Below are 72,089 nucleotides of genomic sequence, written 5' to 3'. Positions count from 1 at the left end.
ATGCAGTCTAATATTAGATGCAGCCAGGTGGAACACTTCATAGGAAGTGAGTTGATTGGCAGAAATATATTGGGTCAAACCAGCATTAAGGATCACAGATACTGTATGGGAAGCATGAACATTTAGAAAATTCCCTGACACTATATCTGCAGTGCTTTGAACTAGTTTGGCTGTGGCAGTAACAGTCCTGAGGCAAGGAGGGTACCTTTAGCTTCAGGGTCAAGCCGCAGACTGTAATAACCTATTGGTCTCTGCTGTTCTCCATGCTTCTGATTTTAAACATCTAAAGAGTTTCCAGGGGAAAATCTAGGTGATAGTTAGGAAAGCCTAGTGCAGGCATGTTTGCTAGAAGTTCTTTTAGTTTAATTACAGCTTTCTGATCCTCCAGTGCAATTTGGAAAGAATTTGGTTTGGAGACTTTCAAATATTTATATAGGGATTGGGTTTACAAGGAAAAATTAGGAATCTGAGTTCTACAGTAGCTGCAAAGCCCCAGACACTCAAGTAATTGTTTCTTAGTTTTGAGGACAGGTAAAGTAAAAATAGTTTCTTTCCATTTATGATCAATATAAATGCCTTCTGCAGAAGTCAATGACCTAAACAGTTAACAGAATTCTGGGCCAGTTGTAGTTTTTCTTTAGAAGCTTTATGCCTTCCAGTGGCCAGATGTTTTAATAAGATTATATTGTCATTGGTGCAGGTTTTCTGGGAGTTTGAGAATATTAGTAAGTAATTGACATATGGCAATAATTTTGATTCATTTTTGAATTGTAAAGCTTAAGGGTGTAAATCAGCAAGGAGAATTTCAGTGAACTAGTAGTGTTTTTTAGTAGATTCATTAAATCTCTGTGGCATTACTGTACAAGTAAATTGTTGAGTCTCCCAAGTAAAAGCAAGCAAATCCTGGCTCTCAGGATGAACAGGGATACTGAAAAAAGTGATACAAAGATCAGTGACAGTAAAATGTGTAGCGTCTGGAGGAACATTAGAAAGGAGTAAATGAGGGTTTGAAACTACTGCAAATGTAGGAATAACAACGTGGTTAATAGCCTGTAAATCTTGAAAAAATCTCCAACCCCCGGTGTTTGGTTTCTTAACAGGAGTACGGGGATGGTACAAGGGGTGGTGCAAGGAAAAATGGATCCTTTAGAAAGGAAGTCCTGAAAAATAGGGGACTAATTCTTTTTTATCTTCTCACTTAAGAGGGTATTGAGGGAGTCTTTGTAAAGGCTTAGAGGTGTCTAACTGAACCTGAATAGGTTCTGTTGATAAAATTCACCCCGTGGTAGATGTGGTGGCCCATAAGGTTTCAGGAATTAATTAAAAATGTTCAGAGAGAAATGGGTTAGAAGCAGTTAAATTGTCTTTGTGAATGACTAATGCTTGCAAACAGAGAGCAGTTTTTCCCCTTGAGTTAGATTGGTTTTCGAATCCCTCATTAGAGGTTTACAGGAATCTGGCAAGATTACTAATATTTCTTCTTTTTCTGAAAATTGTAAATGATAGGCCCATTTAGACAAAAGTCTCAGGCCAACAAATTAACAGAAGTGTCAAGGCTGAGCAGAAAGGAATGTAAATTTTCAATAGGGCCGAGGGATATCACAACAGGTTTTTAATGAATTAAAGTCTGTTATTGATTTGTAACCCCACAACTTTTCAAGTTTTTGTACTCCAGGGCAGGGGTTTTTGTAAACACATAGGATTAATTGCAGAGAGGGTGGCCTCAGTTTCGATTAAAAATTTGTAAGTCTCTCCATTAATGTACATGATAATTTCTCCTTGCAGATTAAGTGCCACAATAGGAAAAGCCCCTGCTGTGTCCCTGGAGCCCCTTCATTCCATATCTGGTTGAAGAGTCTCTGGCTTCGGCTGTTTTTTTGGTTGTACTTTAACTTACATCGACCCTTTTTCCAAAGTCTGGGTTTCTTGCAATAGCTACAAGTCCCGGTAGTAGTGCCTCCAAAGGGCTTGGATTTATCTTGTTGTTTAGGAGATTGCAGTTACTGTAACTATAAGGCCACTAACTTGTTTGCTTTGGAGATCTGCTTAGTCTCCAAGATCCGAGAAAGTCTGTGAGCTAAATTTGTCAGCTCAGCAATGGGGGCTACTTTCCAATCTAGTTGATTCTTTTTTTCCTAAGGTTGAAAGTTCAAGTTTGAGGCCACAAATAAATGTTACATTGAAAGTTCCTGTAACCCCAGGGAATGATGGATCAATCCTGGAATGTTAGCAAACATTTGAAATAGTCTGGCCTGATAATAATACACATTATCATCTTTATATTGTACACACTGATGACTTTTTGTCCAATCTGTTATTGGGGGAAAAGCCTTTGGAATGGCCTCTAGCAATCTTTTACTGATAGTCTGAGAATTTTCTAAGAATTGGGTGGCTGTTCTATTTAGGTCTAGAGCTAAACTTTCTTTGGGATTTCTCCAATCAGTGTGTGCTAACCACAATTGGGACTCCCCTTGTCCAGCTATCATGTGGACTAGATGATACAAATCAGCGAGTGCAGGCTGGTGAGCCTCAACAAGGATTCATTCTATATTTCTCAGTAAATGTGTAAGGACCCTCCTACAGTTTTTGGAACTTTTTAGCAACGTTTATGTAATTATGAGTATGTCCAAAGAATAAAAGTAATTTGGAGAGGATCCTCAATGTCTGCATTGCGATGAATTTTAAAAGGCATTTTGGGAATAGGCTTTGTCTTAGTTATCTAGTGCTGCTATAATAGAAATGCTCCAAGTAGGTGGCTTCAACAAAGAGAAATTTTTTCTCTCATACCTTAGAAGGCTAGAAATCTGAAATCAGGGTACCAGCTCCAGGGAAAGACTTTCTTTCTCTGTAAACTGGTCACATATTTTCCAGACTGTCCTTAGTGAGATTGTGCCAAGCATCTAGGTACAAGCAGATAGCAGAATCATAGTGCTTATCCACATATTATGCAAGAGTCCTAGGAGGAAATTCCACATTGCCCCTAGATATGGCAGTTCCATTTTTCAAATAAAGTTCAAGTTTGCTCAAAGTTTTCGACTCTCAGGCTCAACAAAATTCTTCCTAGGTACACGGCAGAGTTTGGGGAGTGTATGGCTTAAACCAATATGTTCCTTCATTGCATGAGCTTTTGCTGGCAGCCAGCAGGCAGCCTAATGGTCTGACCTATTTCATGACCCAGCTTATGCTGAAGTGGGAGACTTTAACTGCACTTGTGGCAGGCGATTACCCTATTGGCTTTTACCAGTCGTCACATGCCCTTGTTTTTCTTTGCGACTTATGGAGCCTGAGATTTCACAAACTCAAAACCTTCTGGTACAGTAGATTGCCCAGAGCCTCACACTATTGCTAGTAGTGGGGGCAAAATTTGGCAAAAATTCTTGTAAGACCAGAATAAAAACAGAAAATACAAAACAAGACAAAAACCAAACCAGAATCCTGCAGTAAGTCTCAAAGAGCTCAACGCAAGAAAGCAGAGCTCAAAATTCGAGAGGTTATTTACCTGGCAGTGAGTCCCAAGAAGTTCATGATGTAGTGAAACCAAACAGCCCTGCTTGGTACTGAAGCCTTTGGGGTTTTCTGCAGGCACCTTCATATCTCACTTCTGATCACCAAGAGCTGCCAAAGAGCAAACTGAAATTTCTATTAAAAAAAAAAAAAAAATGGGCAGTACTTCACCATGAATCAGAATGGACTTGACAGGAAGTAGGACTGATAAAGCATCATTATAGTTCCCTGATAAAGTAGGGGTGTATGAGACAGAAAACAAATGGAATTTTGGCTACGATGTGATTAACACTGTGTTCACTGGGTTTACAGGCCACCCATTGGTCATTTCTGCAGTCCTGAAATGTAAACTTAGTATAGAAACATTTGATAGTTGACACAGTAATTATATAGAGTTCTTGACCTATAAGTGCTGCCCAGTGACGAAGGGCAAATGATGATGCTACCGAGCACCCCCCAAGGAAGATAATAAATAAATAATCTTTGCTTATATGGGGTAATGGCACAGAATAGTAACATCCTTAAAGATCCAAAGGATACGCGGATGGTGGTCCCCATCATATTTCCACTTAATTCACTGATACAGTCCCTAGAAAAACAGATTCTAACTGATGACAGTAGGCTGCTGTAAACTCAGCCATGAAGCAGCCCCAACCATGACCACTGTGGCAGATGCTTTTACTACATAAGACAACAGGGGAAAAAAAAAAAAAAAAAAAAGGTTGAGCTATTAAATAAATTATTGCTCAGTGTCAAAAGTTTGAGGAATTGGCATTTAAATCAAAATCCTACTGATACCAAAGTTCATGTTCTTATTTAGTTTGAAATACAGCCCATATACCACTAATTTCTTTATTTTTGTGCCCTCAGCTCTCACTGACCCATCAGTATGTATGTCATGGAGCTACCTTACTACTGAGAGCAAAATTTAATGATATTTGGTGAAATGGACTATCTAATTACTAAATATATCAGAAAGCATCTTAAATACAACATAAAGTAGACCTTTGTCATTCTTGGCTTTCCAACCTCTTCCTACTAGGGAAAAAAATACAAAAAGATGAAAAAGAAAGGTGAGGGGCAATGAAGATGGAGCTTGACTTCTCTCGATAAAAGCCATCATGGGTCAGAGTTTACATCGCTTTACTACCCTGACAACACTGGTCAGAGATTCTTTGCTGCAGCTTTGACAGAAAAGAGGGTCTAATGGTGTGGCAAAAAAATGTGTGATAGCAGCCCAGACCAGTGGACAAAACTAAAACAATCTTTCCTGGGATTGGATTTGGGCATTGTTTTTCTTTCCATGGTGACTATATTCATCAGATTTAAATTTTTTTTTTTTTAACTGTATAGTGTATTTCTAAAATTTTCTTTTTTTGGCTTAAGTGAACCTTACTGTACCTTGTTGTTTGTAAATAAGAAAAAATATTACTTGGTATGGTGCAGTGAATTACTTTACATGTCCCTTCTAGCCATGCTGTTTGTGGGACTATGCAAATAAGGTGCTTGTGGCCCATCAAGAGGATTGGGCAGCTTGCTGATAATGTCAATAAAGTACATGGAACCCCGATAGGGTGGGACCATGCAAATAAGATATAGGAACACTAAAGTGGTATTGGTCAGTTTTTCCATCTTGCTAAGCTTAAAGGGAACCAACCCCAGAAGTGAAAGAGGGATCTAACTACCATCAGAAGAAGAGCCAGAAGTGGAGCTAATCCTTTGGATGTGGGGTTCTTGAGCTGAGAATGCCCTAGACCTAGGAGAGAGTTGTAACACCAGAGGCAACACGAGATGGTGAGAAACAGTGGCAGAAGAACCAGAAGACTGGCAAGAGATGGTGCAGTGGGCTTCCTGGTCCATGGAATGAGGTGGCCACAGTGGGTCTGCCAACCCACAGAAAGAGAGAGCTGAGCACAGCCAAGGCTTATGGGTGGAGTGTGGCACCTCCAGGCACTTACCGGAAGAGCTAAAGTGTTTTGTAACACTTGCCTGAGCAGGGCAGAGGCCAAGCAGAGGGGGTTAGAGCTGAGAGATAGGCCTGCGTGCAGGCACAGCTAAGAAGCTGTCCTGACCAAAGAACTGTATCTTGAGTGTTTCTGATCCTGAATTGTAACCTGTTACTTCCCTAATAAACCTCATAGTCTGAGATCTGCGTGGCCACTGCAATGAATGATCATACCCAGGATAGAAGTACAGAGTGTCACAGGAGGGACAGCTGGTGTCAGAATTGGTAAAAAGTTTGGAGAGGAGGTATGTCTGACCTTCACTTTATTGGAATCAGCCTTGTGCTGATGTTAATTTGATTATATCTCTCCTCCTCCTTATGAAGTTAGATGAGGAGGTCTGATGATGATGATGATGTGCCATTTTTAGACCTGGTCCTCATTTGGAATAAAGTCTGCACTGAAGTCAATTCTTTTGGAAGTACAAGTAATTGCTGCTACAGAACCAAAGGGCATGAAAACTGAATGACTCTATATTGGGCTGGAATGATTTTGATAATGCTGACATAAATATCAAAGTCTGATTTGATATATTTAATAGGCTGTTTGTAACGGCCACCCTTAGCAAATAAAATAAAATTTAAATTCTGTTATAATTTAAGAAGAGAAATAGCCAAAACTTTGGGAAAGAGAATGCTGTAAATAATTTATCATGTTGCTGCCACCCAGGAACGTTACTCAAAAGGGTATAGAAAACACTACCTTCGGCAAGCCCCTGAGAAAGATATTCTTTGTAGGTGACAAACAAAATAGTCTCCTTGATTTCAAGGAGGATAAGTACATTCAAAGAAAACAGAAACCAATGAGTGTCATTCAATGACAGGTAAGAGAGGCTCATAAGTGACACTGGAATGAAGTGATATATAAGATATTTGATAATGGCTAATATAAAGTGGAGAAAAGAGGTCAGCCTAAGAGAGTCATTTTTATTTAAAAAAAATATTACATCAATTTTACAAATGCATGATTCGAGTATCCGCAGTAAGAGTTGGCCTTGAGCTGCAGGTGGTATTAAGAGTATAGGCAAATATGGCCAGATAACATTGGGTCACTTTGAGGACCATCTAAAGGATTCATGTCTTTCTTACTCCCTAGAAATCTCTCTAAATAACTGTCAAACATTCCAGTCCACAAAGGCAGTCATCATACCAAGTGTAGGGATCAGACAAGGTTCTGGTAAAAGGATACTTTCTTAAAAGATAACATTTGGATAGTAGATTGTAAACATATTCCATTACTAAGTGTTTAGTTGGTTTCTATTTTATTACTGTCAATCTTCTAAATTGCTTTGCACTTGTCACATGCTTTGGATGACCCCACACGACAAATCCATCAGTTCCTACACAAGGGAAATTATGAATGTGGTCACGGTGTGCTTTTCCTTCATTACAAATGCTTTCATTGATGTGATCTTTACTGCTTTCTATTTTCTGTTTCTGCTCAGAGTAAACTTGCATTAACACTCACAACGTTTAACTCTATTGGATGTCCCTCGACTGAACTACCTCTTCTATTTCAAAACTGAAAGAAGGTGTATTTCTTTGTAACAAATACTTATATTCTTGTTTCTTTGCCTAAGTTTGAAAAAAAACATTTTTCTTACCCATGCCAGTTCAGAAAAATCACAACCTGTTTCTTAGTACCATGCAATCCAGTTGTTTTATTATTCATTCTGCTTTAGAAAAACTATGGCCTGTTAGGTGGTGTTATACCTTCACCTCTATGCCCTCTCCCCCACCCCCTCACCCCCAGTATTCCGATGCTATTTCCTCATCTGTAAAATAATTATTTGTCCTCTTCCTATAGAACAGTTGGGTTTAAATGCAATAATATCTCTGAAAGTGCTATGTAATCATTAAAATACAAAAATAGCCACTGCACCACCAGGGCTCCTTAGTTTCTTTTAATACTCACTGCCCATTTTTATAGAAAATACGGGTACTGTTGTTCTCCATAGTTCATTTCTAATGTCATGTCTTTTCCTGATTTGCTTTGCCAAATGTTATCTTCTTCTTCCCAAGTCTCTAGATGTTAGAATTTTCTTAAAGCACTACTCACACTCTTCCTTATGTTCAGACTATGGTTACACCTGTCTTCTTCTCCTCACCTTCTAGTGAGCTCTTTGAAGGCAGGTTCTACACTTGCTTGTGCCTATCTACATCCTCTACAGAGCTTACTATGCCCTTAGCAGAAGCAATTAATATTTAGAACTGAATAAAATTAAGACAAAATTTAGAAAAATATACTGTAAGGCTCTAAAAAGTTTATAGCTCAGCCAGGAAAACTCCTAAGCCTAACTTATCAATGTGAGATTGATTGCACTAGGCCTAGAGCAAAATTCCTGACTGAGAGTGTAGAGATATGAAGTATTCTGTAGATGCCATCAAGGCAGGAGGTTTTATTTCTAATCCATGGATATTCAGGATTTCAGATGGGCTTAATGTTTTTCTACTAACCATGTGTTCACCACAGTGGCGTCCTCCTCCCAGGCATTCAGGATGTAATAAATCTATAATCCTACAAGTTTTGTTTTGTTTTCCAACAGATTTTTTTTTACTTTTTCTTTCCATTTAGGAAAATACAAAGGTAGGGCCAAGATGTTGGAGTAGTCAGATGTTTCCTGTGGTCCCTCTTACAACAAAGACCTGAAAAAAACAAGTGAATCAATTATATATGAAATCCAGGAGCCCTGAACATCAAAGGCAAGGTTGAGGAATTGGACTAAGCAGGAGGGGAAGGGAGAGAAGTTTCAGAAATAGCCAGGAGCTGTCAGGCCTGACCTGGTAGGAACTGGCAACCGGCAGGTTGGACTGGCTGCCCTGCGTGGTGAAGCAAGCAGTGGTGCTCAGGACACGTTTCCCACATTGGGAGAGACCGAGTGGCAGGCGGTCTACTCAAGCCTCCAGAACCACTGAAAAGCAGCACTCAATCTGCAAAAGATAAGTACATGTGTCTAACCTATCCCGTGGATGAAAATCACCCCCTTTGGGGAGAACCTCTTTCCCATTTACCTGCCCCTCCCCACTCTGAACTGCATCCTGGGCCGGCTTCAGTGACTGCCACGTGCCCTGGGCTGGAAGTAGGACCTGGCATGCTCTGAGACATTCCTCCAATCCTGATGCAAAGTTGAGTAGCCGTTAGTTACAGAAAACATATGGCCAACAAATCCTAAAATATGTATTATCTTGCCCTTTACAGAAAAAGTCTGCCTACCCATGCTTTATATCATTAATTATTTTTTAGCTCCCCCTGTGGATGATAAGCCAATTTATAGAACAGTTTACAGGGCAACACTTGTTTAAATCACAATCTTCAATCACAGAAATAGGGATGGTTCCTAGGATTAGCTTGTTATATTTAAAAAAAAAAAAAAAAAAAAATTGTTGCCTCTGAGTGGATTCCAACTCATAGCGGCCTTATAGGACAGAGTAGAACTGCCCCATAGGGTTTCCAAGGAATGCTTCATGCATTGGAACTGCTGAACTTTTGGTTAGCAGCCAAACTCTTAACTACTATGCCACCAGGGTTTCTAGCTTGTTCCATAAAAAAACAAAAAAAAAACAAAAACAAAAAATTTTTTTTTTTTGTATAGCCAGTTTAAATTCACAGGTGGGAGAATATGTCAACAGATGCAAAATTCTGACTCCTGTTAGATTTTAGAAAGCTATTTCAACAGTAATTTTTATTTAGTTAAAAATATTTTTATTACAATTCAAGCTTAAATAAGCTCTGTGTCTGTCTGTTATGGAACTTTCATTCTCTGGCCTTTCTTCTGAAGCCTTTGGTGAATTAAAAAACAGATGGGATTCCAGAACTAGAGAATCCATATGCACATTTGAGTTACTTGTCTTAAAAAGAGAGAAAGTAGAAGAGAAAAGAAAAGCCAAAAGATAACTGAAAATTAAATGAACACCTCAGAAATCCAGGCCCTTTATGATGAAAAACATTAAGCCATTGTTCACTTTATGTAAGACTTGATTGTACAGTTATAATATATGTGATCAAGTAATGGAAACACATCCTCTGTCAGCAAGAGGAATCCGTTGTTCTTATTAGGTGCCGTCAAGTTGGTTCTGACTCATGGTGATTCCATGTACAACAGAAGGACGTACTGCCCGATCCTGTGCCATCCTCACATTGTCATCCATTGTTGCAGCCACTGTGTCATCCATCTCGTAGAGGGTCTTCCTCTTCTTCACTGACCCTCTCTCTACTTTACCAAGCATGGTGTCCTTCTTTAGGGACTGGCCCCTCCTGATAACATGTACAAAGTATGTGAGACGAAGTCTCACCATCCTCGCTTCCAAGGAGCTGTACATCTTCCAAGACACACTAGTTCATTCTTCTGGCAGTTCACAGTATATTCAATATTCTTTGCCAACATCAAAATTCAAAGGTATTAATTATTCTTCCTCCTTCCTTATTCATTGTCCATCTTTTGCAAGTGTAGGGGGATAAAAACATGGTTTGAAATCAGGTGCAGCTTAGTCCTCAAAGTGACATCTTTGCTTTTCAACACTTGAAAGAGGTCTTTTGCACCAGATTTGCTCAACACAATTGTTGTTTGATTTCTTGACTGTTGCTTCTATGGGTGTTGATTGTGGATCCAAGTAAAATGAGATCCTTGACAACTTCAGCCTTTTCTCCATTTGTCACAATGCTGCTTATTGGTCCAGTTGTGAGAGTTTTTGTTTTCTTTATGCTAAGGTGTAGTCTTTGGTCTTCATAAGTAAGTGTTTCAAGTCCTCTTTGATTTCAGTTAACACGTTTGTACCATCTATACATCATAGTTTGTTAATGAGTCTTCCTCCAATCCTGATGCCACATTGCTCTTCATACAGTCCAGCTTCTGAGATTATTTGCTCAGCATACGGATTGAATAAGTGTGATGAAAGGATACAACCCTGATGCACACTCTTCCTGATTTTAAACCATGCAGTATCCCATTGTACTATTCAAACACTGCCTCTTGATCTATGTGAATGAGTACAGATAAGTGTTATGAAAATCCCATTCTTCCCAATGTTATCCATAATTTGTTATGACCCACAGAGTGGAATGCCTTTGCATAGACAATAAAACACAAGTAAACATCTTTCTGGTATTCTCTGCTTTCAGGCAAGGTCCATCTAACATCAGCAATGATATCCCTTGTTCCATGTCCCCTTGTGAATCTGGCTTGAATTTCTGGCACTTCTCTGTCACTGTACTGCTGCAACCATTTTGAATGATCTTCAGCAAAATTTTACTTGTGTGTGGTATTAATGATATTGTTCAATAATTTATATACTCTGTCGGATCACCTTTCTTTGGCACATTTCTTTGGAATGGGCACTATTATGAATCTCTTCCATTTGGCAGGCCAGGTAGCTGTCTTTCAAATTTCTTGACATAGATGAGTGAGCACCTCCAGTGCTTCATTCATTTGTTGAAACATCTCAGTTGGTATTTTGTCACTTCCTGGAGTCTTGTTTTTGCCAATGCCTTCCGTGCAGCTTGGATTTCTTCCTTCAATATTGTTGATTCTTGATCATATATTACCTCCTGAAATGGTTGAACATCAACCAGATCTTTTTGGTATGGTGATTCTGTTTTCCTTCTATCTTCTTTTGATGCTTCTTGAGTTGTTCAGTATTTTGCCCATAGAATCCTTCAATATTGCAACTTCAGGCTTACATTTTTTCTTCGGTTCTTTCAGCTTCAGAAATATCAGTCATGTTCTTCCCTTTTGATTTTCTATCTCCAGCTCTTTGCAAGTTTCTTTATAAAACCTTACTTTGTTTTCTTGAGTCACCCTTTGAAATCTTCTGTCCAGCTCTTCTACTTCATCATTTCTTCTGTTCACTTTAGTTACTCTATGTACAAGAGCAAGCTTCAGAGTTTCTTCTGACATCCATTTTGGTCTTTTCTTTCTCTCCTATTTTTTTTATTAACCTTTTGATTTCTTTATGTATGATGTGTTTGATGTCATTCCACAATTCGTCTGGTCTTCCATTATTAGTGTTCAAATCTAGTCTTGAGATGTTTTCTAAATTTAGGTGGGATGTACTCAAGGTTGTATTTTGGTTCTCGTGGGCTTGTTTTAATTTTCTTGAGCTTCGACTTGGACTTGCTTATGAAGAATTGAGGGTCTGTTCTGCAGTCAGCACCTGCCCTTGTGTTTTCTCTTGATACGAGTTTTCCATTGTCTCTTTCCACAGACATAGCCAGTTTGACTCCCCTGTTTTCCATCCTGTGAGGTCCATATATATACTCACCATAATGTTGTTGAAACAAAGATATTAGCAATGAGTAAGTTGTTGGTCTTGCAAAATTCTACCATCTGGTCTCCAGCGTCTTTTCTATCCCAAGCTACATTTTCCAACTACCAATCCTCCTTATTTGTTTTCAGCTTTCACATTCCAATCACCAGTAAATATCAATGCATCTTGACTGCATGTTTGATCGATTTCAGACTGCAGAAGTTGGTAAAAATCTTCAATTTCCTCATCTTCGCCATTAGAGGTTGGTGTGTAAATTTGAGAAATATCCATATTAACTGGGCTTCCTTGTAGGTGTATAGATATTATCCTATCACTGACAGTGCTGTACTTTAGGATAGACCTTGAAATGTCCTTTCTGATGATGACTGAGATGCCATTCCTCTTCAATTTGTCACTCCCAGCATAGCAGTCTATATGATCGTCTGATTCAAAATGGCCAATATCAGTCCATTTCAGCTCACTAATGCCTAAGATATTGATATTTATGCATTTGGTTTAATTTTTTATTTCTTCCGATTTCCCTATATTCCTGGAATATAGAGATGTATAACACATAGTTATATGCCAAAGGTGGATCAAATCAACCAGGATAAGAGTTGAAATAGAACCAGGAATGATACTCAATACAGAATTCTTGTAGATGAACCACAGGCTGATTGATACTTCTCATACACCGCATGGAACAGGAAGTTTGCTTAGCTGCAGAGCTCATTTTTCACAAGCTGGAAACAGATCCATTACCCACAATAATATTCATACCTAGTGCAAGGTCAGGCAGGAATTTCCTCAGGAACCCTCCTAAGGAAAACAGAGTTATCAAGAATCTCCCCCACCCCATCCATGCAATAGATAGGACAAGCAATTTAATAGCATGGAGTTATAACCAGATGATGTCACATTAACCAAGGACGAGGCCATTATTAATTGATTGATGGATTTGTAATATTCTGACAGGGAGTTTATCTTTTTGTTCCTCAGATTTGTGGCAGCAATAAATGTTAAAATATATAGAAAGAGCTAATTAATTCTTTATCCTTCTGGTCAAAGAAACTTTCATAAATATTATATAATATTATGCATATAACACATATATGTCATATGCAATGTGAATGTCTGTCTGTCTGTGTGTGTGTGTGTGTGTGTGCAATTTTTTCCAAACTTCTTTTTATGTAATGGCTGGAATAACCTCATGAAGCTGAAATTGTAAAAACAACAGTGTTAGCCATGAGTAACAGTGTTAACAATGGGTTTCTCCTATTTACAAAGGAATTGCTGTTGATTTGGCTTCTTTTTTCCCCTAACCATATCTTTCAGAGTCTGAAATAGTCAAGTGTTGCTTCTGCAATAAAAAGCAAAATGTTAATATACCTTAGCCTACGCATTGCAATGCTATGACAGAGTATTCCTTTCTCTTCCCTTTATTAAATATATTTTATGTTTTTTTTCGAACATTTATTGATAATTTTACAGTGGAGCAAATGAGATGTTTGAAGTACTCTTGGCAATACTAAGTAGCAGACTACTAACAGCACATGCAGAGGCTTAGGAGATATAATTAACCTCTAATATGAGAGAAGGTATTCATGATATGATTATGATACACGCTGTCACCTTTAATTTAGGGTTAATACAGGTGCTGGTATATGTTCAAAACCCTACATTATCTAATAAAAACAGATGTTTCTTGCAACCTCCAAAGTCATCAAAGAAAGACAAGTTAAGAAAACCATGAAATAACACATTTGAACGATTAAATTACAATGCTGTTTTTCTATTTTAATGCTAATTTCAGCATTAATGAAAGTGTGAAGGAATTCTGCAAACATGCTCTTAAATCTTTTTACTGAATACAAAACTTCTGGATATCTTGGCAACATTTATCAAAAGCATAACCTTTGATCAAGCAATTAACTTGCAGGAGTTTATATACAAAATAGCAGTAAGGTGTGCCAAAATTGAGCCACAGGGTAAATCTGAATGATAAGTTTCAATAAGCAAAATAGAGGAAATTTAATATAGACAACTGGCTACTCAGGTGATGGAACAGCTGAGAAGTCAATCAGAGAATTAAAAGGTTGACAAGAGCAGGAAGCTTTTATTCTCTAGGCTAGATGGACAAAGGAAGGGGTTTACCAGAACCTGGGGTCCATGGGTGGTGCAAACAGTTAATATTTTCACTGCTAACCAAAAGGTTGGAAGAAAGCCCTGGCAATCTGCTTCCAAAAATCAGCCATTGGCACATACGAGGTTGCCATGACAGCAACTGGATTACCTGGTAGGAGCTGAAACCATGGTGGATCTTTCCCTTGGGAACTGGGGCCTCAGAGGAAATGCAGCTGCTGCCAGAGATGTGAGACAGAGAAAACCCTTTCTCTTTCTCTTGCCTTTCAAAGCTCCCTTGATGAAAATAGCTTAAGACAGCTAACTTGGAGTCCAATTCACATAGACTACAAAAGTCAGTCTTCTAGAAATGGCTTTCAGATCAAAACAGCCAAGAACCAACACTTAGCAAAATCTGTTGATAATCTTTAAGTCAACAATCACTGCACAACCATATGATAGAACAAATAATATGCGGTCATAAGAATATTTAAAAAAAAAAGTTGCCATCAATTCTGACTCTAACAGCCCTATAAGTTGTAAACATATTAAAGATGCACTGAAAAATTTATGTAGAAAATATTTTGTAATTTGTATTAGAAAATATTATCATAATTTTTATTTTTACTTTTAAAAAGCCATATTATAACCGAACATACACACAATCTCCAAAAACAAAACAAAATGCCAGGAAATCAATGATTGGACACATATTTAACACATAGCTTTTTTTGATTTGTTGTGTTTTGATAACTCTGAGTGGTGTTTTTTACATGTGGTTAGATGTGAAATACCTTCCCTCAGCACATACAATATAATTAATTACCTTACTTAGATTTGGAAGTTTTAGCAAGTGGCAGGAGGAAAGTATTTTCAGAAAATTAACAAATGCATTAATTTTACATGTTCAAGACACGAAATATTGAATATCATATGCGTTTCAATTTGAATTTAACATTTTTGTTTATACAACTAAATAGAAGACTATTCAATATGGATTATATCCTTTTGGAAATTAGGCATCAATGTATTATTTTTATAACATAATTTTGTAAGACAAAGCTGCAGTTAAAAGTTTATTTCTGGTTGAATTGAAGACAGAGAAATGAGGGAGAAAACAAATATTCTCATCGCTAAACTGAGTGATTAAGGCCAGGACCAGAGTTTGGTTAAGAAATGTGAAAAATAAATAAAGATCAGATGGAGGCAACCTTAGTAATAATTTCACTGTTTAAAACTGGATTCCTGATGCAAGAGATTGGTGTTGAAGAAATTAGTCCTTTCATGATAACAAATGTTTTCTGAAGGTTTTTCTTATGTAGAAACACTGTATCCCTGTCCAAGTGTTTGCTATCAGTATGTTTTTCAAATAACTTTTTGAAGTTTTTGAACTTATTGTTACAAAGTCATCTTCCCTATAGTATGTCACAATAACACATCTCCCTTGCTGGTATCATCTCCCCTGCCTCACCTGCCCTCCTGTGTCACTGGGACCCATCCGTCCTGGGCATCCTGACATCCTCTCCCAACAATGCTCACAAAGTGCATCTCAGAAAGGGCCTTAGATAAGACCCTGAGTGCAAGACAGTCTGTCATTTTCATGTGTTTCAGCTGGTGGTCCCACCTCCTGACTGGTGGCACTCCCTTACTTCCTTCCTGCAATACTTTTGCCTGAAACTATTTATAGAAGAAGAAGGAGAGTAAAGAATAGGAGGAGGAAATGGAATACGTGGCTAATTGCCCCCATGAACAACTGTCTCCTTTGCAATGAGCCCAGAAAGAACTGGATGGTGCCTGGCTACCATTACTGAATGTTTTGATCAAAGATTCTGTAGAAGAATCCTGATCAAAAGAGGGAAAATGCAGAATGGAAATTTGAATTCTCATAGACTCGAGACTTTCTGGAGTCATGGAGGTTGGATGAATCCCTGAAGTTATTGCACTGAGATAATTTTTCAACCTTAAACCAAAAATATGCCCTGAAGTCTTCTTAAAGCCAAACAATAGTTTAACTTAACTGGTAAAAAAGTCTGCCTTGAGCATTATGCTCTTTTAAAATCTGTATGAGATCAAATTGACAATAGCAACTTGAAAGATTAATAGGAAATTTAATTTATGTAAATGAAAGGGGACAATGAGAAAAAAGGAAGTGAAAGTAGTTGCACAACTTGAAGAATGTAATCAATGTCACTGAATTTTACATGTAAAAATTGTTGAGTTGGTGTATATTCTGCTGTGTATATTTTCAATAACAATAAAAAATAAAATAAATTTTTAAAATGATAAGTAATCAATATAATATTTTGAATTTGGGTTAGTGGGCTTATTTTCCACATTACTGAGAACACACAAGCTTGGAGAAGGGAAAATAAGATAATGTGTTCATGGTTTGACACACCAAGCTGTATTATTTTAACAAGATATTCAAGCAGGGATGTCATGTTGGAAAATAAAGATATAGAACTAGATTAGATTTGAAATCTATGACACTGAAGGTCGATTTAACAATATCATAGGAGCTGTGAAATAATTCAGAATCTCTGATTGTTTTTAAAAATAAAATAGATTCTCATTTGCCTAGAGATATTTAAGTGCTGCTCATATTAGTTTCATATTAAAAAAAAGAAAGAGAAAGTTACTGTAACGTGTTTGCATCATCACAGTCTTTGCTAAATGGAAATTTAAAGGAACAGAATATATACACTTGAACTTTGCTACTTAATATATGCTATAAGATATTGAAAATGTTATCCAATGAGTTTCCTTATACAGACAAAATTTTACTTTCTCTGTACTTTTATTTCCTACTAGATCCAGCAGCATTATTTTCATTTGAAGTTCTGAAGTAATGAAATAAGTATCAGTTATTGACAAATAAAATGTCATGATGTTAGAGGCAATACCACCCATTTTATTGAGGCAGAAAGAAAAACTTTTAAAACCAAAGGAATGTACCTGGACAAAAGGGTAATTCAATTGGGAAACCTTAAAATTCATTATTTTGATTTTTTCTAGAGAGTGGTTCATCTCAAATATATTCCGTTTTGAAATATAAATGAATGAATTGAAATACTATCTGTGCAATTCTTTATATTGTTTTAACTCCTTGTTAGTTCATAGGTATACAGGAGATAAGGATTGAATTAGATCCCATCTTACATTATAAATTTCTGTTCTCAGTACACCAGAACTGAGATATGAAATTCTTTTTCTGCGTGCTTCAAAGCTATGAAAAGGCCAAAATACCTGGTACAAATATATTCTTAGTAGCATATCTTCTAATTCCATGTTTTTAATTAAAGTTTTTTTTTTTTTCTTGAGCAATGATTATTTAACACATGCATATAATGAGCATTTTTACCATTGACATTTAATGGTTCCAGAATAATAGATCTGAATGTCCCTATATTTCGTTGGTACTTATTTACAGGAATTTATTTTCTTCCATTTTCCTAAGTTTCCTTTTCAAGCAATGAAAATTTTGGGGGGTAAAAAAAAACTAAACAACACAAAATAGATAATACTGTAAAATATGACTTTCATATCTTAATACTTTATAGTAGACAAAATTGAGGCATGGGATAGCTTGTAATTTCTAAGTTACTGTAGTTTCTAATAAATCAAGCCTTATTTCCATGGTAAAATGGCCCGGCTAGCATTATTGAACATTCTCTGCAGGAATCCTGATTGAAAGGGTGAATATACAGATTTATAAATTTTCTTGAACCCCAGAATTTCTGGAGCCATGGAGGCCAGGTGAACCCCTGAAACTATTGCTGCGACATAGCCTTTAAACCTTAAACCAAAAATATCCTTTGGAGTGTTCTTAAACCCAAACAATAGTTCAGCCTAAGTAGTAAAAAAAATATCTTTGAGCATTATGCTTTTTTAAGATCTATAGAAGTCAAATGACAACAGCAACTTGAACGATTAGATAGGAACTTTAGGGGGGAGTGAGTTTATATTAATGGGGTAGGAACAACTCATAAACGAAGGATAAGAATGGTTGCACAATTAGAAGAATGTGATCCATGTCTCTGAATTTTATGTGTAGAAACTCTAGAATTGATGTAAGTTTTGCTGTGGATATTTTCAACAACAACAATAAATAAAATAAATAGGTAAAATGCATAAAGTTTTCAGAATAGAAACTTACCTTGACTTCTGAAGCATCTTGTACTAAAAATAATGTATTTTGCTAAAATAACTGTCCATCATAGTATGCACCAAATAAGCCTACTTCTTTTTTCTTAATTTTTATTGTGCTTTAAGTGAAAGTTTACAAATCAAGTCAGTCTCTCACACAAAAACTTATATACACCTTGCTACATACTCCCAATCGCTCTCCCCCTTATGAGAAAGCCCGCTCCCTCCACTTGCTCTATTTGTGTCCATTTTGGAAGCTTCTAACCTCTACTACCCTCTCAACTCCCCTCCAGGGAGGAGATGCCAACACAGTCTCAAGTGTCCACCTGATCCAAGAAGCTCACTCCTCTCCAACCCCGTCCAGTCCAATCTTTGTCCAAAGATTTGGCTTTGGGGATGGTTCCTATCCTGGGCCAACAGAAGGTCTGGGGGCCATGACCACTGCGGTCCTTCTAGTCTCAGTCAGACCATTAAGTCTGGCCTTTTTATGAGAATTTCAGGTCTGCATCCCACTGCTCTCCTGCTCCCTCAGGGATTCTCTGTTGTGTTTCCTGTAAGGGAAGTCATCGGTTGTAGCCGGGCACCATCTGGTTCTTCTGGTCTCAGGATGATGTAGTCTCTGGTTTATGTGGCCTTTTCTATCTCTTGGGCTCGTAATTACGATGTGTCCCTGGTATTCTTCATTCTCCTTTGATCCAGGCGGGTTGAGACCAATTGATGCATCTTAGATGGCTGTTTGCTAGCATTTAAGACCCCAGATACCATACTCCAAAGTGGGATGCAGAATGTTTTCTTAATAGATTTTATTATGCCAATTGACTTAGATGTCCCCTGAAACATGGTCCTCAAACCCCCACCCCTGCTACACTGGCCTTCAAAGCATTCAGTTTATTCAGGAATCTTCTTTGCTTCTGCTTTAGTCCAGTTGTGCTGACCTCGCCTGTATTGTGTGTTGTCTTTCCCTTCAACTAAAGTAGTTCTTATCTACTATATAATTAGTGAATATCCCTCACCCACCCATCCTCCCCCCTCTTGTAGCCATTAAAGAATATTTTCTTCTCTGTTTACTATTTCTCGAGTTCTTGTAATAGTGGTCTTATACTATATTTGTCCTTTTGCAACTGACTAATTTCAATCAGCATAATGCCTTCCAGATTCCTCCATGTTATGAAATGTTTCACAGATTCGTCACTGTTCTTTATCGATGTGTAGTATTCCATTGTGTGAATGTACCATAATTTATTTAACCATTCATCCATTGATGGGCACCTTCTTTGATTCCATCTTTTTGCTATTGTAAACAGTGCTACAATAAACATGGGTGTGCATATATGTGTTCATGTAAAGGCTCTTATTTCTCTAGGATATATTCCAAGGAATGGGATTCCTGGATCATATGGTAATTCTATTTCTAGCTTTTTAAGGAATTGCCAAATCGATTTCCAAAGTCATACCATTTTACATTCCCACTAGCAGTGTATAACTGTCCCAATCTCTCCACAGGCTCTCCAACATTTATTATTTTGTGTTTTTTGATTAATGCTAGCCTTGTTGGAGTGAGATGAAACCTCATTGTAGTTTCGATTTGGATTTCTTTAACAGCTAATGATAGTGAGCATTTCCTAGTGTATCTGTTAGCTTCCTGAATGTCTTCTTTAGTGAAGTGTCTGTTCATATCTTTTGCCCATTCTTTAATTGGGTTATTTGTCTTTTTGTAGTTGAGTTTTAGCGGTATCATGTAGATTTGAGAGATCAGGAGCTGATTGGAAATGTCATAGCTAAAAACTTTTTTCCAGTCTGTAGGTAATCTTTTTACTCTTTTTGTGAAGTCTTGGATGAGCACAGGTGTTTGATTTTTAGGAGCTCCCAGTTATCAAGTTTTTCTTCTGCATCGTTAGTAATGTTTTATACGCTCTTTATGCCATGCATTAAGGCTCCTAACATTGTCCCTATTTTTTGTTCCATGATCTTTATCATTTTAGATTTTACGTTTAGGTCTTTGATCCATTTTGAGCTTGTTTTTTTGCATGGAGTGAGATATGGTTCTTGTTTCATTTTTTGCAGATGGATATCCAGTTTTGACAGCATCATTTGTTTAAAAAAAAAAAAAACTGCTTTTTCCCAATTTAACTGCTTTGAGGCCTTTGTCAAATATCAACTGCTCATATGTGCATGGATTTGTGTCTAGATTCTCAATTCTGTTCCACTGGTCTATGTATCTATTGTTTTAGCAGTACTAGGCTGTTTTGACTACTGTGGCCGTGTAATAGGTTCTAAAATCAAGTAAAGTGAGGCCTCCCACTTTGTTCTTCTTTTTCAGTAATGCTTTAATATCCAGGGCCTCTTTCCCTACCATATGAAGTTGGTGATTTGTTTCTCCATCTCATTAAAGAATGTCTTTGGAATTTGGATCGGAATTGCATTAAATCTGTAGATCGCTTTTGGTAGAATAGACATTTTTATAATGTTAAGTCTTCCTATCCACGAGCAAGATATGTTTTTCCACTTATGTAGGTCTCTTTTGGTTTCTTGCAGAAGTATACTGTAGTTTCCTTTGTATAAGTTTTTACATCTCTGGTAAGATTTATTTTTAAGTATTTTATCTTCTTGGGAGATACTGTAAATGGTATTGATTTGGTGATTTCCTGTTTGATGTTCATTTTGTTGGTGTAGAGGAATCCCAGTGATTTTTGTATGTTTATCTTGTATCCTGACACTGCTGAACTCTTCTATTAGTTTTAGTAGTTTTCTTGAGGATTCCTTTGGGTTTTCTGTGTATAAGATCATGTCATTTGCAAATAGGGGTACTTTTACTTCTTCCTTGCCAATCTAAAACTGGATGTGCTTTATTTCTTTATCTAGCCTAATCGCTCTGGCTACGACCTCCAACACAATGCTGAATAACAGGGGTAATAAAGGGCATTCTTGTCTGGTTCCTGATCTCAAGAGGAATGCTTTCAGGCTCTCTCTATTTTGGATTATGTTGGCTATTGGCTTTGCATAAATGGCCTTTATTATGTTGAGAAATTTTCCTTCTATTCTTATTTTGCCGAGAGCTTTTATCAGGAATGGGTGTTGAACTTTGTCAAATGCCTTTTCTATATCAATTGTTAAAATCATGTGATTCTTGTCTTTCATTTATATGATGGATAACATTAATTGTTTTTCTAAGGTTGAACCATTCCTGCATACCTGGTGTGAATCCCACTTGGTCATGGTAAATTATTTTTTTGATATATTGTTGAATTCTATTGGCTAGAATTTTGTTGAGGATTATTTCATCTAAGTTCATGAGGGATATAAGTCTGTAATTATCTTTTTTTAGTGGAGTCTTTACCTGGTTTTGTTATCAGGGATATGGTAGCTTCATAGAGTGTGAGAATGAGTATGGGAATATTCTTTCCTTTTCTATGCTCTGAAATACCTTTACTAGTAGTGATGCTAACTCTTCTCTGAAAATTTGGTAGAACTCTGCAGTGAAGCCGTCTGGACCAGGGCTTTTTTTTTTGTTGGGAGTTTTTTGGTTACCTTTTCAATCTCTTCTTCTGTTATGGGTCTATTTAGTTGTTCTATGTCAGTTTGTGTTCGTCTTGGTAGGTAGTGTGTTCCCAGGAATTCATCCATTTCTTCTAGGTTTTCAAATTTTTTAGAGTATAATTTTTCATGGTAATCTGATAGGATTCTTTTAATTTCATTTGGATCTGTTGTAATGTCACCCATCTCATTTCTTATTCTGGTTATTTGCTTCCTCTCCTGTTTTTCTTTTGTTAATTTGGCCAGTGGTTTATCAATTTTGTTGATTTTTTCAAAGAACCAGCTTTTGGTCTTGTTAATTCTTCCAATTGTTTTTGTTTGCTATTTCATTTAGTTCAGTTCTAATTTTTATTATTTGCTTTCTTCTGGTGCCTGAGGGTTTCTTTTGCTACCGTCTTCTATTTGTTCAGGTTGTAGGGATAATTCTTTGATTTTGGCCCTTCCTTCTTTTTGGATGTGTGCATTTATTGATATAAGGTGACCTCGAGCACTGCTTTCGCTGTGTCCCAAAGGTCCTAATAGGAAGTGTTTTCATTCTCATTGGATTTTCTGAATTTCTTTATTCCATCCTTCATGTCTTCTATAACCCAGTCTTTTTTTTAGCAGGGTATTGTTCAGTTTCCAAGTGTTTGATTTCCTTTCCCTGCTTTTTCTGCTCTTGATTTCCACTTTTATGGCCCTATGGTCAGAGAAGATGCTTTGTAATATTTCAATATTTTGAATTCTGCTAAGGCTTGCTTTATGACCTAATATGTGGTCTATTCTAGAGAATGTTCCATGTGCACTAGAAAAGAAAGTATACTTGGTTGCTATTGGATGGAGTGTTCTGTATATGTCTATGAGATCAACTTGGTTGATTGTGGCAATTAGAACTTCCGTGTCTTTATTGAGCTTCTTTCTGGATGTCCTGTCCTTCACCAAAAGTGGTGTGTTGAAGTCTCCTACTATTATTGTGGAGCTATCTATCTCACTTTTCAATGCTGATATAATTTGTTTTATGTATCTTGCAGCCCTGCCATTGGGTGCATAAATATTTACTATGGTTATGTTTTCTTGGTATAGTGTCCCTTTAATCATTATAGTGTCTTTCCTTATCCTTTGTGATGGATTTATCTTTAATGTCTTTTTGGCAGAAATTAATATTGCCACTCCTACTTTTTTTTAATTGTTGTTTGCTTGATATATTTTTTTCCATCCTTTGAGTTTTTGTTTGTGTTTCTAAGTTGTGTCTCTTGTAGTCAGCATATAGACAGATCTTGTTTTTTAATCCATTCTGTCACTCTCTGTCTCTTTATTGGTGCTTAGTCCATTTACATTCAGCGTAATTATGGATAGATATGAATTTAGTGCTATCATTTTGATGTTTTTTTTTTTGTGTGTGTTGTTGACAGTTTCTTTTGCCCACTAAATTTTATGTGCTGAGTAGATTATCTTTTTATATTGTCCTTTCCTCATATTCATTGCTGTTGATTTTGTTTCTGCTGAGTCTCTATTTGTTTCTTGTATTTTATTTTGATGTGCAGGATAGTTTGTCTCCTTTATGGTTTATTATTATTTACCCCTATTTTTCTAAATTTAAACCTAACTTTTATTTCTTTGTATCACTTTATCTTCCTCTCTATATGGAAGATCAATAACTGCATTTCTTAGTTCCTCTTTATTTTTTTAATGCTGCCTTCTTTTACATAATAACATTGCTGTCAACCTGTTTTAAGCATTTTTTTTTCTTCTTTTTTTTATCTTGTTTTGTATTTTTGATTTCCCTCCCTGGGTTGACTTCTGATTGCTCTGCCCAGTGTTCTAGTCTTTGGGTGATACCTGATATTATTGATTTTCTCACCAAAGAATTCACTTTAGTATTTCTTGTAGCTTTGGTTTGGCTTTTATGAATTCCCTCAACTTGTGTTTATCTGGAAACATCGTAATTTCACCTTCATATTTAAGAGACAGTTTTGCTGGATATATGATTCTTGGCTGGCAATTTTTTTTTCCTTCAATTTTTTAAATAAGTCATCCCATTGCCTTCTTGCCTGCATGGTTTCTGCTGAGTAGTCTGAGCTTATTCTTATTGGCTGTCCTTTGTAGCTGACTTTTCATTTATCCCTAGCTGCTCCTAAAATTCTCCTTTATCTTTGGTTTTGGCAAGTTTGATTAGAATATATCTTGGTGAATTTCTTTTAACATCTACCTTATGTGGAGTTTAATGAACATCTTGGATAAATATCTTCTCATCTTTCCTGATATCAGGGAAATTTTCTGCCAATGAATCTTCAACAATTCTCTTTGTATTTTCTGTTAACCCTCCCTGTTGTGGTACTCCAATCACTCATAGGTTGTTTCTCTTGATAGATTCCCACATGATTCTTAAAGTTTCTTCATTTTTTTTAATTATTTTATATGATTTTTCTTCAAATATATTAGTGCCAAGTGATTTATCTTCAAGTTCAGAATTTCTGTCTTCTACTCACTCAGTTCTGCTTCACTGACTTTCTATCAAGTTGTCTACCTCTGTAATTTTATTGTTGATCTTCTGAATTTCTGATTGCTGTCTGTCTATGGATTTTTCTAGCTTATTAAATTTTTCATTATGTTCCTGAATAATCTTTTTAATTTCTTCAATTTCTTTATCTCTGTGTTCCTTGGTTTGTTCTGCATATTGCCTCATTTCCTTCCTGATGTCTTGAAGGGTACTGTATATTAATCTTTTGTATTTTCTCTCTGATAATTCCAGAAATGCACTTTCATCTTGAAGACCCCTTGATTCTTTGTTTTGAGAGCTCATTGAGGCAATCATGCTTTGTTTCTTTATGTAACTTGATATTGACTCTTGTCTCCGAGCCATCTATAAGTTATAGTATTAGTTTATTTAAAGTTTGCTTACTGTGTCATAACTTCTTGCTTTGTCTTGTTTTGGTATGCCCAAATAGGTTGCTTAGTGAGCCAGCTTGATTATTTTGGAGCTGTGACATCCTGTCCCCAGATGGCTAGAGCTGTTATCAGGTATATCAGCCTAGGAGTCCATTCAGTTTTCTTGTATGAATTCGGCTCAGGTGTCCAGGTAGCTGATCATCAAGTGTGTGGTACAGGCTCTGTCCTACAGTCTTAGAGGGGCAGGGGTGATTGGTGTAGGTATCAGTATCTGGTTGCAGCAGGGGGTCACACTTTGAACAAGGCAGGGGGCTGATAATCATCCCCCTAGTGTCTCTGAGGAAAGTGTGTCCCTGATCTCTAGAGCATACAGGCAGATGGGTTCTTCAGATGGACCATGGGCACCCAATGTTTTTGGCTGCAAGGACTAGGAGGTACCAGTTATCCTTGGACCCCTGTCTCAGGTGGCTGGGTGGCCTGAGCAGAGCTACCAGTCCTTAGGGCCCTGATGTGAGTAGATGAGGACCTGGTTTAATGGGCAAAGCAATGTTCAACATCAAACTCCCACTTTTCCACTGCACAGCTGAAATGGTTGGAGTCTGCCAACAAGGGCCTATTATCCTGAAATAGGCTCAAACAGGTCCATGCAGAGGGGAATGGTACTCAAAGTCCACGGGCCGTTTATGCCTGGACAGGAGCCACTTCTGCCTGAGCTCCTCCAGTTAGCGGAGCTGGCAAATTATCTTTTCCTGCAATTGCAATTTTTTTCTTTCTCCAAGGCTGGGAGGGTGGCTCTAGGTACTCAACAGGGCCTATCTCAGGTCCAGGGAATTCAGCAGCTGAACCTGGCTTTGGGTTGGGGGGGGCGTAAAATATATGCAAGCACTTAGCTTTTACTGAAAGCACCATTCTTCTCTGAAGTTTGAGTCTGCTGTGTGGCTGGCTGCTTCTCCCTGAGGAAACTGCAGCCGAATGCTAGAACCTGCCTGCCACCGCTGCTCCCGAGAATGGTGCCTGAGGCCTCCACACGATTCAGATACAGTAACTTCTCTCCGCTTCTGAACCATCTCTTCCTCCCCCTGCTCCTCAGCTCATTTTCTAAGCTTGCCTTTGTTGCTCAGGGCTCCTAGCTTGTCATAAATATACTCATTTTACATGTTTTTTCAGGTCTTTGTCGTAAGAGGGCTTGCCGGAAGAGTCTGTCTATTTTGCCATCTTGGCTCCACCTCCGAAGCCTACTTCTTGAACACATTTAAGTTGAAGAAAATAATTTGGGTTTGCCTGGGTGTAAGGGAGATATTACAAATTAATATAAATGAACAGAAAAATGAATAAGTGCTGTGTTTGTCAAGTTCCAGGGTTATTCCAGAGAAACAAAACCAACTCTGTTGTTGTTGGACACCAACTCATAGTGAACCTATGTACAAAAGAATGAAACAACCCCTTGTCCTGCACCATCCTCACAATCATTGTTATGTTTGAGTCCATTATTGTAGCCACTGTTCCAACCCATCTTATTGAGGATCTTTCTCTGCTTTGCTGACCCTCTACTTTACCAAGTATGATATACTTATCCAGTGACTTGTCCTTCCTTACTTCAAAGAAGAATTTTGGTTGTACTTCTTCCAAGACAGACTTAATTGTTCTTTTGACAGTCCATGGTATATTCAATGTTCTTCACCAACACCATAATTCAAAATCATGAATTCTTCTGCAGTCTTCCTTATTCACTGTTCAGCTTTCACAAGCACATGAGGGAATTGAAAACACCATGGATTGGGTCAGGCCCACCTTAGTCCTTAAAATGACATCTTTGTTTTTCAACACATTAAAGAAGTATTTAGTAAGCAGATTATCCAAATGCAAAGTGTCATATGATTTCTTGACTACTGTTTCCATGGACATTGATTGTGGATCCAAATAAAATGAAATTCTTGACAACTTCAATATTTTCTTCATTTATCATGATGTTGCTTATTGGTCAGTTGTGCGGGTTTTTGTTTTCTTTAGATTAAGGTGTAATTCATACTGAAGGCTGCAGTCTTTGCTCTTCATCAGTAAGTGTTTCAAGTCCTCTTCACTTTCAACAAGCAAGGTTGTGTCATCTGCATAAGGCTGGTTATTTATGTACCTTCCTTCAACCTTGACTCTACTTTTTTATTCACATTAGAATGCCTAGTCCTTCTTCATACAGTCTACTTTCTCAGATTATTTCCTTCACATACAGATTAAATAAGTATGGTGAGAGGATACAGCTCTGACTCACACCTTTCCTGACTTTAAGTTCTGTGTAAAATCCTGCCTACTGGTACATGTACAAGTTCTGCATGAGCATGATTAAGTGTTCTGGAATTCCTATTTTTCATATTATCCATAATTTGTTATGATCCACACAGTCAAATGCCTTTGCATAGTCAAAACACATGTAAACATCTTTCTGGTATTCTCTGATTTCAGCCAAGATCCACCTGATATCAACAATGATATCCTTTGTCCTACATCCTTTTCTAAATCTGACTTGAATTTCTGATATTTTCCTGTCACTGTGCTGCTACTGCTGTTTTTGAAGGATCTTCAGAAAAATTTTACTTTTGTGTGATGTTAATGATACTGTTTGATAATTTCTGCACTCTATTGGATCACTTTTCTTTAGAATGGGTGCAAATACGGATCTCTTCCATTCAGTTGGCCAGGTAGCTATCTTCCAAATTCCTTGGCATAGATGAATGAGCACCTCTAGAGCTGCATCTGTTTGTTGAAATATCTCAATTGGTATTTTGTCACTTCTTGAAGCCTTGTCTTTCTCCATTTCCTTCAGTGCAGTTTGGGCTTCTTCCTTCAATATCATTGGTTCTTGATCATATGCTACCTCCTTGGATTGAATATTAATCAATTCTTTTTGGTACAGTGACTCTGTGTACTCCTTTCATCTTTTGATGCTTCCTGCATCATTTAGTATTTCCCCTGTAGAATCCTTCCTAATTGCACCACAAAGCTTAAATTTTTTCTTCAGTTCTTTAAGCTTGAGAAATGCCAAGCGTGTTGTTCCCATTTGGTTTTCTAACTCCAGGTCTTTGCACTTTCTATTATAGTAATTTAATTTGTCTTCTCAACCTACCCTTTGAAATCTTCTGTTCAGCTCTTTCACGTCATCATTTCTCTCTTTAGCTTTAACTACTCGATGTTCAAGAGCAAATTTCAGAGTGTCTTTGGACATTCATTTTGGTCTTTTCTTTCTTTCTTGTTTTTTTAATGACCTCTTGCTTTTTTCATGTATGATGTCCTTTATGCCATTGCACAACTTATCTGGTCTTTGGTCATTAGTATTCAATGTGTCAGATCTGTTCTTGAGATTGTCTCTAAATTCACATGGGATATGCTCAAGGTCATATGTTAGCTCTTGTGGACTTGTTCAGGTTTTCTTCAGTTCCAACTTAAACTTGCATAGGAACAATTTATGATCTGTTCCACAGTAAGCCTCTGAAGTGGTTTGGATTGATGATATTGAGCTCTTCCATTTTCTCTTTCCACAGATGTGATAGATTTGATTTCTGTGTATTCCATCTGGCAAGGTCCATGTGTATAATCACCATTTATGATGTTGAAAAAGGCATTTACAATGAATAAGTCACTGGTTGTGCAAAATTCTATCTTGTGATCTCCACTATTGTTTCTGTCACCAAAGCCATATTTTCCAACTACTGTTCTTTCTTCTTTGTTTCCAATTTTCATATTCCAATCTCCCACAAATATTAATGCATCTTGAGTGCATGTTTAACCAATTTCAGACTGCAGAAGTTGGTAAAAATCTTCAATTTCTTCATCTTTGCCACTAGTAGTTGGTGTGTAAATTTGAATAATATTCATATTAACTGGTCTTCTTTGTAGGTGTTTGGATATTATCCTATCACTGACTGCATTGTACTTCAGGTAGATCTTGAGATGTTCATTTTGAACATAATTGTGACACACTCCTCTTCAATTGTCATTCTCGACATAGTAGACCATATGATTGCCTGATTCAAAATGGCCAATACTAGTCCACTAATTCCTAGATATCAACGTTTGTGTGTTCCATTTCATTTTTGAAGACTTCCAATTTCCTAGATTCATACTTTGTACACTCCACGTTCCAATTATTAATGGATGTTTGCAGTGAAATTATATGTGTGTGTGTGTGTGTTTCTCTTAGTTGCTGTCAAGCCAATTCCTACTCATGATTTCCTCATATGCTACAGAATAGAACAGGTTTTCTCAACTATAATCCTAACAGAAGCAGATCAGCAGACCTTTTTTTCTGCAGTACCTGTGGGTGGGTTTAAACCACCAGCCTTTACATTAGTGGGTCAAGCACAAACCATTTGCACCACCTAAGGATAATGTATGAGTTACATTATGAGCTCAGTTGTAGAATTCTCACCTTCTGTGCAGAAGACCCAGCTTCAATTCCTGGCCAGTGCACCTGATAGTCAGCCATAAGTCATCTGACAATGGAGGCTTGTGTGTTGCTGTTGTGCTGAACGGTTTGTAGCAGAGCTCAAGACTAATATAGACTAGGAAGAAAGGCCTGGTGACCTACTTTCAAATCAGCCAGTGAAAGCCCTATGTATCATAACGGTTTCATAAGCAATGGATCATGAAGATAATGAAGGACTGGACAATGTTTCCTTTGGTTTTGCATTAGGTTGCTATGAGGGGGCCAATCTGTCAGCAGCTAACAAGAAAGAGAAACAGAGAGATTAAGAAATTGGCTCAAGTAATTGTAGGGGCTGGCCAATACAAAATCCATCGACTAGGCAGACTGAAAACTGGCAATATAGTGTTGTTACTGTCTTAAGGCAGAATCATTCTCTTCTCGTTTTCTGTCTTACAGAACTGTCAGTGAATGCTTTCCAGGAACGGCCTTATAAATCCTGATCGAATGTTTTGCAGAGTATTATCAGTTAAAATGCACTAAACAGAATCAGATATTTATATTGTCCTTAAATAAAGCTTAATGCAAAAAAAAATCCTTTGAGGGTATAGTGTATTTTTAAGAGTAAATGTAAGTCTTTTGACAACTGCTTTTTCCCCATCTGGATTTCTTGTACTGCTTAGTATTAAAAAAACATTATTTTAAAGATCTCTGGAGAAAGTAATGTCAGACAACTCATAGGCCCAAATTCTTTGGATGAAGTACAGCAAATGATTTTATACTTCTGTCCTTTAATTTAGTTTCAGTGCTAGAATAAATGAAACTATAAAGAATCCCTGTGGTTTTCAAATACAGTTACACAGGTACATATATGCGTAAGTATCATGCGCACACACGTACACACATACAATCACTTTAGATTTAGTAACTCCTCAAAATTCCTCATGCAACTATTTATAATAAAACTAATACTTTTTTAGCTTTTTCTTCATTAAAAATGTTATAAACAAGTTTACAGTTAAATGTTTCAAGAAATGAGGAAATAATATTATATATTTAATCTACTTTCTCATTACTAATTTCCACAAAATACATAACATTATACAACAAATATGTTTAATTTCATATTTATATAATTGGCAAAATCCAATTTGATAGTAAAGTTGATTACTTAAAATACCAGTAAAAATACATTTTTCTATGTTTCGTGTTGTACGCACACAAATTTATTAGTATTAGGATGTTAGTGATAAAATATATTAAGTTAAAATAATTAAGCTACCAAGGGTTTTATTCATAGGAAATAGTCCCCGGCTTAAAAAGAAAAAAATAGCAAAGGAAAAAAAATCTCAAATTAGTTTATAAAGGTTCTAATGCAAAAACATAATAGTGACAGTGCATTGGACAAAGTAGTAAACCCAAATTCTTAAGAATATAAATTTTAAAATACCAATAAACCAGTTGAGGTTGAACCAATTCCATCTCCTGGCAAACTCATGTGTTTCAGAGTAGAACTGTATTCCTTAGGGTTTTCAATGACTATGATCTATTGGAAGTACAGCGCCAGGTCTTTTAGTCTAGTCACCTTTGAATACATTCAAACTGCCAAACTTCTGGTTAGTATTGAGTGCTTAACCATTTGTAAATTTCACTGAGCAGTATATTAAATGAATGATGTGAGCCCAAGAATGAAATATCCTAATAATTCAAGGTTGGTTCAATAAAATACATTCATTCATTTACTGAACACCTACTATGTGCCTGAAGTCCCTGGGAGACACAAAAGTTTAAGTGCTCAGCTACTAACCGAAAGGTTGGTGATTTGGGTACTACCAGAAGTACCTCAGAAGAAACCCACCCACTGCAGCCGAGTTGATTCTGACTCATAGCAATCCTACAGGACAGAGTTGAACTGCCCCATAGAGTTTCCAAGGAGAGCCTGGTGGATTCGAACTGCAGACCTCTTGGTTAGCAGCCATAGCACTTAACAACTACTCCACCAGGATTTCCTACCTCAGAAGAAAGACCTGTCAATTTACGTCCAGAGGATGACAGCACTGAAAACTCTATACAACGCAATTTTGCTTGACACACATGGGATCACCATGAGTCAGAATTAAAGCTCCGTCGACTAGTTTGGTTTGGTTTTATTATTCCTCAGCATGCGTAAATGTTCATAGGATACAAAGATGCAAAATTACCTGCCCTCTTGGAACTTGACTTTCTGATGAAGAAAACAGATAATCATATTAAGCACATTAAGTCACTTATGTAGTAGGTTAAAAAACGATAAGCATAGAAAGTGATAAGCACTTCCAAAAAATAGAGAATAGGAGGGATTGAAACTATTCCCACTGCTAGAAGAGATGAGAACAAACAAATATGAATACTGGTAGATTAATTTTAAAATCATACTTATCAGAAAGTATTTTTTAAAAAAGATATCTGTCTCAAACACACAGAACTTTGGTAAAATAGAAATAGAATGACAGTATTGTATCATGAAACTATTTGCACCCCCAAATTAATAATGAAATTATTTTAAATGTATGTGTGCCATACCTTCCTATTCTATTTTTTGTTTTGCTAGTTTATAATATTCATTTTGTCCTTTGTGATTATTCCGTTAACTTGGGTTGAATTCTAGCTCTCTTTTAGCTTATGTTTGGCTGGTACAACTTTCCCCATTATTTTATCATCAGTCTTATTCATTCAATAAATATTTGCTCAATACCTTCCAAATACCAGGTACAGTTCTTTGTTTAGGTTATGTCAGTGAATAAAACAGGCACAAAGAATAATACTCATTAATAATTAAACCATATAACATGTTAGAAAGTGAAAAAAAAAAACTACGGAAAATAAAATGTTCATGTATTGCAATTTTAAATGAACAGGGAGGTGAGATTTTGGCAGTGATCTGAAGGAAATGAGGGAATTATCCATTATCTGGAGGAAAATCGTACTAGACAGAGGAAAAATCTAGTACTAATATCCAAGGTTAAGAGGATGCCTAGTCCGATTGAGTATAAGCAAAGAGATAATTGTGGTGTGTCTGTGTATGGAGGGGAGACTAGTACAAACAGGTAGAGCCAAAAAAGTTAATAGGAAGGCTTGATGCACAGGTTATTATACGCTATTGTACAGATTTTGGCTATTATCCTGTGAGAGATGCAGAATGGCTGGAGGGTTTTAAAGGAAGGAAAAAAAAAAAAAAGATTTATGCATTAAAATATTTTTTCTGTTCTTTTAATTACTGTAAGAGGACAGCGTTGGAAACAGGGAAACAGAACTCTATGGCAATAAACTACGTGAAAGAAGATGATGAGAGAAAAGTACCAAGATACCAATTGTGAGGTTCTAAGAAGTAAGATAATTCTGAGCATATTGTGAAGATAGACCAAAACGATTTCCTGGAAGCTGGAAATTGGCATGTAAGAGAAAGCAATGAGGTGTTAAGCTTGAACGATTAGAGAATGTGTCACCATTAACTGAGAGCGGTAGATTATGTATGCAAGCAGTTTTGGAGGCAAAAATGAAAGTTTAGTTTGGATATGAAATGTTGACCTTTATTAGACCTCCAAGAGTTCGATATGGGTCTGGGATTTAGGAAATAAATCTAAGCTAGAAATATAGATTTGGAAGACACTGGCCTTTGAGTATTTTTTAAAGACATTACAGAGAGAGTTAACATAGAATAGCACCAAGGATGAAATCCTGGGGCATTTCAATGATAAGAGTTTTAAGAGAAAATGACAAAGATGAAAAATTTACTGAGAAGAAGCCATCAGGTAAGAACTCACCCAGGTGAGTGTGGTATATTAAAAATCAAGTGAAGAAGAGAGAGGTGGTGAACTGTATTGAATGCTTCAAGTAAGATGAACACTTAAAATTAACCATCAGATGGAAACCCTGGTGGCGTAGTGGTTAAGTGCTATGGGTGCTAACCAAGAGGTCGGTAGTCCAAATCCTCCAGGAGCTCTTTGGAAATTCTGTGGGGCAGTTCTAGTCTGTCCTATAGGGTCGCTATGAGTCGGAATTGACTCGACGGCAATGGGTTTGGTTTTTTTGGTTTGGTAGCAGTAACAAAGTCATTGATGACCTTGACATGAGCAGTGGAATGGTGGGGAAAAAAGCCTGATTGGAGTGTGGAAGAGAGACTTAGGAAGAAAACTTAAAGACAATGAGTAGATTCCCCCTGCCCCTGGGAATTTTGCTGCAGAAAGGAACAGAGAAATGGGGCATAGCCTGGTAGAAGAGTGGGGAATATAATTGTATATCAAAAAATTTTAAAATAAGACTAGAGATATTACAGCATTTTTATGTTGAGGAAAATGATACAGAGAAAAAGAGAATTAAAGCAGTAGAGAGGAAAGAATTCTTTGAGCCACTTCCTTAAATAAATAAGAGTGGATGAGATCTAGTACATAAGTGGAGATATTGGCTTCATACAGAGCACAGATGGTTCACTATAATAACAGGTGGGAAGGTAGATGATATGGGTGCAGATGGTAGAAGGTTGGTAAATGTAGTTGTGGGAGTTTGTGGAAATTTGCTTCTGATTGCTTCATTTTTCTCAGTGAACGCATAAAAGTTCTTCAGCTGAGCATGGAAGATGTGTTGTAGCTTTTAGAATAGAGGAGAAAATGTAAAGTACTTATCTAGGAGAATGGTATATTAATGGTTAGAGAAATACAGTATAGTTACTATACAGCATTGAGAGATCACTTCATGATCACAGAGATTATTTAAAGTGGAATAAGTCAATGTGATTTTTTTTTGGTGTTTTTTCTTTTTTCCTACAATCACTTTCAGTTCTGTGAATTTGAGTGTGGAGTAGGCTGAAGTACGTGAATCAGGGTTGTAGTTTTAGTAAGTAAGAAGGAAAAAGCAAAAGATAATCTGAGGGTGGGGAAACTGAAGGTATTTGCAAGGAAGTGATTTTGATAATTGATTCCTGGAATTTAAGCTGAGTAATGAGAAGAATCAGGATAGAGAAAAAGTAGTGGGATCAATGTATTAAACATTTTAATGAGCAGAGGATTGGAAAGTTAAGATAGTGGAGAGAGTGAGCAGGAAATATATGGGTTCCTACTCATGACTGAGATGCAACAAATGAAATTTATGGGAGGAGTTTAGTTACTGACAGAGAAAAATTATAGGGTACCACTAAGGTAGTGCATGGCAGAGATGAGTTATGGGCAAGACTGCTGAAGAGTTCAGGAAAATGAGAGGCCAGAATTTTGAAAGTCTCATCCATGTGTTCAACGCAAATACCAAGTATTAAGATGGGAGTTGTATTAGAAAGAACAGCAGTGATAAAGAAACTGAAATCATTAAGAGACTAGGAAGAATAACTCAATGGTAATTAACAATAACAATGAAGTGTAGGCTACACCTAGACTAGTGAGTAATAACAATTTTATATTAGTCTATCATTGGATTGTTGGATCTTGATGGAACTATTATTGAATCTTGATTGTTGGACATAGTTTTATGTCTGTCTCTCAACTTCTCAGCTTAAAGTCTCAGTTTTCTAGTGCTGCTATAACAGAAATACAGAAGTGGATAGTTTTACAAAACAGAAAATTATTTTCTCACAGTTTAGTAGGCTAGAAATCTGAATTCAGAGCAGACTCTAGAGGAAGGTTTTCTTTCTCTGTAGGCTCTAGAGGAATGTCCTCGTCTCTTCAGCTTCTGCTTCCTGGTTCTTTGGAGATCTCCAAGTACCCTGGCATCTATTTTATCCTATCTCTCTTCTCTCCCTTGTTTGTTTAATCTCTCTTACATCTCAAAAGAGATTGACTCAAAAACACACCCTACACTAATCCTGCCTTATCCACATAACAAAGACAACCCATTCCCAGATGGAATTACAACAGGCATAGGCCTGATTTACAACACATATGTTTGGGGGCCACAATTCAATGTATAACACTTAATATTTCCTAAACAGTTCAGTTTAAGGTTGCTATGGATGTTTTCTCTTTTTTCATTATTTTTCCCTTAACAAAATAAACTTACCAAGATAATTGCTCAACTCTAACCCCCGTATCTTTTACAGCCTCCTGATTTTTTTTTTTTTTTAATTGATTTGAGCACATCATCCAAGATTATTTTCCATGTGGGTCTTTATATGCACCCAGAGTTAGACAAACGGCAAAGATTGAAGGCACAGTCCTCCAGACTCCCAAGTCAGCCCAAACTTCTGACACCTTCAAGCCCAACTCTTCAAACATCTTCAAGGCATTGGGGTCGAACAACAAAATTGAAGGGTAAAACCCCCAAGATTGCCATTACTTCTGACATGGGCTAAAAGTTCAGGGAGTTCCCAAACCAAGTTTAGGCTTAATACTTCCCAAAACCAAGCTTAGAAGGATTCATAAAACTCATTGAGAGATGTTAGACTCATATTTACAGTTCATTACAGGGAAGGATGAAGATTAAAATCAGCCAAAGGAAGAAACTCAGAGAGCAGAGTCTGAGAGGTTTCCAAATGCAATCCTTCCATTATCCTTTGGATGCATGACTTTTGAGTGTCAATACATGAAATATTGCCAACCACAGGATCTTGCCTGAGTTTGGGTGGTCAAAGTTTTTTTTTTTTTTTTTTTTGGCATTCCATTCCATAGGCATAATTGATTAACTGATTGCTCAGGTGGTTGAACTCAGCCTCCAAAGTTGACTGATAAAGCCCCTACCCTAAATCACATGGTTGGTCTTCTTGGTGTGGCCAGCCCCCATCCTCTGACTATTGGGCATGGCTGGCCCCATCCTAAAATCTCCTGTGGTCAAACCTAAACAACACTCCTGTCAGGTATAACACAGATTATCTCCCAGAAACAGGGCAAAGACCAGACCTCTCTTTAGGCAAAACAATTCTTCACTACACAGTGTGATGAGATTCTAAAGGCTTGAATGCTTGTGGATATTTTGGTTACTCACTCACATTTAAATGATAACTTACCTAAATACCCATAAAGCCCCAAACCCATTGCCATCATGTCAGTTCCAACTCATAGCGACCCTATAAGACAGAGTAGAACTGCCCCATAGGGTTTCCAAGCAGCAGCTGGTAGATTCAAAATGCCGACCTTTTGGTTAGCAGCAGAGCTCTTTACCACTGTGCCACCATGGCTCCTACCTAAATACTGAACTACCTAAATAATTTGTTTTTTTCCTTGAATACTTTAAAAATATATAGCATTCCATTATCTTCTTACCTCTAGTATGGTGTTCAAAATTCTTTGTACTTGATGTGTATTCTCTTTTTAAATTTAGAATTATATTTGCCTGTCATATATGCTAAATAAATTACAATTTGCTCAAAATTGTGTTCTACTTTATATTTCCTATTTGGAATTCTATGAGTGCCTTCAGTTTGAGATTTTTCCATAGGACTTGAATTCTGAGAAATGCATCATCATTATGTCTTCAAATATTCATTCTTTTAATTTATATTCTTCTCCTTCTGAGATATCTGTTATCTAAATAGTGTTATTGCTACCTCTCTCCTCCCCATTTTGTAAACTTTCTTTATACTTTTATTTCTTCACTATTCCCTGTTGCCTTCTATTTACTTTCGCCTCTCATTTTTATATGAAAATGAGATATTTCCATTTTCTTTCTAATCCCTAAATATAATGTTTCTTGTTCATAGTGCACTGGATAGGAGTTCCAGTGTACTTAGTTATGAACGATGTCATCAAGAAGCCTTAGCTTAGTCCTGAATTTTGAAAAGATTACTGTAATGTTTCAACCCTAATATTTCCTTAAAATTTTGGTAGCTATGAAAATCAAGTTGCTGTTGTTGTTGTTAGGTACCATTGAGTCACTTCCAACTAATAACAACCTTATATAAAACAGCATGAAACACTGCCCAGTCCTGTACCATCCTCATAATCGTTGATATGCTTGAGCCCATTGTTGCAGCCACTGTGTCCATCCATCTTGTAGAAGATCTTCCTCTCTTTCACCGACCCTCTACTTTACCAAGCTTGATGTCCTCCTCCAAGGACTGATCCCTTCTGATAACATGAATAAGCATGTGAGATGAAGTCTCACCATTCTTGCTCCCAACGAGTATTCTCACTGTACTTCTCCTAAGACAGATTTGTTTGCTCTTTTGGCAGTCCATGGTATATTCTATATTCTTCACTAACACCACAATTCGAAGGCACCAGTTCTTCTTCAGACTTCTTTATTCATTGTCCAGCTTTCACGCACATATGAGGCCATTGAAAACACCATGGCTCAGGCCAGGCGCACCTTAGCCCTTAAAATGACATCACTGCCTTTGAACACTTTAAAGAGTCCTTTGCTGCAGATTTACTCAATGCATTATGTTGTTTGATTTCTTGGTGGCTGTTTCCATGATCATTGATTATGAATCCAAGTAAAATGAAATCCTTGACAACTTCAATATTTTCTCCATTTATCATGACGCTGCTTATTGGCCCAGTTGTGAGGATTATTGTTTTCATTCAGATGTAATCCATACTGAAGATTGAAGACTTTGATCTTCATCAGTAAGTGCTTCAAGTCCTCTTCACTTTCAGCAAGCAAGGTTGTGTCATCTGCATATCTTAGGTTGTTAATGAATCTTCCTCCAAACCTGATGCCATGTTCTTCTTCATATGGTTCAGATTGCCAGATTGAATAAGTATGGTGAAAGAATACAACCTTGACACACATCTTTCCTGACTTTAAACCACACAGTATCCACTTGTTCTGTTCAAACAACAGTCTATGTACAGGTTCCACACGAACACAATTAAGTGTTCTGGAATTCCCATTTTTTGTAGTGTTATCCATAATTTGTTATGATCCATGCAGTCAAAAGCCTTTGCATAAAAAGAAAAAATAAAAATACAACACAGGTAAATATCTTTCTGGTATTCTCTGAATTAAGCCAGGATCCATCTGATATCAGACATGATATCCCTCATTCCACATCCTCTTCTGAAGCTACCTTGAATTTCTGGCAGTCCCTGGCAATGTACTGTTGCAAGTGCTTTTCAATGGTCTTCAGCAAAATTTTACTTATGTTTGATATTAATGATATTGTTCAATAATTTCCATATTGTATTGCATCACCTTTCTTTGGAATAAGGATAAATATGGATCTCTTCCAGTTGGTTGACCAGGAAGCTGTCTTCCATATTTCTTGTCATAGAAGAGTGAGCACCTCTAGCTCTGCATCTGTTTGTTGATACATCGATTCCTGGAGCCTTGTTTTTCATCAATGTCTTCAGTGCAGCTTGGACTTCTTCCTTCGGTACCATCAGTTCTTGATCATGTACTGCCTTCCGAAATGATTGAACATTGACCAATTCTTTTTGTTATAATGACAGTGTATTTCTTCCAACTTCCATCAAGTTAAGCCAACTCATTTCTATTTCTGGCTTGCTAAATGTTTTTATCACAAATTTCATTTGTATTTGTATCAAAAGCTATTCCTGAAACTATTGTGATTATTATATTTTTCTGTTTCTATAATCTGTTAATGTTGGGAAACAAGGAATGTAGTTTTTAATGTTACCCTTTTTAGATTTCTGGGGAAAACTCTACTTACAGATATAGTTCTGGGCCAAGTTTTCTAATATTTTATGTAGACTTATATGAATGTATAATCATAATAATGAATGCTGAGGTGCATTGCCTACACAGTCAAGACAATCAGTCCTCTAATTTCTGGGAATGTGTGTTGTTGAGATCTCAGAGCCGAATCCTTTATGGGGGTTGCATGTGGGCTATGTGAGATGTTTCTCCTAAGGTTATGTCCACTGCCTGGGGATAGCTTACATCCAGTGACTCATCGATAAGAGAATACAAAATCGCAACCATCTTGCCTTGGTTTGGGACAAATTTGAAAGGCCAAACCATAGGAACAGATAAAGTTTCTGTTGCAAATACATCATAGCTTAATCCTGCTACCTTACCTGCCTATAAAAGTTGTTCCTGTCAACCCCTTATGCATGCAAAACTCCGCCTCAGAAACAGTTTTCCAGTCAACTGAAAGGAAGACAATTTGTACCAAATTGTACCAATAATGGTCCTGGGGCAAACACTAAAAATATGTCAAAAAAATAAAAAGAGAGAAGTAACTCATATGACAAGATAAGAAGGAAACTAACTGCTCAAACAAAACTGAAGAACACAGAAAAAGAAGTGAAGATAAAGAAAAACAAAGAACTAGTAAAACAAATAGGAAAAATTTACAAATATGGTAGCTACTAATCCATCAGTGTTAATGGGGTTATTGTTTTTGTTGCAGGCCATCGGTTCAATTCCAACTCGTAGCGATCTTATATGACAGAGTAGAACTGCACCACAGGATTTCCTACATCCTTTTTTTAATCTTAAAGGAGTAGCTCACCAGGTCTTTTCTCCCACAGAGCTACTGGTAGGTTTGAACTGCCTGCGTCTTAGTTAGCAGCAGATCTCTTAACCATTGCGCCACTGTGGCTCCTTAACTATATTAATAACCATTTTAAATGAAAATTGTCTAAAGACATGGATTAGAAGGCACAGATACAAGCATGGAGAAAAATACAAAGCCCAACTATATGTTGTCTGCAAAAGACCCACTTTAAATATAAAGGCAGACAGAGATTAAAAGTAAAGGGATGTAGAAACACACAACATGCTATTAAAAAGAAAGCTGAAGTATCCATATTAATTGAAGACAAAGCAGACCTCAAGACAAGGAAAATCAAAAGAAATAAAGAGGGACATTTCATAATGACAAAGGGATCAATTCTCTAAGAAGAAATAACAATCATTAATGTGTTGGTCTTTTACATCCCTGGCTACATTTATTCCTAAGTATTTTATTTTTTTAGAGGCCATTATAAATGGTATTGTTTTCCTGATTTCCTTTTCATTGTTCTCTTTCTTGGTATATAGGAATCCAACTGATTTTTGCATGTTTATCTTGTATCCTGCATCTTTCTATTAGTTCCAGTAATTTTCTTGTGGAGTCTTTTGGGTTTTCTTTGTATAGCATCAGATCATCCACAAATAGGGAGAGTTTAACTTCTTCATTACCAATTTGGATGCCCTTTAGTTCTTTTTCTTGCCTTATTGCTCTGGGTAGGACTTCCAGCACAATGTTAAATAAGAGTGGTGATAGAGGGCATACTTGTCTTGGTCCAGTTCTCAAGGGTAATGTTTTCAGCTTCTCTCCATTAAGAATGATGTTGGCTGTTTGTTTTGTACAGATGCCCTTTATTATGTTGAGGAATTTTCCTTCTATACCTGTTTTACTGAGAGTTTTTTCTTTTTTTTTTAATCAGGAATGGGTGTTGGCCTTTCTAGAATGCCTTTTCTGCATTGATTGAGATGATCATGTGATTCTTTTCTTTCTTTTTATTTATGTAGTGGATTACATTGATTGATTTTCTAATGTTAAACCGTCTTGCATACCTGGTATGAATCCTACTTGGTCCTGGTGTACTATTTTTTTTGATATGATGCTGAATTCTGTTGGCTAGTATTTCATTGAGAATTTTTGCATCTGTATTAGTGAGAGATATTGGTCAGTAATTTATTTTTTCTCTTTTTTTGTGGCGTCTCTGCCTGTTTTGGCTTCAAAGAATGAATTCAGAAGTAGCACTTCCTTTACTATGTTCTGAAACAGTTTGAGTAGTGTTGGTGTAAGCTCTTCTCTGAACATTTGCTAAGATTTTCCAGTGAAGCTAGCTGGGCCAGGGCTTTTTTTGTTGTTATTAGGAGTGTGGTTTTTTTTTTATTTTATTTTAATTTTTTCAATCTCTTCTTTTGTTATGGATCTCTTCAGATTTTCAACATCATTTTGTGTTAGTTTGGGTAGGTACTGTGTTTCTAGAAATTTGTCCATTTCCTCTAGGTTTTCAAATTTATTGGAGTATAGTTTTTGATAATACTCTGTCATGATCCTTTTTATTTCAGTTGGGTCTGTTGTAATGTCCCCCATTTCATTTCTTGTTTGGGTTATTTGCATCCTCTCCTGTTTTTCTTTTGTCAGTTTTGCCAGTGGTTTGTTGGTTTTGTTGATTCTTTCAAAGAACCAACTTTTGGTTTTGTCGATTCTTGCTATTGTTTTTCTATTCTTGATTTCATTTTTTTCTGCTGAGACCTTTATTATTCAGTTTCTTCTGGTGACTGCGGCCTTCTTTTGCTGTTGCCTTTCTATTTGTTTGAGTTATATAGCTAATGTTTTGATTTGTCCCTTTCTTACTGTTTTAATGTGTACATCTATTGCTATAAATTGACCTGTGAGGACTCCCTTTGCGTGTTCCAACGGTTTTGTTATGAAGTGTTTTCATTCTCGTTTGTTTCTAGGAATTTTTTATTCCATTTTTGATTTCTTCTATTATCCAGTGGTTTTTAAGCAGGGTGTTATTCAGTTTCCATGTAACTGATTTTTTTTTTCCATACTCTTCCTGTTGATAATATCTGCTTTGATGGTAATGAGATCAGAGAATATACTTTGCATTATCTCCATGTTTTGGATTTTCCTGAGGGTTACCCTGTGGCCTAAGACATGGTTTATTCTGGGCAAAGTTCCATGTGCGTTGGAAAAGAATGTGCACTTTGCAGATGTTGGTTAGAGCATTCTATATATGTCTATGAGTCAAGTTGGTTAATTATGCCCTTTAGATCTTCTGTATCTTTGTTGAGTTTCTTTCTACATGTTCTGTCCTTAATGAAGAATGGTGAATTGAAATCTCCTACTTTTATAGTGGCATTGTCAGTTTCTCTTTTCAGTGCTGTTAGAGTTTGTTTTATGTATTTTGGAGCCCTATCATTGAGTTTGTAGATATTTATTGTTGTCACGTCTTCATGATGGATCATCCTTTTAATCATTATATAGTGCCCTCTTTGTCTTTCATGGTGGATATTGACTTGAAGTCTATTTTATCCTGGATTAGTATTGCCACTCCTGTTCTTTGTTGATAGGTGTTTGCTTGATATATATATTTTTCCATCCTTTGATTTTTAATAAATTCATATCTTGTTTCTAAGGTATGTCTCTTGTAGACAGCATGTTGATGGATCCTGTTTTTTAATCCATTTTGTCACTCTCTGTCTCTTTATGGCTGCATTTAAGCCATTTACATTCAGTGTAATTATTGATAGGTTTTTTATGTGTCTTTGCTGTCGTTTTCTAGATTTTTTTTTTCTTTTTTTGTGGTGTTGACGTGTGTTCCTCTTACTCTCCCGTGCTTAATCACTTTTGTTTATGGATTTTTTTTTTCATTTCTTCTGTTTTTGTACATTTTTGTGTTTACTGAAATTTTTTTTTTCTTTATTTTAATGAGTAGTTTTGTTAACTTTCTTTGTGTTTACCTTGAAATTTACCCTTATCTTCCTAAGTTTGAACCAGTATTTCATTCCTTGGTATTGCTTTGACTTCCTCTCCACTTGAAAATTCTATACCTACAGCATTTATTGCCTCTTTTTAATTGTTCTGATATTGTTGTCATTTACAGATTAACCTTTCTGGTTCTCTGTTACAAATCTTTTAGTTTTGAATAACCCTTGAGAGTTCATTACCAAGGTTAGTATCTGGTTGATGCAGTCTTGTATCCTAGATTCAGGCTGTTGTCTGATGTTGTTTGTTCTCAAACCAAAGGACTCCCTTTAATAATTCTTGTGAGTTTGGTTTGGTGTTTACATGGTCCCTTAATTTCCATTTATCTGGAAATGTCCTAATTTCTTCATTATATTTCAGTGAGTTTTGTAAGATATATTATTCTTGGTTGTGAATATACGTCATTACATTGCCTTCTTGCCTGCATGGCTTCTGCTGGGTAATCAGAGTTTAGTCTTATTATTTCCCATCTGTATGTGATTTTTTTTCTCAAGCTGCTCTCAGGATTCTTTCTTTGTCTTAGGTTTTAGTGGTTGTGATTATGATATGCCTTGGTGATTTTCTTTTGGGGTATATCCTATATGGGGTTCTTAAGCTTCTTGGAGAGTCAGCTTTTCATCTTTAATGATATTATTGTTTTTTTGTTTCAGCAATTCTCCAACAATCCTGTGTTTTCCATTTTCTTCCCTTGTTCTGGAACACTGATCACTCACAAAATTTTTGCTTTTGATTGTATCTCGCATCATTCTCAGGGTTTTGTCATTTTTCTTTGTTCTTTTCACTGATTTTTTCTCAAACAAAGTGCTATCCAAGTGTTTGTCTTCAGTTTTGCTGATCCTGTCCTCCATTCTTTCAAATCTGCTCCTCAGACCTTCTATGACACTGTCAGTTCCTGAAACCTTGTTGTTTATTTTTTGGATTTCTAATTATTGTTTTTGTGTGATTTCTAGCTGTGAACTTATTTTGACTTTTTCCCTGTATTATTTTCCTAAATTCTTCCATTGTTTTGTCTGTCTTTTGTATGATTTTATCTGTCTTTTCCATGATATTGTCTATTTTCCCCTCATTTTTGCCTGCTTTTTCCTTCATCTTTTGGTTTGCCCTGAATATTAGAGATCTGAATTCCCTATCAGGTAGTTTCAGTGCCTTTTCTTTTACTGAAAGGTCATCTGGTGCTTTATTTTGGATGCCCAGTGGAACCACACTGTCCTTTTTTTTATGTTTTGATATTGCCTACTGTCTTTGGGACATTGAATAATTATTCTTTTCTTTTATTGATTATAGATTTGTTTGTTTTCTTCTGCTTTTTTGTTTTATTTGGTTATGTCTGAGCAGCCAGACTGAGCATTCTTTGTTGTTTGTTCGTCTGTGGGCAGGATACTTCTCACCACCTTGTTCAATTGACAGGACCATTTGCTCAGCTATGATGCAGCAGGGCAGGTACAGTGCACAGAAAGGGGCTGAGATGGGTTGTTTTGGCATGTACTAGAGCCAATAAGGTGGGGCCAGGTGTCAGCGTAGGGTAGTTTCCAGTAGACCATGCCTGTGGTGCTAGGAGGTGTGATGTTCAGTGCATGGTGCAGACAGGCAGGAGGGAGGGGAGAGGTTGTGATGTGTAGAGCTGAGTAGGTGTGTGAAAGAATAGAAAGAAAAGAAACAGGAGCCAAAAAAAAAAATTGCTAAGGTAGCCTGCCAATGGAGTGGCACAGAGCTGGAGAAGCTGTGTGCCAGTGGCTTTTTGGCCAGGAGGTGAGGCACAGCCCATCAAGAAGGGACAGAGACAACACATACAGCTAGATGGATGAGAGAAAGGAAAGGAAGGAAGGGAGAGAGAGATAAGAAACTTGATTTAAAAAAAAAAAAGGAGAGAGAAAGGCACACATGACTAGTTGATTGAGAGAAAGGAATGGAGGGGATGTAGAGAGAGACAAGAAACTGAGAAAAAAAAAGAAAAATGCCTCAAGGGAACCCACTGGAAGCTTGTGCCCAGTTGAGTGACACTGCACAGCCAGTCAAGAAGGAGTGGAGATGGCACATGGTACCAGGTGTTTAGGAGAAGGGTAAGGAAGGAAGGTAGAGGGAGACAAGAAAATAAAAGAGAGAGAGAGAAAGAAGATGCCCTGAAGGAGCCCACTGGTGTGGTGTCACGGACCAAGGAAGTAGTTCCCAAGCCACTAGACACTGCACAGCCTGTCTAGAAGGAGAAAAGATGGCAAAAGTTGTCAGTTGTTCAGGAGAAGAAAGGGAAAGATGATAGAGAGAGACAAGAATTTCAGAAAAGGAAAAGAAAAAAAAAATCCCCAAAGGAGTCCACTGGCTTGGTGGTACAGACCAGGGAAGTAACTCCCAAGCTTCTAGACATTACACAGCCCATCTAGAGGAGGCAGAGATGGCATACAGTGCCAGGTGTTCAGGAGACAGGAAAAGAAGGAAAGTAAAGAGAGATGAGAAACTGAGAAATGAAGAAAAACAAAAAGGGGGGAAAAAAGTGCTCCCAGGGACTCCATCGTTGTGGTGGTGCAAATTAGGGAAGTGGTTCCCCAGTCTACCAGTGCTTCACAGCCTGCCAAGAAGAAGCACAGATGGCACAAGAAGCCAGGCTTTTGAAAGAAAGGAAGAGAAAGAGGTGACAGAGAGAGAAGAAACCAAAAGAAGCTGAAAAAAGGAACAACACGGACAAAAAAAATTGTACTGAAGAAGCTGGCCAGTGTGGGTGGGTTGAATTGAAGCAACACAGAGCTTCCCCGACCTTGTGACCACAGCCTACCAGGAAACAGTGAAGGCTAAGCAGGGGGAAGAAGGGTGGAGGGTGGGAAAGCATGTATTCTTGGTTATCAGGTGCTCTGTCTCTTGCTGGGAGCTCCATGAAGCTGCCTTCCCATACTCCCTGTCCACTGATCTCAGTGGTTCAGGAGTCCAAGATGGTGAATCCATGATGCATTAGCTGATAGGTGACCTCCATTCCATATTCTCTGTCAGTTTCTTATTCCATTAGGTGCTTGGTTGAGCTCTTTACCACTTCATTTGACACTTAGGGTTCCAGGATTGATGTTTGTCTCTGTTTTCCTTAGTTTTTTGAGTCCTTGCTGTGGAGAGACAGTGTGGTGCTTCTGTCTATAGTGCCGTGTTGTGTCTGTCCTTAGTAGTTTTCATTCTATTATGACCTCATCTCTATATAATTTGTGAAATTTCCATGGTGGTTTTCAGAAGATAATTTTCTGAGACAAACTTTTATGTATCTTTTGAGAAAAAAATTCCCTTCCTTATTCTGTGGTATTTATTCCTAGGTCCCTAGGCTTTAATTTGTTATGGCTCTTATTTTGATTTTTTAAAATTAATATTTCATTTTTTATCTTGGTCTCACATTTGGACCAATCCTTTATTTTGAACTTTACTACGACTTTACTGCAAAACAGCACATTGATAGTCACAAGCCTGAGTTTTTAAACAGCTTTCTCTTAGTGACCCTCCCTCCTCCAGCAATGGAAAGCTTCTTTTACCTTTACTGTCCTTTTGTGTTCTTGCTTTGTCTTGTTTTTGTTTTACTACTCTGAAACAGCATATTTAAACACAATCATCGAAACCATGAATTTTACTGTGTTTGTTCCTCCCAATGAGCTTCTAAAACATAATCTTTGGTTCCTTTACCTCAGTAAGTTTAAGGATAACACTATTTCCTAAAAAAGAAACCATATCATCAGAGTAGCAAAAAAAGGGTTAGGCATGGGACAGGCAGAAGGGAATCAAATTCTGGCTCCTTATTGCCATAGCAGAGTTTTCTTGACATTGCTCTATCTGGTTCCTTGGATCTTTTAATATGTGTATAGACAGTGTGGGAAATATAAATATTTCTTCTCACTTTTACAAGTGGTCTGTTTTATGAGATGGTTACTGAATAGGATTTTTCTTAATCAGCATATTGTGAATATGGTATTCCTGCAAAGTTTTATTAATAATTCATCATTTGGTTGTAATGCAATCAGTTGTTGGGAAGGTTATTTTTTAGTATCTTAAGAAAACTTTCCTTTGAAAATTTGAAGAGCCTACATTGGGGGTGGGGGGAAACTACTTAGATCTCCTGTGGTTCTGAAAACAGTTTATCACACTACTGCGGCTTGTGTGGTGTGACCAGTGTTTCAAATACCAGCATGGTCACCCATGGTGGACAGGCTTCAGTACAACTTCTAGACTAAGACAGCCTAGAAAGAGAGGTCTGGGAATCTGCTTCCAAAAATTAGGCAATGAAAGCATTATGAATAGCAACATACCATTGTTCAGTATATCCCTGGAAGATGAGTGCCTCAGGTTGGAAGAGTCTCAAAATACAACTAAGGAAGAGCTGCATCCTCAAAGTAGGAAAACAAAACCAAACCCATTGCCACTGAGTCAATTCCAATGCATAGTGACCTTATAGGACAGAGTAGAACTGCCCAATAGTGTTTCACAGGAGTAGCTGGTAGATTCAAAATGCCGATCTTTTTGTTAGCACCCATAACTCACTGTAGCTTTTAGTCACTGTGCAACCAGGGCTCCCCTCAAAGTGGAGTTGCTCTAAATGATTAAAATGGAGTAAAACTTTTGGGATCTTCATTTGCTGACATGATATGACCCAAAACAAGAAATAACAGCAACAAACATCCATTAGTAATTGGAACATGTAAAATACAAGGTAGGAATAAAGCAAAATTAGAAGATGTAAATAATAAAATGGAATGCATGAAGATCACTATCCTAGGCATTACTGAGCTGAAATCGGTTGCTATTGGTCATTTTTAATCAACAACCACATTGTTTTTTATGCTGGGGACAAAAAATTGAAGAGGAATGGATGGCATTGCACTCATTGTAAAAAAGAACATTTTGAGATTTATTCTGAAGTACAGCAATGTCATTCATGGGTTAATATCTATACACCTACAAGGGAGACCAGTTAATACTACTATTATTTAAATATGTATACAAACCTTGAATACCAACGATGAAGAAATTGATGATTGTAATGACCTGCTGTAGTCTGAAATTGATTAAATTTCAATCAAGTTGCATTGATAATTACTGGCAATTGAAATGTGAAAGTTGAAGACAGAGAAGGACCAATAGTTGGAAAATGTGGCCTTGGTGATAAAAACAATGCCAGAGATTAGATAATAGAATTATGAAAGACCAACAACTTACACATAGAAAATGCTTTTCTTAACAACAATGACTACACTCACAGGTTTCACCTGACAAATTGCACAGGAGTCAAATTAATTACATCTGTTGAAAGACATGATGGAAAAAATTAATATCATCAGTCAAGGCAAGTTCAGGACCTGACTGCAGAAGAGACCATTAATTACTAGTGTGCAATTTTAAGTTGAAGAAAAGGAAAGAAAATCCATCAGAGCCAATGTACAACCAAATTCATTACTGTTAAATCAATTCTGACTCATAGTGACCCTCTGGGACAGAGTAGAACTACCCCATAGAGTTTTTAAGGCTGTAATCTTTACAGAAGCAGACTGCCACATCTTTCTCTTAGGGAGTAAATGGAGAGTTTGAACTGCCAACCTTCAGTTAGCAACCAAGAATTTTAACCACTGTGCCACCAGGGCTCCTTTGACAAAAAAAAAAACAAGGCTCCAAGAATAAACAGAATACCAACTGAGATGTTTCAACAAATGGATGCAACACTGACATGCTTACTCATCTAGGTCAAGAAATTTGGCCAATCATATGGAAAAGATCTAGATTGATGCTCATTTCAAAAAAAGGTGATCAAACTGAATGTGGGGATTATCAAACACTATCGATGGCACTAGTTTTTTTTTTTTTATCATTACTATCACATCATAGCAAAATTTTACTGAAAGTGATTAAAAAAAAAAAAAAAAAAAAACTACTGAAGCAATACATTGACAGAGAACTGCCAGAAATTCAAGCTAGATTCAAAAGGGACATGGAACTAGGAACATGGTTGCTGAGGTCAGATGGATCTTGGCCAAAAGCAGAGAATACCAAAAATATGTTAACCTGTGTTTTACTGACTGTGTGGATCATAAAAAAAATTATAGATAACATTACAAAAAATTGAAATTCCTGAATACTTAATTGTGCTAATGTGGAACCTATACGTGGATAAAGAGGCAGTTGGTTGAATGTACCAAGGGGATGGTGCATGATTCAGAATTGGAAAATGTGTACACCAGGGTTGTATCCTTCCACCTTACTTATTCAATATGTAAGCTGAATGAATAATCTGAGAAGCTGGAGTATATGAAGATGAATATGGTGGCATCAGGGTTGGAGAAGGATCCATTAATACCTGCGATAGGTAGATTACACAACCTTACTTGCCAAAAATGAAGATGACTTGAAGCACTTACTGATGATGGTAAAAGACTACAGCCTTCAGTATGGGCTACACCTGAACATGAAGAAAACAAAAACCCTTACAACTGGACAATTAAACAATATTATGATAAATGAAGAAGAAATTGATGTTGCAAATGATTTTATTCTACTTGGATTAACAATCAACATCCATGGAAGCAGCAGTCGTGAAATCAAATGATGTATTACATTGAGCAAGTGTACTGTAAAAGACTTCATTAAAGTTTTAAAAAACAAAGATGTCACTTTGATGGCTAAAGTGCACCTGAACCAAGCCTCATATGCAGGAGAGAGCTGAAAAAAGACATAAGAGGACAGAATAAATGATGCATTTGAATTGTGGTATCATTGAAAATATTGAATGTATTGTAGACTGTCAGAAGAATGAATGAGTAAATCTTAGAAGATATATTACAAGAACACTTCTTAGAAACGAGAATGGTGACGCTTCCCCTGACTTACTTTGGACGCATCATCAGGAAAGAGCAATTGTTAGAAAAGGACATCATGATTGGTAAAGATGAGGGTAAGGCGAAGGCGAGAGAACCCCTCAGTCAGATGGACTGACACAGTGGCCTAAAGAATGGAGCTAAATATAGTAACCATCATGAAGACAGCTCAGGGCCAGGTAACTCTTTGTTCAGATATACATATGGTTGCTAAAAGTCAGAGCCAACTAACAACAGCAAAATAACTGATTTTGCCTTAGAACCCAATTGTCTAATACTGGAATTTGAATTTGTACCAAAAAACCAAAACCCACTGCCATCGAGTCAATTCCAACTCATAGCAACCCTAAAGGACGGAGTAGAACTGCTCCACCGGGTTTCGAAGGAGCGCCTGGTGGATTGCAACTGCTGACCTTTTATTTAGCAGCTGTAGTTCTCAACCACTATACCACCAGGGTTTCCTTTGAATTCATAGCCCTGCTTATATTTCAACTTTTATCTCTCACATGTCCCCTCTATTGTAATAGCATTTGGATTTTTTAATGGCTTATATTTTAAAGCTCATAAATTTCTGACATTCAGGAATCAAACAGATTGACTCTGAAAATGTTATTCTTTATAACATAGAAGGACTAAATAAATTTTAGTGGAACATGTAGATGTCAGTCTTGGTGGCACAGTGGTTAAGAGCTTGGGTGCTAACCAAAAGGTCAGCACTTTGAATCCACCAGCTGCTCCCCGGAAACCCTATGGGGCATTCTACTCTGTCCTACAGGGTTGCTGTGAGTGAGAAGTGATGGAAATGGGTTTGAGTTTTTTCTTTTTTTGGTTTTGGTAAATGCAAAGATGTTTGCTAATTTCATAGGCAGACATGATGGTCAGAAATTCTTAAATCTTAAGGGTAAAATTATATGATGTTTCATATTTTACTTAGAATTTTTATTACATAGAGTACAAGGAAAAAATATTTGAAGTGTTCCAAATTAGTTGTTTAACTGCAAAACAAGGTTTGTTTGGCTGGTTGGCTTGATATTTTGCAGAATACAGGTGATAAAATGGCTGGAAAGGGAGAGTAAAGATTTAGATGGTGGAATGAAAAAGCATTATTCTTCTTTACTAGGATGTTGTCAGCCTCATTTAAGTTCAATGTTGATTTGTACTAAACACATTTCGCAAAAATAATCTTCCTTCACTCTCTTTTGGCCATCCGCATGAAAGTTCTGACTCTGGAATTAAGCCTTAGCCATAGACTACAATGACAGGCTACGTTTCTGTGGGTGCATGTGTATTCAAAACAAAATGAACACAAAAAGAAGTGGCAGTGGTGTCCTCAGGATATGAGAGGATTGCCTAGGTACTGACTGCTGTTCTGTCATCTTCATTTTCACTGTTAACAGTTGGAGCCTCAGAGCTTATGCCAGCAAATTCTGTTTAACTAGCAGAGGCATCGTAAAAATGAAAAATGAAAGAATGTGGAAAACTGTTTGCAGTTCCACCTAACCTAAAACCTAGGGAGACTCAGACTATGCTTTAGTTTAAAACTTACTAACTTACTTAATAAATACAGATATGCATGATGCATGCATACGTATGTGCATACCACATATATATCCATATACATAATAGGTATACACACATGCATAGAGCATACATATGAGAACCTATTTGTTCCTATAGGAGATTTGGATATAAATTGGAGTTTTGGCCTAGCATTACTTTCATTCTAAACGTAGTTATTCCTTGTTCCCAATCGATTATTCTCATTGATTTCAAAATAGTTTTTTTAAAGAAAAAAAAAATTTTTTTTTTTTTTAAAGTTCGTCTTTATTATGGATTTCAAAACAGGCTTTTAACGAAATTTCTATTGCTTATAAAATAGAATAAAGTTAACATGCGATTATTTATTTTGTGCTCTGGAGAGTCCAAGATGGCTTCACTTATATGCCCGGCACCTTAACAGAAAGGCTGGAAGGCTGGGCACAGCTGGGCCCTTCTTATTCTCCATGTAGTTCCAGGGCCTCTCATGGGGCCTCTCCAGCAGAGTCGATGGACTTCTCATGTGATGTCTGAGGGCTCCAAGAACAGCCAGGTATAAGCTGCCAGCTTTTGTATAACTCAGCCTCAGAAGTCTCAGAATCTCCTTTCTGCCACATAGTGTTTGTGAAGAAAGTCTCTAGGGCCAGCCCAGATTTTAGGCAAAGGGAATTAAACCTCTCAATGGGGGGAAGAGCCAATGAATTAGAGGCTATCATTAATCTACCACAGCTGTGCTTGATCCCTTATGCTTAACCCTTACTCAGGGCATCCTTGAAAGATGAACAGTTTTTTGTTTCTCACATATTAAAAAAAAAAAAAATTGCCATTGAATTGATTCGGACTCATAGTGACCCTATAGGACAGGGTAAAACTGCACCACGTGGTTTCCCAGGATTTGAACTGCCAACCTTTTGGTTACTAACCAAGCTCTTAACTGCTTCGCCTCACATATATTAAAAAAAATAAATAAATATTCAATGATATATATATATATATTTTTTAAATCATGTCCTCCTGGTGGCACTTCTAGGAATCAAAGGTCTACATAAGATAAAACAACCTTTCCCATAAGGATGAAAACGTTATAAGACAAAGTAAAAAAAAAAAAAAGGGGGAGGTCTTAAATTATGAGGTAGAAGAAACTAGAGAAGAGGTGAAGAAAAATGTCATTGTCATGGAACAATCAAAAGAAACAACGAAAGGGGAAAGCGGAGAGGTAAATTAAGATATCATGATACTAAAGTCAGCAGTAGCAAAAAAATTAGATCCAAAACCTGCTCATCCGCTACTTGCAAGCTGTAGCAATTTTTTTTTTTTCTTTAAAGTATGATATCCTTTTTCCAAGTAGGGCCCATGGTTGTAGAGCTTACTCACAGTTAAGCTGTATATTTCATCTGTTACTAGTGACTAATATGTATGATTTTGTACATTTTACTTACAGGCTTAGTGAATTTCATTTATGCTTTATGTTGCCGTAATAAAAGCAAACCTAGACTATGGCTGGAGAAGTCAACAGAGCCCAGTGCAGACTGTAGCTTCAAGGTTCAAAGTGATCAAGATAGCGTTCTTAACTATTTAAGGTTGGGCTTGTTGGTGGGAAATCAGGATCACTGAAGAGGTACATAAAGTCACTGCAAGATACCAGCCTCAAGGGGATGGAGCGTGAACGAGTTTAATAAACTACACGCCTTTCTTCACCTGCTTGGCTATCAGAGCTATTAAAGTTGAAAGGGGAAATAAAATTCTGGTTCTTGTAAGCTCTAGCAGTCATCAGTGTCCTTGGTTAAACAGCCTATGTTTCCCTCCAAAAATGTTGCTTCATTGTTTAACAATACACAGATAGCTGGAGTGGAAAAAATATGACCCAGAAATTCCAACCTGTTAGACTGGAGTCACAGTCTGTGATCAAGGCTTTCTGAGATCAAGGGAGGACTGTTGACCAAATTTCACTATAATTGAACTGACCAGGACGTGCTGAGGAATCCATACTTCACTTGACAATTTAGATATTGATATAACTAGGGGCATTCAAAGGGTTTAAATTCCTTAATATTAACTTGAGTGAAATGTTTCTGCATAAAATCTAAACAGCTTCTATTTAGATGAGGTGCCTACCATGTATCAAATATCATACTAGGTACAAGACACTGGGTTTATGTCACAGAGCTAAATTCTCATGGAGACTTTTTGTGCCCTGTTCAATGAAACTGACTTTCCTTCATGGGTCTATGTAGTTTGAACCTAAATTGGTCTTCAAGTATTTAATTCAATGGATTTCTTTAAATATTATTGAATGTCTCTCTTGAATTTTGATGGAGCTGGGAAAGTAGTGTTGAACAGCATAGACAAAAAAGATAAAGGATCATTGTATAGACAAGACAGATTACAAAATTAGAGATTTGCCATAGATATCTTTTGTAATAATTGTATGTGAAAGCTTTCTTTGTGGCCTATAGAATTGCTTATTTTTCTTCTTTGGAAGGATTAAACAGCATAAAGCTAAAGGTCCAGGTCAAGAATTTACTTTTCTAGGGACATTTAATTGTAGTACTTTCTTAAATTTAACACTTAATTTTTGTAATGTTTCTACACATCTCTTAATTAACTTATACATAGAAGAATATTTTTAAAGACATATTATCTTTCTGATATCATAAACAAGAAAATAGCCAGAGAGAGGACAAGCTCTCTGCTTACTATCACAAAGCTAGGTTGTATTTAGATTAGGAATAAAGTTGGACATACTCTGATCAGCTGTAAATTCACTCTTAGATGGTAAGTTTGCCTTTGGGTTTTCACATAAGAGATTTGGTATACGTTCTGTCACTTATTTGGATAAATGGAAGTTTGTATAAGTCTGTATACAAGAACAGAAATAAAGAAAGTTGTTCTTCCCTTTAGCTTTCAAAATGCTTACCAAAGGAACCTAATCAGACTTGAGGCCCAGAAGCTCACGCAGATTCACTTGAGAATATCTATCCATCTGGGTCAGGCCAGAAAAATAAAGCCCACTCCGATTAGTTCAATAGACAGAATACACAAACCTGCTAACTAAGGTGTTTTAAGAGCTGAAAAATCAAATGGGAAATGGTAAAGTTATCCAAGATTAGCAATACTCTTTTCTACCTCCCCTAGGGATGGAAGGACAAGAAGAATGGATGTTATCAAAATTCAAAAGCTCAGGGCCCCTGGAAAGAGCTGAAATGATTAGGGCAGGGTCAGATTATCCAATAGGCAAGGTAAGCCTGGTGCTTACCTTGTTTACCAGATCTTCTGTGGTGAACAATTTCATTTTTTTTTTCTTTCTTTTTTTACCACATCAAATATTTTGCTTCTATGTATGGCTGGCATATGTCTCTCTTCTAATCCCACAGCACCTCCCAATAGAATCAAAGCCTCTTTTCAAGTTTGCAATCCCTGCCAGGAGTGGATGACTCAGTAAGCAAGGTAAGCATGGGCTTACTTGTGCTTACTTACTAATCTGTAGGGAATAATTTCTTTACAGATGCTCTGCTAAGCAAGGTAAGTGCTGTGCTTACCTTGCCTATTGAATAACCCACCCCTGACAAGGTGGAGGGGGGTCTTCCCAGTGGATCTGTGACCATGGAAAGAAGGGCTGTTTAGTAAGAGATTAGACCTCAGGGAAGATGTAGACCATGCCAGAGATCCAGCCTAAAACACTGAGAGTAAGTGCGACAAATTCCTGTCTTCCAGTCTCTTGTCAGTGCCTCTCATTTATAAAACCGAGTTGGAAAGTCATATACAACAGTACCAGGTAAATGAAATTTTCAGGGATACAGAGCATAATAGGGAAAGTATGGGAAATGAATCTTAGATCAAATAGGCACACAAAAGTGTAGATCTTTGGGTATAATCTACAAATCAAAAAGTATTCGTTTGAAGTAGCAGTTTGAGTCATCTATCAATTTTTCTTGATTTCATTGTTCATAGAGGAAGATGGTAGGTAATCACATGCTGATTTGGTCCATTAGCTGTAACGTAGAGTCTGAATCAATGGTTCGTCAGTGTCGATTGGTACTCCCTTGTTAAAAGAGAAAGAATTTATCACCTCTGTTTCATGTTCAGCCATCTTCCCAAAGAACTTTGAAAGTATTCAGTGAGAGAGAAAAAGGTGTGGAATTGATAGGTCTGGATGGTAGGATTATGATATGATGAGCTACAAAAAAAAACTTATGAGAATATCCGAAGCTCAAAATCTGGAAGCCGAATCCCAGAACTGGATCAAGATATAGAGGTGTTGGGGATTTGGGGAAGAAAGAGGCTAACTGGAGGAGAAGGCATGGCATTTAAATTGAAAGGCCATGTGATAGTTTTGTTTGTTAACTTGGCTAGGTTAATATTTCCAGAGATTTGGCCAAACTCTAGTCTGGTTGTTGTTCCGTAGTGTAATGTAAAGTGATGGAATATAATATAATGTAATCACTTTCAATGATGTGACCTGATTTGATCAATCAGTTGAAAGGGAAGTTTCCTTGGGGATCTGGTATGCCTCCAGAATATAAATGGATATTCTGGAAGAGCTAACTCTCTCTCTAGACCCTATACTCTTTTCATTGCCTGACCTATGGATTTTGGGACGTAAGCCTGCTGAAACCTCTGGCCTGCTGCAGCCTCTGGCCTGCTGCGTGATTTACGGTTTTGGGACTAGGCAGACCCCACAAATGCGTGAGCCATTTCCTTGAAGTAAATCAATCAATCTATCTATGGATTTATGGTACACTACTAGAAATAGTTTTTAACTTAAGAAAATACCAAGAGATGTTCTGATGAGGTCTATAATGTATATAGATTTTATTGAGACGTGTTTTGGGGAAAAGGACATTGGCTGATGTGATCAATCAACTTTGAGTACCTAGGGATTCTTTTATGTATGCAGTATTTGAAAATAACCCAAAGAACAATTCTAAATTCATAGTTGAAGTCTGCATTTTATGTTCCATAATAAATTTTTTCATAAGCAAAAAATGAGCTAGATAAAGAGGATATGTAAGAAATCTGTGACTAAATGTTTTGGCTCTTAAGAGAGTTGCAGTGAGTGAGACTCAACTTTTAGTAATTGTGTTAAGTTCTATACAAAGTGCTTTGACTGGGGACGTAAATGAGTTAGAGCAAATTCTAAACAAGTGACCAGAAGGACGAAGGTATGTAAGAGTACGGATGTTGAAGTAAATATGGTGTTTATATTTTGGAACAGATAAATGAGATGACACTTGAGAGAGTTCTTTAAATACTTAAGAAGCTGCCATGTGAGAAAGGAAAGAGAAAAGTTCTATGAGATCCCAGAGTTCAGAATAAGAATGGGAGACTGGAAGTTTCAAGAGCAACGTTTCCGCTCAATAAAATGAAGAACAGCTTATGAATAAAAGGTACAAAAATAAGAATAAGCCTATGGTGAATTGCTTATGAAGAGTATATTTTGGGGGGAAGAGGGGGTAACTGAAGCAACAGATAGAGAGTTAACACTAGATAACCTGCGTAATTTTCCATCTCTCTTTCTGTGATTTTAGATTCAGACCATATTTATTCATGACCAATTAAAAAGATGGAATAGAAAATTTAGTCCAAACTGTTAAGCTTCAGGTATGCCACATACTTTGCATAAGCAATTGTTAAACTGTAGATTAGTAGGTGTGATGGTTAAGATTGTGTGTCAGCTTGGCTGGACCATGATTCTCAGTGTTTATATGCGATCATTCCCATGATGGGATATGCCGTGACTAGCCAGTCAGATGAAAGGGAGTTTCCTTGGGCATGTGGCCTGCATTAGAATATAACTGGAGGTTCTGGCTTTTGCCTGCTCTAGATCCTGCAGCTGGCTCCTGTTCATCTGACCTCTGGCTCTTGGAACTTGAGCTAGCAGCTTACCTTCTGATCTTGGGTTTCAGCAATCTTCACAGCCTGTGAGCAAGACCTCTGCTCTCCGATCTGCCAATTTTGGGTTCATCAGCCCCTGCAGCAATGTGAATCAGGAGAAGCTTCTATCCTGATGGGCAGATTTGGGACATTCCAGCTTCTACAATCACATGAGCCATTTCCTTGATATAAATCTCTATATATATTTATATGCTTTACTGGTTTTGCTTCTCCAGGCAACCCAGCCTAAGACAGTAGGCATAAACCAATTTAGGGTATCATAACAGGGCAACTATTGTTTTGTAAAACTTTTGTTTCAGTGTGTATGTGTATTGGACCATAGTTTAAAACTTTTAAAAAACACTGTCTTAATCTAAATATGTATGTGTATATATATATATATATATATATGGGTGTGTGTGTATTAAAATTTTGATTGAATTATCTAATCAAATAATAGGAATGTTCTTGCAAACAAGTGGATAATTGCCAATTTTTTGTCAATAAAATAATTTTAAGTCCTTCATTTCATTTACTGATACCATCATTCCATATTAGTAGTCCTTTACTATGGTGTTCCTCCCTTGAAACTAGCTGTATTTTCTTGGTTTGAGATTAGGTTTCTTTGAAACAGATGAGTATATTTGATGTGCCAAGCATATAGAGTAATCCTTCTGAGTCCATGTTCATTTGTTTTTGAGTTTTAATTCAGAACTAAATGAAGAAGAGTTGGTAGAAAAATGAGTTTTGGAACCAGGCATACATGGGTTCAAATATTGGAATTTACATTTTAATTAATAATTGGAATGTTATTTTACTTTTCTGATTCTCACCTTCTTGTGTATAAAATTAAGATAATGTTCTGTTTTCCACAGGGTTTGATGATACACTGGTAGCTTGAACTTGACCACATTAGGAATTTATACCCCTGAAATTGACATGTTATAAATTAGGTTCTTCCCTCCCCCAACCCCCTCAAGAAGCAATTGTTAAATAATTGCCATCATACCACTGGACTTTATTAATCAACTTGAAATGTATCAGTGGCTTATATTTTTTAAGCAGGTTTCAGATCAAGAATTCCTGGCCATCTAAATTTCAATATTATGTTACCCAACCCATTCTCAGTTAAGTCAGGGGATAACCGTCTCTTCAGATGGAAGTACTGAAAATTATTTTCTGGGACAGATGAAGGCCACGGTATATACATGGGTCCATGCAATTGCTGAGAACCACTGAAGGAAATTCCATACTTCTTTTAGATAAGACAAGGAATAACCAAACTAATGAAGACGCTGTGAGTATTGTTGAGACAATTAATATAAAACATCTTTTGTCACATGTACTTTCCACAAACTTAATTCCTTTTCCCTTTTATTTATTTTTTCCCTTCTGTCTGAACAATCTTGTTTTTCTTTAAGTCGAATAATTTACTCTTGTGCAGATTCATCTGAGATTCAAGTCAACATGTAGTGGGAAAGAAATTTCCATAAGATTACTACTGGATCTTTGTTGATCTGTGAATGTGCCTTTCCTTTTACTCCTCCCTTCTTCACTGAAAACTTTAACTACAAACAGTAACTTTGTCCTAATGCTGAAATTCATTGAAAAGACAAATGCATAATGAAGTAAAACAATCACGAATTGACAATGGAGGTCTCTACTGAGAGCTTCATAACCAAGTACAGAACACTTTGATCTTTATCCAAGCTAGAGTTCTACTGTTGCACCAAAAGGGAGTTCATGCGTGGGGATTTTATGTCTACTGAGATTGGACATAAAAAATGTGCATTACTGAGATGCAGTGAAATGTTAGCTGTTTTAGGTTTTTTTCGAACTACAAAGTAAAAGAAAATGAATCACTGTTTTAACTGCGGAAGTAAAATCTATGGCAAACTGCTGTTCCCCATTGATGCAATTTATTTTGTTATCCTTTTCTGTGGGAAAGAATGCATATATAATCCTGAGGTGAAAAGGATTTGAGAATCCTTCTTCAGCTCTGTATTCTGATAGATGGGCATTTTCTCATCAGCGTGCACAGTCTGTTCTCTTCTTGGGGGCGTCATCAAGATTTTTCTGCTATGAAGTTAGGCAGTTAAAAACTTCATAAATGTACGAGATGTAAAGGTCTTCCACATTAATTTAAAAACTCCATGGAAATGGAGAACACGTATAATCAATGACGAATAAACCATCCACTTATGGGAGAAACTAATCAATTCACACTGAAGTTTTTTTGTCTCTATCCTAAAGGGCACCAGTGCCGTTAAGCTTCTTTCGGTGGGCCTCATTTTAAGCTTTTATCATTTTCCTTGAAACATTTCCAAATCTCCCCAATTTTTTTTTTTAAACCAGGAGACTACAATTTACATTTTGTCTTTATTTAGGTTAATAATGTATCCTACTTCTTCTTCTTCTTAAGTAAAGATGAATACATACTTCTGATCCTCAGGTTAAATATTTAGCTTTTAATGTTTTAATTGAATATCTGACTGTATTTATTGGAAAAAAAAAATCAGGCCAAACCAATTTTTTTTTTTATACCTGGATACATAGAAATATAGTATCACATTGCTTTGCTTCTGGGCTTTCTATCTTATGTCGGTGAGTTTTTAGAAGCATTATTAGGCTTTTTTTTTTTTTTTTAGTCCAGGGCTCCCTCTTAAGCAACCAGATATTTACTGCAAATAGTGTGCTATTTGTGGGGATGTTAAGTTTACATAACTCCTGCCTGTTAACTCAGAAACATGCTGTATGAGGTAATATTTCACTATCTTTGAAGACAGATGAATTGAAATTTTATGTAATTTTTTTTTTTTTAATGTTTCAACATGGTAATGTGGAAAACAAATTATCCATAACCAACTTTTGAAAACCAAAGTTTTTGTTTTAGGAGAGTTGGGTACAAAGTTGTCCTATTTCGTGCATAAGCAACACAGTAGAGATTGCTTCTGCAGACAATATATAGTCAGTGCTTTATAGCCTCTGTCTCTACAAACGCCAAATTATTTTGGGACCATTCTACTGTGGGATATATCCTTAAAAGTGAATTTAAAATTTCAGATCATAAGTGCACTGCAAAATCGATTTACCACCTAATCTTGTCTCTGTGTGTTATAGCAATAAAACATTATTCTGAAGGTGGCAGAAACTCTGACACTGGCTTTAGAAGAGGGAGCTGTCAGTAAAATAGATATTTATGCTTATCAAGAATTAATGTAGTTTGAAGGACTCTGGAGGGAATTACAGGTGGATTAGAAATCTTTTCTTATCTAGTATGAGGTTGAAAACCTTCAGGAACAAATTCTCCAACTTTTTTTTTTTAGCTTCAATTTCACATTTACATGCACTTCAATTCTTTTCTATTTTCTCTTATGATAATTGATGTTTTGTACGGCTTATTCCATTTTTTAGAAAGGTTAATTAAATGCTGAATGTTGGCAAGGATCTCAAGTTCAGACTAAGATAAAGTTTCACAATCCCATGGCATTTGAAGCTTTTTTTTGAAATAGGAAGGGAAGTGAGAGTGTCCTTCTAATGTTGGCATAAACATTTAATAAAGCATGGACTTAACACATAAAGGATAAAGCAGAATACCATAAACTATTAAGGTATAGGAACCATTTATCACCTCAAAGGCTATTTGTTGTTGTTTTTGCTGTTTGCAATTTTCTTTATTAAGGTAGTATGTAGATAGCTTTATTTATTTTAACTTTAGGTACTTGATCACCATAGTGTAAAGCGAAGCTATATTCTCTGAGGAAAGTCTTCTCTTAGTCACTCTATGACTCTATTGCTTTGGGGACTTCCTCTAAGGGAATGAGTACCCACATGCTAGGGAAAGTGGGTTTTTTTTTTTTTTTTTTTTTTTTTACTGCTAACAGCCTTGGTTTCTAACCTTTGCTGATGGAGCCAGTTAATAAATGTTAAGGAGTTAAGAAGTGCTTTGGCATTGTTTTGGGGTGGCTTTGAGTTGATTCCAACTCATAGAGAACTCATGACTCAGAGTAGGACTGCTGCTTAGAGTTTTCTTGACTAATCTTCACAAAAGTAGATCACCACATCTTTCTCCCATGGAGCTCCTAGTTGGGTTTGCATCACCAACTTTTCTGTTAGCAGCCTAGCTTTTTTTGCCACCGGGGCTCCTTGAAGAAGAGCTAGTGAGCCTAAATCCTGAGACAAAAGGCATGACTTTGTCTGCTCTGTTGCTATTTTTAGTTGCTGTTGAGTGGATTACAACTCATGGGGATACCATGTACGCAGACTAAAAGTAGTCCGTCAGGGTTTCAAAGCCTTGACCTTTCAGAAGCAGATCACCAGGCGTGTCATCAGAGGCTCCTGTAAGTTGGTTCGAACTGCTGACTTTTCATCTAGTAGTCAAGCACTTAACCATTTGTACTACCCTTTGTCTACTCCATGTTCACTCAAATCTGGCCATTTCTCTGATTCTTACCCATTTTCCTCTCTTGTGCCAAAATTTGATCTGAGCTCAGATGACATCACCATATGTGGTCTTTTAATTCCCTGAGCTTTTATTCTTTATCTTTATTTCTTCATTTTCTCAGCATCTCCTTATTTGATACATCTGTAATCTTTTGTCAAATTACTTTTTCTTATTATTAATACATAATGCCTTCGTTGGAGTAAAAATATATGCACCCAGGTTTATAAAGAAAAAAAAATAGTAGCTCCAAAATCCAGGCTCTGCAATCTCAGTCCCCTTCTGTAGAAACATCTACAAGTATATTTACTATTGCTGCTGGTAACGCTGTTGAATTTTACCCAAGTTCTGTGATCTTAGAAAATAGAAATCACTCTATCCTTTTGTGTTCTAGAAAATGGCTAACCAAGACAGCCATAATGCTCCCCTTGACTTGACTAAATTTTAGGCAAACTTCTTCGTGACTCCAGGCTCTTGGCCTCCCTCTGTCTCTGGCCCTTCAGGAATCTAAATGGAACACCATTCACCTGGCCTTATTAGTAAACTTGGGCGATTACACCGTGGGATTGACACACTTTTGCTTAACCTCTCCCTTAAGTCCTTCAGTAGTCCTTCCGCTAACTCACTTCAGTCTTGGAAAACCATCCTGCCCTCTGCTTCATTGGAGTAGAAATCACACTTAATTCTGATCTTTCTCCCCTATTTCAATAGTCCTTTTACCCCCACTCCCTTTGCAATGATCCTTTTTTAATGAAGTCATCGTTGCCTGGTTTAACATTGTCTAGTGCAACTTTTTGACACTGTTGATTAACCCTATATCTTTAACTAATGGTTTATAATATTTGTGAATGGCCACCTTCAGTCATTATTATCTATTCTCTATTGAATGTTGAGGATTTGTGTAATTGCTCTCTCAAATACCCTCTTTTATGCCCTGGAGACTCTCTCCCAAGGACCTCTGTTTGTAATAGTAGGACGCAGGTTCTTTTTTTTTTTTTTTTTTTTTGAGTTGGATCCACTGTTTACTGGTATTCATTACTTTTCCTTTATTTTCACATTGTTTGCATGAGTGAATCTGAAAAGCATCGTGCTAAGTGAAAGGACTCAAGCACAAAAGATTACACTTTCGTGATTCCATTTATATGACATTTCAGAAAAGACACAACTATGTAAGGGCCAGAAAACAGGTGCTTGCCAGTGGCTGGGAGGAAGGGGTGAAGAGGTGAGACATAAGAGCAGTGAGGTGATTCTGTATAGTGCCCAAATGGTGGATACGTGACATTATCCTCTTGTCAAAACACAGAAAACTGTATTACACAAAGAATGAATCTTAAGTAAATTATAAACGTATAAATATAACAATGTACAAGTATTTTATCAATTGTAACAAATGTGTCATGTGAATGAAAAATATTAATAATACACAAAACTTAAGGAAGGAGAGGAAATGTATGGTAACTATAGTTTGTGCACAAATTTTCTGTACAATCTAAAATGGTTCTAAAAACATACATTCCATTATAAAAAAAAAAAAACATAAGAATCAAAAACAGAAGAGGAGGGGTAGACAATTAACTGCAAAAAGCCAAGGGGAAAATATTGTGGGTGATAACAAATGTTCTGTTTTGATTTTTGTGGCAGTTAAACAAATGTATACATCTTAAAGCTTAATTGAATAAAGCCACAAGTGTCAAGTTGATTCCAACTCAGAGCAACTCTATAGGACAGAACAGACCCATCCCACAGGGTTTGGAAGGCTGCAAATCTTTATGGAGACAGATGGCCACATCGCTTTCCCATGGAGTTCGTGGAGAAACTGGTGGGTTCAATCTGCCAACCTTTCAGTTAGCAGCTGAGCACTTAAACCACTGCACCACCAGGACTTCGTTTGGATAAAAATCATCCCATTGCCGTCGAGTCAATTCCAACTCATAGCGACCCTATAGGCCACAGTAGAACTGCTCCATAGGGTTTCCAAGGAGCAGCTGGTGGATTCAAACTGTAGGCCTTTTGGTTAGCATCTGAGCTCTTAACCACTGTGCCATCAGGGCTTCCCTATTTGGATAAAAAATAGTATCCTACAAGAGCCTTCACACAAACAGACATATGCACACCCATGTTTATTGCAGCTCTGTTTACAATAGCAAAAAGCTGGAAGCAACCAAGATGTCCGTCAACGGATGAATGGGTAAATAAATTGTGGTATATTCACACAATGGAATACTACGCATCGATAAAGAACAGTGACGAATCTCTGAAACGTTTCATAACATGGAGGAATCTGGAAGACATTATGCTGAGCGAAATGAGTCAGAGGCAAAAGGACAAATATTGTATAAAACCACTATTATAAGATCTTGAGAAATAGAAAAAACGGAGAAGAACACATACTTTTGTGGTTACAAAGAGGGGAGGGAGGGAGGGAGGGAGAGGGTTTTTTATTGATCAATCAGTAGATATGAACTGCTTTGGGTGAAGGGAAAGACAACACACAATACAAGGAAGGTCAGCCTAATTGGACTGGACTAAAAGCGAAGAGGTTTCCGGGATAAAATGAAAGCTTCAAAGGTCAGCGGAGCAGGGGCTGGGGTCTGGGGAACATGGTTTGAGGAGACTTCTAAGTCAACGGGCAAAATAATTCTATTATGAAAACATTCTGCATCCCACTTTGAATTGTGGCATCTGGGGTCTTAAATGCCAACAAGCGGCCATCTGAGATACATCAATTGGTCTCAACCCACCTGGAGCAAAGGCAAAGAAAGAACACCAAGGCCACACGACAACTAAGAACCCAAGAGACAGAAAGGGCCACATGAACCAGAGACCTACATTATCCTGAGACCAGAAGAACTAGTTGGTGCCCGGCCACAATCGATGTCTGCCCTGCTAGGGAGCACAACAAACAACTCCTGAGGGAGCAGGACACCAATGAGATACAGACCCCAAATTCTCATAAAAAGTCCATACCTAATGATATGAATGCGACTAGAGGAATCCCAGAGACAATGCTCCCCAAAACTTCTGATGGCACAGGACAGGAACCATCCCCGAAGACAACTCATCAGACATGAAAGGGACTGGGCAGCGGTGGGGAGAGAGATGCTGATGAAGAGTGAGCTAATTAAATCAGGTGGACACGGGAGAGTGTGTTGGCAACTCTTGACTGGAGGGGGGATGGGAAGATAGAGAGAGAGGGAAGATGGCAAAATTGGCACAAAACGAGAGACTGAAAGGGCTGACTCAATAGGGGGAGAGCAAGTGGGAGAAGGGAGTAAGATGTATGTAAACCTACATGTGACAGACTGATTGGAATGGTAAATGTTCACTTGAAGCTTAATAAAAATTAATTAAAAAAAAAAGTATCCTTTAGAAAAGATGATTTTTATCCTATGTAAATTACACCTCAATTAATACTGATCTTTTTTTTTTAATTCTATATGTTCTATTATGTCAGTTCAGGTGTTACAACAGATTCCCAAGTCATTAAGTCATCAAAGTCTTAAATATATATATATATATATTTTTTTTTTTTTTTCTTTTTTCCCTGTGGTAAAATCTGTGTTGGTATAATGTTTCTATTCATTCCATAAAGTCAGTAAAGGCAGCCCTGTCTGCTACCCTCAATATTTTATGCTTGAGTAAGGCTGCTCTAGCTCCTGCGATCATGCCATATTATGCTTCAGTTCAGCCAGAAGGGAAAAGGAAAGAACAAGAAAAGGAAAAGAAAAGATAATTATTTTGAGATGCCATTCAAAATTGCACTTGACAGTCCACCTAAATCCCACTGCTGAGAGTGTGAAAATAAACAAAGATAACCTAAATGAGAATAAACAGAAGCTATTTATTTAGAGTTTATGAAGTCAGCCACCAACCCTTGCATTTCAGAAGCAGGCAGATGATGGGAAAGATTTATAGTTAAAAAAAAAGGAAGCGAGAAGACTTCAGATACACTTTGATTGGAAGTTGCTGGAATGGGAAGCTGGAGGCGGGATAACCAGAAGAGAGCATCTTATGTGATTTATTTGGGAATATCTTTGTCTTTCTCTGGAGCCTTGGTGGCTCAGCGGTAAAGAGCTCAGCTGCTAACCTAAAGCTTACTGTTCAAATCCACCAGCCAGGCTTGGAAACCCTATGGGGCAGTGTTATTCTGTTCTATAGGGTCGCTATGATTTGGAATCCACTGGACGGAAATGGTTTCGCTTTGGTTTGGTATTTTGCTCGTAGGTCTTGAGTTAGAAACGGGGACCAAAAAAAGTATGAAAGCTGGCAAACACTCAAGTCTTCACTGTCATGGCCTGATTGTTGCAGAGATTATAGTTTGGCTATCAAACATGGTCATGGTAGAGGTTGTGGGTCAGAGTTCCATCATCACTACTGTCTGTATATTCAGTCCTTCAAGAGATTGGTTACATGGCACGACTTTGTTAAAGAAGAAGCTAGAAAATGTAGTTTGGTTTTCTAGGTGGATGTTTACTAGCTAAATTTCTATTTACATAAATAATAAGGAAAACTCTCTGCCAGCACTAACTCTCTGCCAGCACTCAGACAGCTAAATATTTGCAGAGATATGTATTCCCATAAATAGAATATACTTAACTTGACCCTTAACTTAAAGGAGGCGTCAGGGCTGGAGGAAGACTCATTAATAACCTTTGATAGGCAAAAGACACAACTGTGCTTGCTGAGAGTGAAAAGGTCTCGAATCCCATATGGTATGGATTACACCTCAACATAAAGAAAACAAAAATCCTCACAACTGGACCAATAAGCAACATCATGATAAACAGAGAAGATATTGAAGTTGTCAAGGATTTCATTTTCCTTGGATCCACAGTCGACACCCATGGAACCAGCAGTCAAGAATTCAAATGACGCATTGCACTGGGCAAATATGCTGCATGAGATCTCTTTAAAGCGTTAAAAAGCAAAGATGTCACTTTAAGGACTAAGGACCTGACCCAAGCCGTGGTGTTTTCAATCACCTAATTTGTGTGTGAACACTATCTAAAGAAGATAATACCAATGTTCCGTCCAATTATTGCTTTCATTCAAAAGGCTTGGATCTCTGAGTAATACGTATTTCTCTCTCAGGTCCATGTCACCAAAAAAAAAAAAAAAAAAGACAAATATGTGATCTTCTCTTGATCCAGAAGTCTTTAATTAAGGTACATATCCATTATACAGTCAGGAAGTAGGAACAAAATAATTAGAATTCAAACTCCCATTAAGAGAATGATCATCTCTCTGGGCCTTAGGTCCTCGAAGATTTTCTTCTGTGGTTCCTAACTTAACCGTGTGTGAAGTTTGTTATTTGTGCATTATCTTCTTTGGCCAACTGGCCACAACTAAAGTAAACATTGAAGCATATGATCTTCTTGAGGGCCATACAATTTTTCCGACACATCTTTTACAAGTCAGTTTTGGGGGCCCCACTGGCATTGCCTTATCCACTGCCATCAAGTGGATTCTGACTCGTAGAGATCCTATAGGACAGAGTAGAACTGCCCCATAGTGTTTTCAAGGAGTGGCTGGTGGATTCAAACTGCCAGACTTTTTGGTTAGCAGCCGAGCTCTTAAAATTCCAGACTTTCTTAAGCAAGAATAGTGGTATTTTTGGCAATATAATTTCTTCAAAACTTTAGTAGGTTCCTGTCTATTCACTTCTTGTCAATTCTGGGGCAATGATATTTAGAAAATAGTCTCTAAGCCCAAAAATCTCTGGTGTTTTATTTCCTGGGCCTGTGCTTAGCCCATCATTGTCTCTGTCATCTTAATCACACAAAGCTTGCAGCCATCTGAAACAATAGGTTTCTGTAGAAAAGAAAAGACCTTTATTTCATCTATGCTGCTTGGCCGGCTTTCTTTATCTGGAAGAAAACAATTACTGGGGGTTGCTTCAGAAAGCCTGAAGGGTGCAATCTGATTTCTTGAGAGCCACTTCTTATATCAGCTTTAGTTTGGGGTTGGGTTTTTTCCCATCTTTTTTCGACCTCAGCCATCTAGAAATACAACCCACAGGCAAAGAAGGCATCCTTAACATGGGTTAAGGGCTTTCGTGATGGCTAGATTTATGCCAAATTCATCTCTATTTTACAGAATTTTACTAAAAGCAGAAAGAAGCAGCCACAGATACCAACATTCTGAGTTTGTTTTTTCCTAGTTATCTGGCCTAGAATTATAGGCCCTATTGGCACACAACTTGTCTTATGAGAAATCACAGGCTCTCCTGGAAGCACCAGCTCTCCAGACTGTGCCCTTGTGTCCTCGATGCCCACTCTTTCATTGCTAAGTCATATCATGTATTTTAGGTATTGTTATGTCAGAATCCCATTTTTTGGTACTAATTTCTAAATTGGTTAAAATATCATTTCATTTGGTACAACAGACACTCAAAATTAGCAATGATATAAACAAGATAGACATTGACCTTTTTCATATAAAAGCCCAACCTCTTAGGACAGATTTCCTCTGTGAGTTCAGCATTGTCCTATACTCCCTCTTGTTGGTTGCTTTTCTATTCTCAACATGTGGCTTCCATTTCATGATATGCAAAGACTGCTCCAGTCTTCTACCATTCCCACCAGTTGGAAAGAGAAGGCAAGAGATGGGTCTGACCCACATAATGGATAAGTTTGTGTGTCAACCTGGCTGGACCATGATTCTCAGTTGTTTGTTAGTCATATGATGGTGTGATCACTTCTATGATGAGATTTGGTGTTATGTGATTACCTCCATGATAGGATCTGCTGTGAGTAGCCAATCAGCTGAAAGGCAGTTTCCTTGGGTATGTGGCCCGCAATGAATATAAGTGAATATTCTGTCAAAGGTTGTGGGCTTTTGCTCATTCTGTATCCTGCAGCTGGCTCCTGTTATCTGACCTCCGGTTCTTGGTACTTGAGCTAACGGCTTACCTGTTGTCTTGCCTGCTGATCCTTAAAAAAAAAAAAAAAAAAATTTACGATTCGTTAATCTTCATAGCTTGTAAGCTAGAGCCCTGCTCTCTGACCTGCCAATTTTGGGTTTGTCAGCCCCTGTGGCTACATGCATCAGGAGAAGCCTCTATCCTGGCCCACAGAATTGGGATGTTCCAGCCACTATAACCATTTCCTTGATATAAATCTCTCTCTATATATGTTTATACGCTTTGCTGGTTTTGCTTCTCTAGAGAACCCAGTCTAGGACATTTGGTAATAAGAGTGGTTCTAGAGAAACAAAATTGTAAGGATGAGTTTTCTAAATTAGTTCTCAAGCCAGGTTACTCTTAAAGATGTTGACTCTGCCTTCAGTAGTAAAGAGGGCACTGGTAATCCATAATGTGAGGTAGCAATAGGAATACACAAGTGTCACCACCAATAAATCATTTTAAGGGCATAACCAGAAGAAACTGCAGGTACTACTTCTGCTCACATTGTATGGACTGGACCTTTCTTGCATGTCTACACTAGGCTTAAATGATCAAGTTTTCAACTATTAGCCAAAAGGTTGGTGGTTCGAACATACCCAGAGTTGCCTTGGAAGACAGCCCTGGCTATCTGCTTCTGAAAGCCCTATGAAGCAGTAGCACTCCGCACACACAGGATCTCCATAAGTTGAAATCATCTTGACAGCAACTAATAAGAACAATAACAACAGGCTGGAAGGGCATCTAGGCGATATAAGCTATATTCTGGTTTGCCAGATTAAAGAGATACTGGAAGATTTAATAATCTTTGTCTCAATATCATAGTATGAATGTACCATTCTTATTTGATTATTTTGTTATTGATAATTATTAAAATTGCTTCCTCATTCTTTATGTGTTTGTTTGCTCTGCTGTTACCCACATGGCTAATATAAATCACTTTTTCTATAATAAGTATTTCAATATAATGAGTTTCTGAAGTTGAAGTTTCTGGGTCAAGAAATTGCATATTTTTAATTTTGATATTTGGAAATAGTGAGAAATTGTCCTCACAAAAGACTCTATGGCTACATTAATTTTATGCTCCAATCAAGTTTATGTAAGAATATCATTTCATTTCACACATTCTTTGATTATATGTATATGTATATATATATTTATACATACACACACAGATATATATAATTTCTATGATTTTAATATTAATATATGTGGTATTTTTGACAATATGTAGAGGGAAAAAGACACGTCATGTTTTACATTTCACATTTTCCTTATTCATAGAAAGAATGTATATAATTTCATATGCACATATGTAAGTTTTGGGCATTTGTGATTTTTCTGTGAATTTTGTCCATATTCATTGCTCATTTTTTATTTTATTTTTTGATTATAGACAGTCTTCATATATTATGACAACAATCTAGTGTTACACGTCTTTTAAATATTGACTCCTCACTGATGTTTGTTTTATTTTTAAGTTGACTATATGGTTACATATTAAGTCAAATGTTTACAATTTTTACTTAAACTATAATTCTTTTTTAAATGTTATTTAATGTTGTGGTTTTATTTTACTTTAATAATTAATAATCTTTACATTTATTTTGGAACTTTTTCTGTTGAATCAAGAGACTTAAGTTGAAAACTTTTCTCATGAGTACATTCAGCTATGTTCCATATTTTTTGATATGCAGTGTTTCTTTTTCTATTAATATATGATTACCTCTAATTTTAGCTTTAATTTCTCCTTTGACCCAGAGAGTTACTTCTACAGTTTTTTTAATTTCTAACTTGCTAATATTTTTAGTAATTCCTTTATTATTTTTCCTACTTTCAATTGATGGTTACAGATTATGTCAAAAAACTTTTTTACTAGCAATATATGTACTGCAGATTAGGACCTCTTAGAAGCAGATCAGGCAATGGAGTTAGGAATGCAAAAGTGTGAGAGGAAAGAGAGGGAGCTGAAGAGCAAAGGCTGATGTTTATGAAAGTTCCAGGTTGGGAAGAAATTTTTAGATCCTTTCATAGCATCTTCCTAAGTCATTGCTGGTTTTGGGGCAACCTGAAAAGATTGTGACTTCTGCTTGAAGCTGAGGTTAACATTGAAGGAGCGCTCCATTCAACTGAAGGCTCTTAGATTACACACAATTCATGTACAGGGGTCCATATCCTTTCTTGAAGGGGAGTCTGAGCAGCACATCTCTCTCTGCCACTTATGAGAGTATCTTCTTCCTTCATCTAGTAGTGTTTTTACTTTTTTTTTTTCTTTTTATGAGACTTTTGCCAGTTGGACGGATACACGGTGTTATTTAATTTTCATTTCCCCTATCTATCAGTAAGTTTATAAATCTTATTTGTATAGCTAGGCTTATGGATTTTCTCTTCTGTAAATTGCCTGTTGTAATGCTTCATCATTTAACTCATTGCTTTCATTTTGACTTTTTTTTTTTTTTTTCAATTTGAAGCTGTTAGAGATAAGAAGCATTAAGCTATTTTTGTCATATGGCTTGGAAATGTTTTTGCAAATTTCTGTTTGCATTGTTTATAATAATTTGTCATACAGAAAAAAATTAAAAACTCACTAAACGTAGTTTATCTTTTCTTTGATAATTTCTGGGTTTTCTACCTGTTTCAAAAATCACCCAAACACTTAGATGACAAAAGTAGGCTTATAGATTTTTCATCTCAAATATTTATTACATATAAGTCTAAATCTACTGGGAGTAATTTATATATATGGTGTGAAATAAAGGTCTCATTACTTCTAGATGGGCAGCCAGATGGGATATTGATGTTTTCAGGTAAATCAATGATCCCTTAGTGATCTGAAAAACCACTCTTGTTATATTAATTCTCACATATATCAATATAGGGTTGCATCTAAAAGCATAGGCTCTGTGCCTCAATATTTTCATCTGTAAATAACGAATAAGTCTACATATCCAATACGGCTGCTGTAAGATTTAATAGGTACATGCATTTGCAGGTATACATTAAGGCTGACAACAAAGATACAGCCATGGACTTGGAAATGTCCAAATTAAGTAGATGATAAACTAGCAAAGTATAATTTTTCAGTTATTGACCTCATATGAAGTAAAATAATTATCATAAGATTCTTTGAAAAGACAGCTAAAGATGTGTCAGTAAAAAAAAAATCACTAAGAAATAATTTTTTTGTAGCTGAGTTGGAAACCCTGGTGGCTTAGTGGTTAAGTGCTACGGCTGCTAACCAAAGGGTCAGCAGTTCAAATCCACCAGGCGCTCCTCGGAAACTCTATGGGGCAGTTCTACTCTATCCTATAGGGTCGTTATGAGTCAGAATCGACTCCATGGCACTAGGTTTGGTTTGTTTTTTTAGGAACTTGTATTAAACTCTAAAATATACAAATTGAGTCAAAACCTGTTGCCACAGAGTTGATTTCAACTCATGGCAACCCCATGTATGCCAGAGTAGAACTGTGCTCCACAGGTTTTTCATGGCTGTGACCTTTCAGAAGCTGATTACCAGGTCTTTCTTTCAAAACACCTCTAGGTGAGTTCAAACTTCCAATGTTTCTGATAATAACTGAATGCTTAAGCATTTGTGCCACCCAGGGACAGAATACAGATTAAAAACCCATTGCTGTCAAGTCGATTCTGACTCACAGTGACCTTATAAGACAGAGTAGAACTGCTCCATAGGATTTCCTAGGAGCAGCTGGTGAATTTGAACTGCCGATCTTTCGGTTACCAGCCAAGCTCTTCACCACTGAACCACCAAGGCTTCAAATACAGATTATACCAGCATTATTTAAATCGTTTCAGTCTATGGAAAATGATGGCAACTTTCAAATTATATTCATAAAGGCAGAATGCCAATACCAGAATATTTTAATACCCAAAAATAATAAAGATATAACCTAAAAACTATACAATAGATCTGGGTTTGGCAAACTACCACCTGTAGCCCAATTGCCTGTTTTTATAAATAAATAGTTAAGGGAAGAGTGATGCATTCATTCATTTTTGTATTGGCTTTGGTTGTCTTAAACTACATCAGCAGAGTTGAGTAGAATGCTATTACATAATAAAAAAAGAGGGTACATAGAGCCTGTCAAGCTCAAAGTATTTCAACAAGGTCCTTTAAAAAAAGGTTACTAATGCCTATTATAGGCCAATCTGACATAGGTGTAAATTTTCAAATATGTTAGATCAAACACAGTGAAGAGGACCTAGCAGTATATCGATACCAGGGTACGCTATGGTCACATAGAGTTTATTTAGTTATACACACATTGTTCTATATTTGGAACAGAATAAAACCAACTCAAATTAT

Source organism: Loxodonta africana, chromosome 15, assembly GCF_030014295.1.
Source record: "Loxodonta africana isolate mLoxAfr1 chromosome 15, mLoxAfr1.hap2, whole genome shotgun sequence".
Classification (NCBI taxonomy): Eukaryota; Metazoa; Chordata; class Mammalia; order Proboscidea; family Elephantidae; genus Loxodonta; species Loxodonta africana.
Note: the sequence above shows the minus strand (reverse complement) of the source record.